This window comes from Pinus tabuliformis, chromosome 3_1 (genome assembly GCF_031772625.1).
Source record: "Pinus tabuliformis cultivar Carrire ecotype Pingquan chromosome 3_1, CPIR1, whole genome shotgun sequence".
Taxonomy (NCBI): Eukaryota; Viridiplantae; Streptophyta; class Pinopsida; order Pinales; family Pinaceae; genus Pinus; species Pinus tabuliformis.
Window position 1 is genome coordinate 222,378,870 of NC_142301.1, and position 72,089 is coordinate 222,450,958.

Genomic DNA, 72,089 nt, shown 5'->3' on the forward strand with positions numbered 1-72,089 from the left:
TGAATTTGGCAAAACATCTTTGAATTTTTTGGGACATATAGTAGGGGGTGGTGAATTGAAGATAGATCCCTCTAAGGTGGCAGACATTGTAAATTGGACTAAACCCAAATCTGCTACAAAAGTTAGAAGCTTCTTAGGAGCAGCACAATATTGGAGAAAGTTCATTTCTAACTTTTCCTTAATTGCAGCTCCCTTACATGCTTTAACAGGATTGAACAAGGTGTTTCAGTGGGTAGGCAAACAGAAGAAAGCCTTCGACACCTTGAAAGAAAATATTAGTACAGCACCAGTACTAGCACTACCCGATCTTCAAAGACCATTTGAGATCCAAACAGATGCTAGTGACTATGCCATGGGAGCAGTGTTGATACAGCACAGTAAACCCATATGTTATCATTCTAAGGCATTTAATTCTGCAGTAGTTAACTATCCCGCATATGCTAAAGAATTGTATGCATTAGTACAGAGTGTGAAAAAGTGGAAACATTACTTAGTGGGCAAAGAGACAACTATACATACCGATCATCAACCACTTCAATATCTACACTCCCAAACTAAGTTGCAGCAACCAAGACACTATAAATGGATGGGTTTTCTACAACAGTTTCATTTAGTCATCAAGTATAAAAGGGGAATACACAATAAAGTTGCAGATATGTTATCCAGACCAATTATAAATGCATCTACTATACTTAAGAATAACTCAGTATTGCATGAGAGCTACATTGAACAATATGCTTAAGATATAGATTTTAAAGATGTATATGCAACATTAAGTCAAGGCAAATGAGTAGAAGAATTGGATTATCACATTAAGGACCAACTCTTGTATCATTGTGGGAATCTATGCATTCCACAAACTGAAAGAGTAAAGATAATTTGAGAAGTACACACTTATCTAATATCAGGTCACTTTGGTGTAAGTAAAACGGTTGCACAGTTGCAAATATTTTGTTATTGGCCAAAAATGAATGAGACAGTTTCTAGATATGTAAGAGGGTGTACCGTGTGTGCTAAAAGCAAGCCCAACAATAGAAAACTAGGCTTGTACACTCCACTACCAGTTCCTTCTCATCCTTGGGAAAGTGTTTCCATGGACTTTGTTGGAGGATTTCCTAAATCTAGGAAAGGTCATGACTATTTATATGTTGTTGTGGATAGGTTCAGCAAAATGTGTACTTTGATACCTTGTAATAAACAAATTACATTTGAACAAACTGCAAAGTTGTTCTTTCAGCATGTATGGGTTCATTTTGGATTACCCACTTCCATTGTATCTGATCGAGACACCCGATTTGTTGGGAAGTTTTGGTCGAGTCTGTGGGAACTGATGGTTAACCTACAAATGACCCTCCATGCTCTTTAAATATAGATCATGGACCAATCGGGTGTTAAGCCATAGATCAAGTGTCGGTAATACCGAGGAGAGAATGAACCGTCGGATCACTACATATCGTGACCGTCAGATTGTAAGTTACAAAATGTACATGGTAAAGAAACACACTTTACCTAACTCTATACTAGACCAAGTTGTACTTAGCTATTTCCTATGTGTCGGAATATCCTAACATCCCCCCTTAAGAACAACTTGGGATAGGATTGAAGGATTTACAAATATGACACAATAGGAGAAGGAAGGAGGCACTAGAGCCTATCCCCCCTTAGTGACAACTTCCTGAACTCCAACCATAAATCGAAGTTTAGTGAACTTCACCTCTGTGAGAGCCTTTGTAAAAATTTATGCAACTTGATCATCTGTTGAACAATATTGCACTTCAAGAACATGGTCATGAATGAGCTTTCTGATGAAGTGCATGTGAAGTTCAATGTGTTTGTTGCGCTGATGTTGGACTGGATCTTTGCATAGTTGAATGGCACTTTGATTATCACACCGAAGTGTAGTCGGATGCTGCTGCTGAAAGCAAAACCCTGACAGGATCTCGCGAAGCCACAAGGCTTCCTTACTAGTTTCTACGGCACCACGATACTCTGCTTCTGCTGAAGAAAGAGAAATGGCACCTTGTTTCTTGCAATCCCATGTAATAGGTCCTGAACCAAGAGTGAACACATAACCTGCAGTAGACTTCCGATCATCAGGGTCACCAGGCCAATTGGAATCAGTGAAACCAACCAATAGAGGAGATGCTTCGGCACTGTAATGAATCCCAAACTGAACTGTACCTCGAACATAACGAAGTATTCTTTTAGCTGCTTTCCAATTACTTTCATGTGGGTTTTGTATAAACCGAGCAACAAGGCCAACAGCAAAGGAAAGGTCAGGATGAGTATGGGTTAGATACAAAAGTTTTCCTACAAGTTGACGGTATAAGGTAGCATCAACTTCAGGAGAAGTACAAGTGACTGAAAGTTTGACTCCAGACTAAAAGGGAGAAGGGGCTGGCTTACAGTCTTCCATGTGAAAATGGCGTAGAATATCACAAGCATACTTGGATTGGGAAAGGGAAATACCTTCCTTGGATTGCAAGACTTTAAGACCAAGAAAATAATGTAAGTGTCCTAAGTCTATCATTTCAAACTTCCTTTTAAGGCTAGACTTCACATGGTTTATAAGGTTGGGATCACTACCAGTCAGGATAAGATCATCAACATAAAGAACAAGAATGATAAGAGACTTGCCCACTTTCTTGGTGTAGACAATATTTTCAGAATGACACCTAGAAAAGCCATTTTCTAAAAGAAAGTTATCCATTTTGGCATACCAAGCTCGAGGAGCTTGCTTAAGACCATAAAAGGGATTTCTTAAGCTGACATACAAGGCTGGAGTCTGTTTGTATAAAGCCAATAGGTTGTTCCATATAGATTTCTTCATGCAAGTCCCCATGCAAGAAGGCAGATTTAACATCCATCTGATGGACTTCCCATTTGAAAGAGGCAGCAAGGGAAAGAACAAGGCGGATAGAGTTCATTTTGGCAACAGGGGAGAAGGTTTCAGTATAGTCAATGCCTTCAACTTGTGAAAAACCCTTAGCAACAAGACGAGCTTTATGTTTATCAACTTTCCCATCTGGTCCATACTTGGTTCTGTAAACCCATTTGCATCTAGAAAGTTTTCGTCCCTTTGGTAGAGGAACAAGATCCCATGTATCATTTGACAATAATGAATGATATTCTTCATTCATAGCTACTTCCCAATCTGGATGGCCTGAAGCTTCTATAAAGGTGTCAGGATCATAATTCACTGAAGCTTGAGCCAGTAAAGAAGAGGCTCTCTCGAACTGAGAACGTGTACGTCGCTGATCTGTAGGATCACCGACAAAATCACCTGCTGCATCCCGAGTAGCACGGACCCATTTTGGAAGCTGAGGAGTTGAAGGAGGATCCTGAGAAGGTGGGGGAGGATTTTCATCCTCGCTTTCATCATCTAAAGAAGAAATATTTTCAAAAGTAGAAGAGATAGGGAGAGGTGGCACATCCGCCGAACTAGGCTCGCAGGCCGATATATTTTCAGCAAACTTTACATCTCTTCTAATGATAACATTTTTGGACTTAAGTGGAATAAGTCTATATCCTTTGACATCTTTAGAATATCCAACAAAAATACATTTTTCACTCTTAGGTTCTAAAACTTTATGTTTCTCATCTAGAATATGGGCCCATGCTTCACTTCCAAAAACATGAAAGTGACTTACATCTGGTTTGATTGAGCTCCATGCTTCTTCTGGAGTGATATTCTTTAAAACCTTAGTAGGAGTGCAATTTATTATGTAATTTGCACAGTTAATTGCTTCTGCCCAATAATTAAGACTAAGTCCTTTAGATTGAAGCATACAATTAGCCATTTCCTTTAAGGTGCGATTCTTCCTTTCAGCCACACCATTTTGTTGTGGAGTATATGGAACAGTATGTTGCATTTGAATTCCATTCTCAGTGCAAAAGTTGATGAATGTGTTTTTAACATATTCTCCGCCATTATCAGATCTTAGCTTAAGAATTTGATGTCCAGATTGTTTTTCAACAAAGGCCTTAAAGGCCAAGAACATGTTAAATACTTCACTCTTGAGTTTGAAGAAGTATACCCAAGTGCATCTGGAGAAATCATCAATGAAAGTTAAGAAATACTTGTAGCAAAAGAATGAAGCAATTGGAAGTGGACCACATAAATCACTATGCATGAGCTGTAAAGGGGCTGAGGCATGCCAAGAGGCACGTTTTTCAAAACTATCCCGATGATGTTTTCCGAGTACACATCCGAAACAAACACCATCTCTGCAAGATACCATTGGAAGACCTGTCACCATATTTTCTTTACATAGATTCTGAAGAGAGCGATAGTTTAAGTGACCAAATCGCTCATGCCAAAGTTTGCTCACTTCATCATTATGAGCAACAAATATCGAGGGAAGATTTGATGATCCAAAGTTGTGAAACTTATACAACCATGTAGAATCATCAGCAATGCCAGTAGCTAAAATCTGTCTAGGATCTCTTAGGTCCTTAATTACAACATCGTGAGGTGAAAATTCAATGATTTTACCTTCACCTGAATGAGTTATCTGATATACAGATAGAAGGTTGCAGGATAAGGTTGGAACACATAATACATCATTAAACTGACCATTGTCTAGATGAACAGTTCTAGTCCCTACAACACTAAGAGATCTATCATCACCAACATATATATTTTTGGTGTTACAATCATTTAAAGAAGAAAACACGGCTTTGTTTTTGGCCATGTGATAAGAAGCTCTAGAATCAATGAGCCACTCATGAGAATGAGAAGAAGAAGATACATTTAGTGCATAGCCAGACCGAGATGCTTGACAACCACATGCAGAAAGTGCCATTCCTGAAGATGAAGTTGAAGTTGAAGATTGCTCCAAATGGATGTTATGCTTCTTCATTGCTGCTTCCAAGGCTTCCATCTTCTTAAAGCATTTGGATTCTAAGTGGCCATCTCGATTACAAAAGTTGCAATGTCTATCAGTCTTCTTCCATTTGTTTTTATTTGTCATATCATTTTGTTGAAATGATTTTTCATTTTGAGGTGGAAATTGCTTAGGACCCTTGTTTGGTTTAGGACCATTCCTTTTAGGATATGACTTCTTAGGATTCTTTGAATTTGGTTTCTGTTGGGCGGCTAACGCTTTCTTAGAAGAGTTTCCAAGATGAAGAAGACCAAGGTGTAAGAGTTTTTCTTATTCTCTTATTAAAGAATCACAAAAGGAATCAAAGGAAGGAGACTTGTAGGTTTGTCCTTGAGAAATGAAGGCTTCTCTTGTAGAATGGAAGGTGGAAACAAACACAGAATAGGCTGGTCCCAACTTAGTAAGAATGGAGTAGATAAGGCTACTATCTTCTTTCTTAACCTTAACACCTTCCAAGAGAAGTCTAAGGGTCTTGAACTTGAACAAAAAATCTTCAATGCAAGAAAAATTATTGGGGTCCAATGTAAGCAATTCATTTTCAAGTTGATGGGCTTTAAGTTCATTTTTAATTCCAAAGACTTTGGTAATCTGTTTCATTGCTTCATCAGGAGTATCAAGTTCTGCAATATGGAATCTAAGATCTGGAGAAATAGACATCCCTATCAACCCACGTGCTTGGTCTTGCCTATTTTCCCATTTAGCTGCCTTGTCTTCATCTTTCGGTTTGGTCTCTTGGCCTGTGGCTATTCTATAAAGACCTTTACTTCTAAGTAAATCCACAATGTAGGACCACCATTGGAAGTAGTTGGTGCTATCAAGAATAACTTGGCATGGACTTTCCATTTTAAAAAAAAAATTGAAGCTATAGATGTTGAAACTAAGTGTACCAATGGAAAGATCTCAAAAAATTAGGCTGTTTAAAAAAAAAACGGTTCTGAAAATGGCTTCCGGATGAAGAAGTTATGGCTTTTTGGAAAAAAATTTGATGAAGTCGCCGATGAAGTGCAGGAATGTGTAGAAATGAAAAATCCGCCCCCACAAAATGGAGACTTGAACCCAAGACCTCTCTCATAAATATTTTCAAAAACGAACCTTGCTGCTCGAAGTTAGCTTTAGCCGGAAACTAAATATTTTCCTCAATGTTTCTGATTTTCCAAGATCACACTAAGGCGCAGCGGAAAAGAGCATACGCATGAGAAAAATCCTTCCTTTCTGTTTCTAATTTGCTTAGATCGCACATAGTCACAGGGCAAAGAGCATACGCAGAAATGAAAGGTATAGATCCGGTAAATAAAAAAAAGCTAAATAAACCGAAAACCGAAATAAACAGAGAGAAAATAACTGTAAACTGCAAATAAACAATGTATACCTCCAGATCTTAAAAATGACGCAGCTAGGGCTACCGGAAACCTTTTCGCGTGAAATGAAAGGGGTTCCTCACCGGAACAGATGCTCCCAACACAACAGAGCAGTCCTCTTGGCCCGAAAGCAGTCAGAAACAGTAAGTCTAGGAAACGGTAGTCGGATGCAGTTCTACCGGCTTCAGATTTGGATCACCAACGGACACGACCCTCAAATAGCTCCGATACCATGTAGGAATTTACAGGGTAAGTTCATCAGACAGAACACCAAAGGACACCGCTCACAAACAGATCACAGATCAATACACCAGTACTTTTGACGTGGTTAAAACCCCCAAAGAGGGAAACAGTCCACGGCCTGAGCCAACGCGGCCACTTCAGGCAATTTATTAATAAAAGAATGAAAATTTACATAAGCTTCTCTCTTGCACGGTTAACCTACAAATGACCCTCCATGCTCTTTAAATAGAGATCATGGACCAATTGAGTGTTAAGCCACAGATCAAGTGTCGATAATACCGAGGAAAGAATGAACCGTCGGATCACTACATATCGTGACCGTCAGATTGTAAGTTACAAAATGTACATGGTAAAGAAACACACTTTACCTAACTCTATACTAGACCAAGTTGTACTTAACTATTTCCTATGTGTCGGAATATCCTAACAGTAGCAAGCATCCCAAACTTTGGGATGAACATTTGTTTTATGTGCATCATGCTTACAACCGAGCAAAACATTCTTCCACACAGAGATCTCCTTTTGAGACCTGTTTTGGTTTCACACCAAGGTCTCCCTTGGATTTTGTCTTTGGTAAAGACATAGCAGTTGATGGACACAGTGATGTGGACAAGGCAACCAAGTTCATTGAACAAATCCAAGAGATTCACCACGCAATACAGGAACAGCTAGAAAAGAGCCAAGCCAAATACAAGGCAAGGCATGACAAGCATCGGATGGAGCATAGTTTCCAAGCTGGTGATCAAGTCTGGCTGTATATCAGCAAAGACAGAATGCAAGATCAAGGTAAAAAGCTAAATCCAATAAGGTATGGACCTTTCAATATACTTGAGAAAATTGGTGAGAATGCTTTTCGCCTTGATTTACCAGCTTACATGCACATCTAGTCAGTTGTTAATGCAGATAGCTTGAGACTTTTTGAACCTTCACTAATTGAAGATCCCGAAGAGTAGAGTCAATTTCCTTCTGTTGATGATCTGTCACCTAAATATCTCAATGAATTACAGGAAGACATAGTTCTGGACAGGAAGCTGAGGACGACGCGCAGGGGAGATGTTGAGTAACTTAGGATTGGACTCAAGGGTTCAAAGTCAAGCAGTGCATAATGGATAGAGATTGGACAAGTAAAACAGTTATACCCTCACTTATTCGATGCTTGAAAAGCAACTTTTGGTGGTCCAAAAGCTTTTCCAGTGGGAAGGCCGTGATCCGAATCGGATCCTTAAACACTCTTAAAGTTCCCTGAACTCTGTAAAACTCATACCGAAGTTTCAAAGTATTATGGATGTCGAAGCTTATCAAAAATAACCTCTAAACAATGGAAATTTGTGGTCAACAAAAACAATGAGGACCCTCGGTCAAAGCGCGCAACCATTGGCCCATGGTGACCGCACAATGGCACAAATTGACAAATGGGACGTCAAATCCAAAAAAAGAGGCAGTTTCTGATATGTGATTAGCGCTAAAGTGCTAATCGCGTATCGCAGGGCGTCCCCCTCAATGAAGGAAAAGCCTCAAGCGCTTGGTCACGAGGAAAAGCATAAAACCGTACAGGAAATCGCGGATTCCATCAGAAAGCGGGTCCCGCGCTAAAACTGGCAGGATATCGGAAGGGTTTCAAGTGATAAGCGAGTTCGACTGAGTCCTGCCCGATGCCATACACTGGGTGACATGCATCCAGTGGATGAGAGAGAAAACCGCTCACATCGCATGGGTAAATGTCATGCTACTTAATCACACGATATGGACAAAGACCGTAGGATCTGGTGGCTCCAGATCAATGGCAGAGAAATGATCCGATGGATGACCGGATTCGACGAGGAAATAGGCTGAGTCATATAAGATTTAAGGTCCAGCGTGACCGATGAGTTGGCAGAGGAATTAGTTTTGCGGGCAATCTTGGAGCAATGGAAATAACGACCGTTCAAAGATAACTGACACTCAACTCGTGAGAAAACAAGTAGCCACCTCTTTGTGAAGTGTTACATAGTGATGATGACGCAGAGTAGGGGAATTCAAGTGGACAGAGGCAGGAGATCCAGAGAGCCAGGAAGCAGAAACGAACAGTCAGGGAGCAGATTGGATTTAATCCATGAACAGATAGAGAGAAAAGGAGCAGGAAGAGGTAGAGAAAGAGAAGTAGAAAGCCAAAAGGCAAGAAAGAAGTGAATTGCAGAGAACAGAGAATCCGAGCTAACCTGCAGAGCAAAGGCAACATCAAGCAGACAAAAATAGAGAGAGTCTGAGAGTCTGTGAACTCCAGAGAAGGCTTGAGAGGTTCAAGCAACTCCTCTGTGTATACCTGTCAGGTATTGAGTACCAAATTGGACTCATATCACTAAGACCAGTTGAGGTCGAGTATCAGTAAGGGGAATCTGTGTATTCTAGAGACTTGGGGAATCCAAGTACAATCCTACTGATCATCATCTGCTAAAGTGAGACTCAAATTGAGCTCCTTATTGTAAAAACTCTACTTTAAGACACAATAAAAGGCCACCACTAAAGCCTAGACTAGGAGACATAGCCCAGGAGGATTGGGTGAACTCCTTATTAAATTTGTTGTGTTTATGTGTTTGCTTACTATGTTCTCGTACTGTTTCAGTGTCTGTCTATTTTGCAATCTTATCGATCCATTGCATAAAATAACATAGGCACACCCCCGCACTTGAGTCTATAATACATTCATTATTTCTCTAAGGTCATTTATGGGTGATTTCATATCACCTTATCGGGTTCTAATTCAGAGTCAAAACCTGCATCTGGTTCAGAAGCCTTCAGCTCGGCCACCAGTGATTGCTTGGCCCGACACGCTTGTATTATGAGTGGAGCTCTTATGGAAATCACATCATTTTCACGTGTCCTTCTTTATCTTCTGGTGTTGTTCTTTGCTTGGGCTTCAGTGGGCTATCCTAGGTAGCCCCGCCTTGGCTTGGTCCCTTGTTATGTGGTTTGGGGGTGCCTTTTCCTTGCTTTGGATTCGCAGATCCAAAGTCCTGCTTCTTTTGTTTAAAATTTTGCTCAATCTTTACATCGTATCAATATGTCATGCTGAGTGAGGAAATATTTAGGAACTCCATCTCGTCCTGTATGTATTTGTGTAGACAGTCGTGGTACTCGAGCACCAAATTCCACTCAGTATCCTTGATACCTAGCTTCATGCGAAGGGTATGGAAAGTATTTGTGAACTCTGGCACATCTTGGTCCCTTCCCTGTCGTAGCATGGTCCACTTTATGTATTTATCTTCATAGCTCCCAACAGGGTAATACTTTTCCTTGATAGTGTCTCGGAAATAATTCCAAGTGGGTGCAGCTAAAAATAGTGAGGGTTCACTCTCATCCTTTTGTTCACAATAGGTTTCCCACCAGTCCTTGACGTTTAGGGTGGCTTTGAGAAGTAAAAACACAATCTTTTCTTGATTGGAAAAGTCATGAACTGAAAAATATCCTTCCAATAGATTTAATCATTTGTCTATGGTGTTTGCATCTATCAGGCCTTTGAATATGGGAATATCAAAGTTAACTTGTACCTTAAAAGGATTGGCACCTCCAGAGTGGCTTCTAGATGAAGATGCATCACCTGTGGGTAGTCGTTGAAGGATCTAGGCAACGTTATCCATCATCGTGTCCCTCTATCGCTCAAGGGATTCCTTGAGAAACATTTTGAAAGGATCTCTTGCCCCCTCGTCTTTCTTTTCTTCCACCATGGGAGGTCGTCAGGTTTTGCAAGGTTGATACTGCAATGGTTCAACCAGATCGAGCTCTAACTCCTTATACCATGACCTCGTTGGGGACATGAAAAGAAAAGCCGTTAAAGAGCAGGCCGCTTTGATACCACTAATCATAACTTAAATAGGAATGCAAGAACTTGCAGATATAATCATAAACACAAAGATGCAACAGAAAAACACTTCATTTCATTAATAGAAAAATATTGAACTATGCTTACAAACAGAATGGAAATAAGATAGCTCGGGCGATGGTAGCTTATCTCTGAGAAGAGATGTGGCAGCTACATGCCTCTGAACTGAGTTACAATGAGGCTCAAGATAATTTTTAATATTGAACAATAAGGGAAAACCCTAAACAACCAAAACCCTAACCCGAGAAGATGTAACACCAAGAGTTTATGGGCCCCGTTGGGGTTAGTTTGGAATCCAACTTCCCGGGGTCGTAACTTGGTCATATTATCTCCATTTGACGCGTATGATACCTCATTGGAAAGATATCTCTAAGGAATAATGCTACTAATCTAATTACTTTTGCAATCACCGAGCAATTTTTCCAAAAAAATGCCGTTTAGGGCCTCAAAACAGCTCTGGAAGTTCAGGACCCGAAAAATTGCCAAAAATAGTAAATTGTGTTACAATTAAGGAAACAGAAGAAACTGACTGGGGGGTCTAGGTGGAATAGGTGGGTGGCCACCAATATCCACCTGGATCATAATCACATTTGGATGAGGTTTTGTCTCTAGTTTTCCACCTTATCTCCTCCTGGACCAAATCGGACCAAAGGTGTTCCCAATTCAGTAGCTTCTCCCTCCAATTTATCAAATCCTGGTAGTTGTGACAGCTCTTGGGAAGGCTTATAATTAACACCAATTTGACCAAGTTCATCATGACATTGTGTGAACCTGCTGAGGTACTATGGTATTGTGTTTCCCTTCTGCATCTTCATATTCTGAAGGATGTCCTTGAGTGACAGCTTCTTATGGCCACTACTGTTCTGGAATATACCTATCAATGTTTGCCACATTGCATGTGGATTCTCTTTCCCATGGAGAATTGAGACAATATGGTCTCATACTCCCTCCAATATGATCCTCCTCGCCTTGGCAACACACTTCTTCCAATCTGCTAGATTCTGAGCATCAATTGCTGCCAGTTTTTGTATATCGTTATCAACAAATTCCTTCAACCCATTCTCTTTTATCATTCCCTCTATGTGTTCCTTCCAAGCAACATAATTCAATCTTCCCTCAAGGGCATACTCGAGTCTTAGTGCATAGAAAGACATCCTACGAGCTCTGAAGAAATGATCTTGCAAATTCGATCCTCTTGCAATAACAACTTTGAATTGTCTTCTCTATTGTGATTCTTGCTCTGATACCATGTAGAAATTCCAGGTATATCTTGAATTTCTTATGAATTTACTAAATCATAAGACTCATATCTACTCTGCTCATATGTGGAAAGAAATTCACGATCAAAAACACATATCATAAACATGCACAAAGATTTAACACACATACACAAATATTTATCTAGGGGAAAGCAATTGTTCAAAACCCCTTACTATTTGTAGAAATTCCCACTGTAGATCAATAGATTATGCAATATACTAAAGCAAAATACAAGATCTACTTCTACAACAAACTTTGCGGAAGCTTAATCGAATATGAGCAAGATCAATTAGAACACATATAACTGAGAATGAGAAATCAATCACACATGAACACAGAAGAATAACCCGGGGAAAGCCTCAGCCTAAAACCCCAATCTCTGTATTATCATACAAGTGGAAATATGTTCAAGTTACAAAAAGAATCAGCTCACAAGCTATCCTGCTCTCTCTGCAATCAAACAATACAGCTCACAGACTAAGTAGACATAAGATATGCCTTTCCTCAGCCCTCTAAGCCTCCTATTTTCTTGCGCAGTTTTTCTTGGGGTCCAATGATGCCACCTGTGTGATTGGCCTCATCACATACTCACTAAACTGAAGAAGTAACTATGCAATCTCCAAGGAATGAATTCCTTTTGCATGCAAGAGATATTCACAATAGAATATTCCTGCAACTGATAGTACACTATCCCTCCATCTAATCTCAACTAGGTCTCTGTCCGAACTGACATGCATGAGTTATTTATGAGAGAATCTTCAATTATCTGAAGTGAAATAGTTACATGCATGCATGCATTAACTAACTGAACTCACAATTAATTCAACAAACTATTTGAATTAATCTAACTAGACTTGACTCAATTAACTGGGCCAACTAATTACAAATCATCCTTATCTCTTTAACTGATGGATAAATTCCTCAATCAATGGAGAAACTGTTGCATGTCCCCACATAGACTTCATGTTTGATTTTCTACAACTAATTAACTCAAGATGAATTAAAAAATTATTTTACAAACAACTGCTAAGATCAAATTCGAATTTTTACTTCTCTATTTTAGTTCAGGGACTAACTAAAATAGGAAGGTATCTCGAAATGCTATTTATAGTAGTACTAAATTTAGCAGTTCTATATTTATCATTTCTTGTTGCTATTTTCAATACTCCCTCTCAACAAGAAAGGGATTATCAGTAAACCCAATCCTGTCTCTGTGGAACTTGAACTTGCATTTTGACAATGCCTTTGTCAAAATATCTGCATCCTGTTCCTCGGTCGAAACATACAACAACAACATGATCCTCTTGACCACATAGCCTCGAAGATGGTGATACCGGATATCAATGTGCTTGGACCTGTCATGAAAAACTGGATTCTCAGAGAGTTTGATACAACTCTGATTATCGCAGTAGATCACAGTTGGATCCATCCTCTGACCAAACAATCCCACTAGAATCTTCCACATCCATATGGCCTCACATGCAGCCTGAATAGTATCCATGTATTCAGCCTCTGGTGAGCTAAGTGCAACTGATCTCTGTTTCTTGTTGTACTAGGAAACTGCAACTGAACCATGGTTGAAGATTCCTCCAGAAGTGCTCCTCCAGTCTGATGGACTCCCTGCGCAATCCGCATCTGTGAAGCCTTGAAGTTGCACTCCCTCTGTCCGTCTGTACCAAAATCCGAACTGAGATGTGCCTCCGAGGTATCTCAGCACATGCTTCATTGCTTTCTAAAACAGCTTGGTAGGTTGAACCATAGCTTAACTCAGCTGGTTCACTGCAAAGCATAAGTCGGGTCATGTGTTCACCAGATACATAAGTGAACCCACCAGTTGCCGATACACAGTAGTAGCTACTACCTCACCTGAAGTAGCATCCTCCTTCCTCCAGTTCCTAGCTAGAGGAGTCTACATGGGCTTGCACTTCTCCATGTGAAAGCGCTTGAGCATCTCATTAGCATACTTGCCTTAAGACACAAATACTTCCCCATCTTTCTGCCACACCTCCATGCCTAGAAAGTAGTGCATAAGACCCATGTCTTTCATTTTGAACTCTCTTGAAAGGTCCCCTTGCAAGACTGGATCAGTTGATCATCACCCGTCAAAATTAGATCATCGACATAAAGAATAATGATCAATGTCTTACCTTCTACCATGATGTGGTAAAGGTTCACATCTGCTTCACTCTTGGTGAAGCCCAACTCGGTGAAATAGTTGTCGATCCTAGTGTACCAAGCACGGGGTTCTTACTTCAGCCCATACAAAGCCCTCTTGAGTCAGTACACATGTAACTCACGATCGAAGATCTCGAAACCCTCTGGCTGTTCAATGTACACCTCCTCCTCAGTCTTCCCATTGAGGAATGTTGTCTTCACATCCATGTGATGGATCTTCCAAGCCACCTGAGCTAATAGTGCCAACATCGATTTGATAGATGAGTACCTTGCTACAGGAGCAAAGGTCTCATCGTAGTCAATCCCCTCGACCCGTGAGAAACCTCAGGCAACAAACCTTGCCTTATGTTTCTCAACACTGCCATCAACTGCTTGCTTTACCCTATAAAGCCATTTGGAACCCACCACTGACTTGCCTTGAGGTCTTGGGACAACATCTCACACACTATTCTGAATGATAGAGTCGTACTCCTCTACCATTGCATCAACCCAGACTGGTTGCTGCACTTCCTCCTCGAATGAAGAAGGTTCGGTATCTACACACTCCCCAACCAGGGCCATGTACCCAGTGTACCACTCGGGCGACCTCCTTTGTCTACGCTGAGAAGATGGTTGTCCCACATTCTCCCATGCATCTAGCATCAACTTGTCAGCTTCCCTTGAGCGTTTTCACCCATCTCTGGAAGTCTCAACATGAGTGGATGTCTCCACTCACGGATCCTCTGCATGCAGCTGCTCCGCACCAATCTAAGGCTCCTCCTCCTTAGGAACTGAAAGTTACTCCTCTGCATGCAACTTGAGCTCCCTCTCAAGTGATACTCGCATGGCTCTCTGCTCGTCGAACTTTAGATCCCTACATACCACAGTCCTCTGACTAGTAGGAAGGTACACTCGATAGTTGTGGGGTGTATCCGTGTACCCCACAAGTATTCCCAACTCAACTGTTGGATCCAGCTTCTTCCGGGCATCTTTGGTCACATGATGGTAAACTGATGATCTAAAGATTCGGAAGTGACTCACATCTGGTCGCTTCCCGAAAAATGCCTCCATAAGTGTCTTCATTCCTAGTATATGGTGCAGGCTTCTGTTCTGCAAGTATACTGTTGTATTACATGCCTCAACCCAAAAATGCAGTGGTAGGCTTTGGTCATGCAACATCGCTCGACCTTCTCCCACAATCAATTTGCTCTTCCTTTTGGCTACCCCATTTTGTTGTGGGTTATGGGGTGCCTTCAACTCCCGTTTAATTCCTTCTGCAGCGCAGAAGTCCTTAAATTGTTGGGAGACATACTCTCCACCATTGTCATTACGCAAGGCTTTTATTTTATTTCCAGATTCTTTCTCTGCCAAGGCTTTGATCCAGATTTAAATAGGAATGCAACAAAATACAGAGATAACCATATACACAAAGATGCAGCGGAAATAATACTTCATTTCATTAATGGAAAATACTGAAATATGCTTACAACTAGAAATGGAAATAAACCAGCTAGGGCGATGGTAGCTTATCTTTGAGAAGAGATGTGGCAGCTACATGCCTTTGAACTGTGTTACAATGAGGCTCGAAGGCCTATTTATTGTTGAGAAACAATGGAAAACCCTTCACATCCCAAAACCTAACCCTAGAAGATGAAGCACCAAATTGTGGGCCCCGTTTGGGTAAATTGGTACATCAATTTCACAGGGTCGTAACTTTGGCATACGATTTCCATTTGACGTGTAAGATAGCTCGTTAGAAAGATCTATCCGAGCACTACCACTTTGGGAAGGGAAACATTGGTCATGGACCCATGTTGCCCCCATATTTCCCAAAAAAATGTCGTTTAGGGCCTCAAAACAGCTCCAGTAGTTCAGGACCTAAAAAACTGCTAAAAATAATAAATTGTGCTACAAATAAGGAAACTGAAAAGCTGAAAGAGACAGTTGTGGGGGTCCAAATGGGATAGGTGGGTGGCCACCAACATCCACCTGGATCAGGCTTTAAACTCACAAAACCTCAAGAAGTTCTGATCCTTCTTTTGCATAAAGTAGATCCAACATCTACAAGAAAAATCATCAATAAAAATAACATAGTACCTTTGTTTAGCAGTGGAGGTTTTACAGAAGGGTCCACAAACATCTTAGTGAACTCGCTCCAGGATTTCTCCAGCTCTACTATCTTGATCCGGAAAGGAAGATTTTGCATACTTACCCAAGGTACAACCTTTGCATGTATTCATCTGCTCCAGTTTTCCCTTGGGAATTCTGGTAGAAATCTGTTGCATGATCTTCAGGGCTCCATGGTGCAAGTGGCCTAGTCTTCTATGCCATAGCTCGCCAACATCTTGGCTCTACACCATCTCAGCTTTGGAACTCAATGTGACACAATCGTCTACCTCCAGCTTGTAGAGATTCTATACTTGAATCCCGATTCACTTTGTCTGTCCAGTACCGATATGCCTTAGGAATACCTTTCCTTTACTAAAGACTACATCATAGCCTTTATCTTCTAGCATAGTGACAAACACAAGATTCTTCTTCAGACCTGGTATATACTTTACATCGTTTAGGGTGAGGGGAGCTCCATTCTCCCTCTGAAACACAATCGTACCTTCACCTGAAACACGGTACTTTCTATCATCGCCCATCTCGATCCACATCTGGAGATCCTTCTCCTCCAAGGTACTGAAAATATTCTTGTCACCTGACATGTGGAATGAAGCTCCACTGTCCAGGTACCACACACATCCCACCATGGATGAAACCATGCATGCGATAAGAGAGAAATCCAACTCAAATTGTGAGGCTAGTGCCTCACCATCAAAACCCTTCGAGGATCCCTTCTTGGATTTCTTCTGTGGACAATTCGTATCATAATGGCCCACTTCATGACAATGAAAGCATCGCACTTTCGATTTGTCAAACTTCTTCCCACCATGGGAAGAACTGGATTTGGAATGGGACGCCTTCCCTTTCCCCTTCCTCGCCTTACTCGCTAAGGCTAGATTTTCCTCATCATCTTGCTTTGATGAGGATCCATCTATGGTGCTTCTTCTTATCTCCTCTTGCATCAGATCCGACCAAAGTCATTCCCAATCTGGCAGTTTTTCTCTTCCATTAACCAAGTCTTGGTAGTTATGCCAGCTCTTAGGAAGACCAAGGAGTGCAAGACTCACCATGTCATCATCAGCTTTCATGATCCCTACACTTCCAAGCTCATCCCTACAGGTGGTGAGCTTGTTTAGATATGTAGAGATCATGTCGCCCTTTTCACACTTGATTTTCCAAAGCTTGTCTTTCAGCGCCAGCTTCCTCTAATCGATGTTGTTCTAATATAGATCTTTCAATGTTTTCCACATCGAAAATGGTGTCTCCTTCCCATGGAGACTCGAGACTATGTGGTCTCGAACTCCCTCCAGAAGGATTCTCCTTGCTCTAGCCACACATTTCTTCCATTCCGCCAATTATGTAGCATCAGTCGGCTTGGGGACTTCTTGATCAATGAATTCCTTTAGACCGTTATCCTCTAATACTGCTTCCATGCGATCCTTCCAGGCTATATAATTCGAGCTACCATCAAGGGCATACTCGAGTCTTAAACCGTTGAATGCCATTGGTGAAATTGAGATGTGATAAGAACTCGATTTCTATATTCAAGAACCTCAAAACTTCAAACTTATCCCTTCTTGTATATTGTTCTTCGCTTTGATCACCTTTGCTCTGATACCATGTAGAAATTCCCATTGTATATCAACAGATTATGCAATATACTAAAGAAAAATACAAGATCTACTTCTACAACAAACTTTGTTGAAGCTTAATCGAATATGAGCAAGATCAATTAAAACACATATAACTGAGAATGAGAAATCAATCACACATGAACACAGAAGAATAACCCGGGGAAAGACTGTTGGGTCCCTATAATACTAGTGATTACCCCATTACTATTGTAGTTATACCCCTTATTTATATTGATGTACCCATGTAGTGCCCATATTGTTACTATTGTGCCACATAGAAGCCCACTATTGTTATTGTTGTGCCCTACAATATTATTCTTATGTAGGCTTTGATTGTATTGGGACCACTTAGACTCCTATATATAGAAAGGAGGTATTTTCATTTGTATCATCCAAGAATTGTTCATTTATGTAATGTAAAGGAGGTTTCCCCCTCGAAGAGGCTGAATTCTAAGGCGTGGATCTCTCTTTTCTATCTTTTTGTGAGCTGGTTTCATAACATTTGGTATCAGAGCTTTGGATTCTAGGGTTTCGCTGCTCCAAACAGGTCATCGTGGCATTTTCGCTATAACTTTTTTTCTGTGACGTTTCAGAAGTCACAAAAAAAACCCATTTGAGAAGACATCGCGCTGAACCTTGGGTCCGAATTTCAAAGCTTTTCGTGTGATATTTTCGAAGATATGATTTCAGGAAGTTGGTCTTTTTGATGACTCCTGAATTACACTCAAAACAGGTGACCTGGGGAAAATCGTCATAACTTTCTTTCTGAGCATCGGATTGAAGTTTTGTAAGAAGGTATAGAAAGAGGACGGACTGTAGTTTCTTGTGGGTGTTTTTCAGATCCAAATATCGAAACAGTGACTCGTGGCACGTCGTACAACTTCGCTCTACTGAACCAGTCTAAAAGCAAGTCACCGTGGGAGATTTCACATAACTCTTCCTTGGAGAATCCAATTTGGCTCAAACTTGTGGCATTGGAAAGAGGACGCAGAAGGCTACTACAGGTAGCAATTTCAGAATTGGATGATCCGAAATTACAGAGATACATCAGATTCAATATCAGGCTTCTATAAAGTGAAAAAAGGTGTGTAGTTTTTATTTTTATTTTTGTGTAAGCTTGGTTTAACGAAATTCAAAGGGCATAGTAAAGCATTATTATCGGTAACTGATGCCCCGAGGAAAGAAAATACAAACACCTAGTAAGGAACCTGAAAGCTCTAGCATGACTCATGAAGAAGAGGAAGAAATGCTACATGATATATCAAAATTACAAGAACAAGTGCAACAAATGTCACGCTCACAAAAGCTAACAGAAGCTAAGATAAGTGGCGTGGAATCTAAGGTAAATGGTGTGGAATCTAAGATAAACGGCATGGAAGCTAAGATGGAGGATTCGATGGCAAATTTGAAGATAGATTTGAATACAAACATGGAAGAATTGAAGAAGTTGCTACAAGAAAGGGTCACTAATGGTGAAAAGGTAGTAAAGGAAACTCATGATGAGAACAAAAGAAATGTTAATCATGATTCCATAGACTCTAATGTTGGATCAAAGACTCACCATGTTCCAAAAATCGATATGAGGAAGTTTGATGGCAAGGATCCCGCCACATGGATATTACAGATGGAGCAATTCTTCGATCTCAATAATGTGCAAAACACACAAAAGGTACGTATGGCAACTTTATATTTGGAACCAAATCAGTTTGTATGGTATCAATGGCTTTGTTCTCGTAAACCATTTATCACTTGGGCCATTTTTACGGAAGAATTAATAGCACATTATGAGGATACAAAAAGCAACACTTTTTTTAGCCAATTGATAAGTCTCAAACAAAAGGGTTCAATAATGGAGCACATTGAGGAGTTCCAAAAATTGAACATAAGGGTAAAAGATATTCCAGAAGAGCATAGGATTGATGTGTTCATAGGGTCTTTAAAGGATAATATCCAACATGATGTGCGCCTTTGGGAACCTGATTCATTAGAGAAGGCATTCAGGTTAGCAAGAAAAATGGAAAGCAAAATTATGGCAACTAGGAAGCATACCATTCACAACTATAAAGAAGGAAGTGTTGTTGCCCATAGTCTTCCACAACCTACAAGGTTGACACCACAACAATTGGAAGAAAAAAGAGCAAAAGGGCTTTGTTACAATTGTGATAGCAAATACACAAAAGGTCATAAATGTGCTGAGAAGAAATTATTCTACATAGATTGTGAAGAGGAAGAAGAAAAGGAGCAAGAAAGGTCAAAAGAAGAGGATATATTCCAGGAACAAAGCCTAGATGAAGAACAAATAAATCCAACCATATCTTGTAATGCATTGGCGGGAATTACCACTCCTCAAACCATCAAGATAGAAGGACAAATCAAGAAGAAAAAGGTAATAGTGTTGATTGATTCAGGAAGCACCCACAATTTTATTCATTGTAGGGTAGCAAAAGAATTGAATTGCTTCCTATATCCAGCTCCAGAGTGTCAAGTGATGATTGCAAATGGAGGAACAATAAATTGTTCTGGAAAGTGCCATAATATCAAGCTATCCATGGGAGAATATGTATTGACTAGCCCAATGCTTTCCATTCCAATGGGAGGTGCTGATGTTGTACTAGGAGTCCAATGGCTACAATCCTTGGGTACAATAGCTTTTAATTTTCAAGAACTTTTCATGAAATTTTCTGTGGAAGGAAAGGAAGTTGAACTAAGGGGTATTGCAGGGAAACCAGGAAAGATAATCAGCTCTAATGGAATGACAAAGCTTCTAAAAAAGGAGCAAAGAGGTGTAATTGCACAATTATGTTCACTAGATGTTTCCACATTGGAATCATCTATTTCTCCAGATCTCCAAAAAGTCCTGGACAATCATTCCAAGGTATTTGATACTCCCAAAGGTCTCCCACCTATGCGTGATCATGATCATGCTATTCATCTGATTCCAGGAAGTGTTCCTCCAAACATCAGGCCGTACAGATATCCATATGTCCAAAAAAGTGAAATTGAACGTATGGTTGCAGAAATGTTAGAGGCTGGTATAATTCAACCGAGTCAAAGTTCTTTCTCAGCTCCAGTAGTATTGGTGCACAAGAAGGATGGATCATGGCGCATGTGTCCAGATTATAGGGAGCTCAACAAGCTCACTATTAAAGATAAGTTCCCCATTCCTGTTATTGATGAATTACTGGATGAATTGCATGGATCAATTTACTTCACCAAGTTGGATCTTCGTTCGGGATATCATCAAATTAGAATGAAGGTCGAAGACATTCCGAAAACAGCATTTAGAACTCATGAGGGTCATTATGAATTTTTGGTCATGCCTTTTGGCCTTACCAATGCACCTTCAACATTTCAAGGTTTGATGAATTCAATTTTCAAACCATTCCTTAGAAAATTTGTGTTAGTATTTTTTGATGATATACTAATCTACAGCAAGTCTTGGAAGGATCATGTTGAACATGTTGACAGGGTGTTACAACTATTGGAGGAGAAACAATTATATGCAAAAAGATCCAAATGTTTCTTTGGAGTCCAGGAGGTGGAATATTTGGGTCATATTGTATCTCATGAAGGAGTTAAGGTAGACCCTAGCAAAATTAAAGCCATTAAGGAATGGAAAATCCCCACATCCATAAAGCATCTGCGAGGATTTCTTGGGTTGACAGGGTATTATCGCAAGTTTGTTAAGAATTATGGGAGAATAGCAGCACCTCTAACAACATTATTGAAGAAAGATTCATTTTCATGGAATTCGGAAGCAACAAAGGCCTTTGAACATCTTAAAGAGGCAATGTGCCAAGCACCGTCTTAGCTACGCCGGACTTCACAAAAACCTTTATTGTGGAATGTGATGCTTCAGGAAATGGAATTGGTGCTGTTCTAATGCAAGATGAAAGACCCATTGCTTTTGAAAGTCGTCCAATCAAGGGAAAGTTTTTAAGAAAAGCTATTTATGAGAAGGAAATGTTGGCAATACTCCATGCACTTAAGAAATGGCGACCCTACCTAATGGGAAGACACTTCAAGGTAAAAACGGATCATGATAGCCTTAAATACTTTTTAGAACAAAGATTATCCTCTGAAGAGCAACAAAAGTGGGTCACAAAGATGTTGGGTTATGACTTTGAAATCATCTACAAAAAAGGGAAGCAAAATGTGGTGGCAGATGCACTCTCAAGAAAAGATGAGGATGTGGAAGCATTGTTGTGTGCCATTTCTATTATCCAACCAGATTGGATAAACGAAGCAAGGGAGGAATGGAAGAACGACGAAGAAGTGTGGGCACTTATTCAAAAGCTACAACAAGATTCCAGTACTTCTGATACATTTAGCTGGAAAAATGATTCGCTATGGTACAAAGATCGCTTATACCTATGTAAGAATTCCCAGCTAAAACAAAAGATTCTTATGGAATTGCACACTTCTCCCTTAGGAGGGCACTCAGGATTTTTAAAAACTTACCACAGGGTTAAGAAGGAATTTTTTTGGGATGGCCTTAAATCAGATATTCAAAAGTTTGTGGCGGAATGTTTGGTTTGCCAGCAAAATAAAGTTGAAACAATTAAGACACCGGGTCTATTACAACCTTTATCCATTCTAAGCCAACGTTGGGAGAAGGTTTCAATGGATTTTATCACAGGTTTACCCAAGTCTGAGGGAAAGAGTGTCATCATGGTGGTAGTTGACAGACTTACGAAGTATGCACACTTTTGTGCATTATCACATCCATTTAAAGCCAGTACAATTTCTACTGCATTTATGGAAACAGTTCAAAAGCTACATGGAAACCCAAAGATTATTGTAAGTGACAGAGATCCCATTTTCACTGGAAATTTTTGGACAGAATTATTTTCTTGTCTTGGTACTCAGTTAGCTCATAGCTCATCTTATCATCCTCAATCTGATGGGCAAACTGAGATAGTAAACAAATGTTTGGAAGGATACCTTCGTTGCTTTGTATCTGATAAACAGACACAATGGGTCAAATGGTTGCCTCTGGCTGAATGGTGGTATAACACTTCCTTTCATACAGCAACAAAAATGACCCCATTTATGGCACTTTATGGGTATCAACCACCATCCATCACATCATATTTAAGAGAAAATTCTAAGGTTCAGGCAGTGGAACATCACATCGAACATCAACAACAAGTCCTCCAACTCTTAAAGGATAACCTTCTATTGGCACAGAATAGAATGAAACAACAGGCAGATCAGCATCGCAGTGAAAGAAGTTTTGATGTAGGTGATTGGGTATTCCTACGGCTACAACCATATAAGCAAATGTCCCTCAAGCAAGCTAAGAAGGATAATAAATTATCACCAAAGTATTATGGTCCGTACAAGGTGTTGCAAAAGATTGGTACTATGGCATACAAATTGGAGCTTCCTGCAGCTTCTCGATTGCACCCAGTTTTCCATGTTTCATGCTTAAAGAAGGTTATAGGCGACAAGCTCCCAGTTCAAACAATATTGCCAGAACTTGACGAAGAAGGAAAAATTATATTGGAACCAGAAGCAGTTATAGAAACAAGAACTCGACAGCTACGAAATCGATCAATTTCAGAGTACCTCTTATCAAGTGGAAGAACTTATCCGCTGAAGATTCCACATGGGAGGACGAGAATTTTATGCAGAAGTATCCTGAACTACTCAAGCGTTGAGGACAACACTTTTTTGAAGGAAAGGGGCATGTTGGGTCCCTATAATACTAGTGATTACCCCATTACTATTGTAGTTATACCCCTTATTTATATTGATGTACCCATGTAGTGCCCATATTGTTACTATTGTGCCACATAGAAGCCCACTATTGTTATTGTTTGTGCCCTACAATATTATTCTTATGTAGGCTTTGATTGTATTGGGACCACTTAGACTCCTATATATAGAAAGGAGGTATTTTCATTTGTATCATCCAAGAATTGTTCATTTATGTAATGTAAAGGAGGTTGCCCCCTCGAAGAGGCTGAATTCTAAGGCGTGGATCTCTCTTTTCTATCTTTTTGTGAGCTGGTTTCATAACAAAGACTCAGCCTAAAACCCCAATCTCTGTATTATCATACAAGTGGAAATATGTTTAAGACACAAAAGGAATCAACTCACAAGCTATCTTGCTCTCTCTGCAATTAAACAATACAGCTCACAAACTGAGTAGACACAAGATATGCCTTTCCTCAGCCCTCCAAGCCTCCTATTTCCTTGCGCAGTGGGGTCTAATGATGCCACCTATGTGATTGGCCTCATCACACACTCACTAAACTCAAGAAGTAACTACGCAATTGTCAAGGAATGAATTCCTTCTACATGCAAGAGATATTCACAATAGAATATTCCTGCAACTGATAGTACATTGTCTCTCCATCTGATCTCAACTGGGTCTCTGTCTGAACTGACATGCATGAGTTATTTATGAGATAATATTCAGTTATCTGAAGTGCAGCGGTCACATGCATGCATGCATTAACTAACTGAACTCACAATTAATTTAACAAACTGTTTGAATTAATCTAACTAGACTTGACTCAGTTAACTGGACCAACTAATTACAACTCAATATTACAACTCATCCTTATCTCTTTAACTGATGGATAAATTCCTCAATCAATGGAGAAATTGTTACATGTCCTCACATAGACTTCATATTTGATTTTATACAACTAATTAACTCAAGATGAGTTAATTAATTATTTTACCAACAACTGCTAAGATCAAATTCGAATTTTTACTTCTCTATTTTAGTTCAGGGACTAACTAAAATAGGAAGGTATCTCGAAATGCTATTTCTAAATTTAGCACTTCTATATTTAGCATTTCTTGTTGCTATTTTCAACACTATTTGTGTTGTATTAACCAAAGAATAGAGAAGAAATACAATGTTTGCTCAAGCCTGAGCACAACCTGCAAGTGTATAGTCTATCCCTCTACCTGACTGACTGAACTTGGCTCGACACTTAGCCAATTTCAAGCCTTCCCAAGCTCCTATTTCCTTGCATTATTCCTTTGGGAAATTGCCCCTACTTTTTAGGAATTTCACACCAAGGAATTGTACAATAGCCTTAGGTCAATCTATGACTGCATGCACCACCTGTACACATGGGAATATGCTACAACTAATAGTACATTGCCTTGGAATCTCCATCTGGGCTAGGTAACTCAAATTCTTTGCATGCAACAATTATTTTGAGTTGATTGATTAGTTAAATGGTTGATCACTGAGTGTGGTTGAAGTTCCACTTCCACAACTTGAACTCCACTAGTTCTTCTAATAGTTAGAACTAGTTAAACTGATAATAACGCAAATTAACTTAAACAGATTGCTACAAATTAGAAATCAATCATGTAGAACTGAATTCAAGCTTCCCTAACTCGAATTTAATGAGTTAACTGAGTGACAAGAGCCATGCCACCTTAGTTAACTACCACCAAGTATTATGCTGAAATAGAAATTCGAATTTTATTCTAGTTTGACCAAAGCAAAGTCAAAACTAGATTTTCTTGTTACTTTTTCAACAAAAAATGGAGAATGGAGGTCCTATTTTTTCGTAGACAAATGAGATCTATAACTAATATCCTTACTATGGGATAAGAATAAATGGGCCTTTCTCTAGTTATTTCTCCATTTTAATAGAGGATCCATGCCATGGCGAGCATAAGTGGGAAAACAGAATTGAAAAGTGGTTGCTTAGCTCAAAATGTTTAGAATATTGGACTAGTGGTCGATGTGTATTTGCTTTTTGGTTATACAAATAGACACACACATTGTGTGAGAAGTATAAATCGCAAGATATTAATTAGAAAACCTAGCAATCATAACCAAGTCCTTTCTTCTTACAAAATAGATTTTAGATAGAGGTATGGGAGGTTACTAAGAAATTCCTGCTCTTGTAGCTGTGTTGTGGCCTAGGTAGGAAGGGAAAGTACAAGAATGAAAAGTTTCTATTAGGTACTATACTCTTTTACGTATATGCTCCTATTCCTTTTTTGATGGATCACAGTTGACAGTTTTTTGTGGATGGTGGATCCTGCAGTCCCATGTACTATAGGAGTAGACATATGACTATTTTTCTAGTACTGTTTGATATGTCATTTTTTGTTATGGGATGTTTATTTTGGATACTGTGGGCTGAACTATTCCTATAAAGCCCAATTTTTGTTTATATTCTCATGCTATATGACAGACTTATGTTGAATGCCTCAGGCATGTACTTATGTAAATTTTTATAAATCTTAATAAAAGGTTATGATTTTTTTTGTGGAAAAAACTATACTCTTTTACGTGTAATCTAAGATAATTTCTTGAAAAACAAAAGAGGGAGTTGACCTACAAGAGAAAAAGGTACTACATAGCATACAAATAAGAATAAAAATTAAAAAACCCATAGGATTAAAAATTGATTTATATCAGTTCAACCCTATTGGTTTTATAGTTCATATTCTTATTTCTCAATTGGGTCTAGCCTAGGGGATTGATAGGAGTGTTATCCTCCTAGTATAGGACCATTTCCCACAAGCATGTTGAATCGATTTCTACATTAAAACCAAGGCATAAGGTTCATCAAATTTTACCCTCTAACTTTAAAATTTGTCGAACCTCAACCAGAAGGTCATTTTTTTTTTAAGTCTGTCTCATGAATTCATCAATTCTAACACAAGTTATCCAGTTCTTGCAAGTTACTCTAGTTCTTGGTTTCAAATTTTCAATCACATGGAATCTCTATCTAGACTCTTGCAACTAATGACACAATGTTAACTTTATTCAAATGCAAATAGACACCACCAAACTCTTCCTCTTTGAACAACCTACTAACTCTAGCCTATGCATTTCTTTCTTTGTCGACAGCTTGATAGCTCTAGCATTTCATTCCATGTATTCTTTCCTTTTATGCTGGTTGGTCTATTTAATTGTAGTATGTAATCATGCCATTTGGCTTATACATTTCCCTTTGTGGTGTGTATTCATTCACCTCTTGACTATATATGATTTATATGGAAACTTCATTCATTAGTATACTGCACTGGTAGTAGCTTAGTAATGAATTCCCTCTTTCCACTAAACTTATTTTTATTTATATGGAAATAGGAAGTTTCATTTCTTAATATCTTATAAATTGGTATTTTTTTTACAACTCCATCATGATCCATTCCACATAGTCATTGATCTGATTGATGCTAGCTAATTTTAGAATGCAACTATTTCATGAATCCACTAATTATGCACAAACAACTGAAATCTAGGTTCTAGAATAGCTTTGCAAGTAAATATTTGTTTGCTACACCATCTTGCGTGTTCTTTAATTTGTTATGGCCATTTCTTGGGAATTTTGACAAGTCATTATTCTTCCAGAGTTCTAAAGCATCCTCTTTGATTCATTAGTATTCAAAACTATGCAGATATCCTTATGTATTTCTAATTAGCATGATCACAAGTTTACCCTTCATGAAAAGTCAAGGTTTTATGTCAAGTTCGCTCATTGCTCATGTTTAGTTTCTTTGTTTGTTTTACTTCCTATTTTTATGTAGCTCTCTTTAAACCATATAAAAAATAGGAATCTAAATTTTCTAAATTCTTATACACTCTAAAATCTTTTCACCATGTAGCTCATCATTTCATATAATTTGCAAATTGGTTACTCATTTGTAAGTTTTTAAATAATTTTGCTAAGAAATATTTCTTGGTCCACCAAATATTGTTATCTTAGGTATGAAGCTAAGATAATCACATTTTATTTAAAATGATTTATTGTTGAATTTTTTTTATGTAGAGAAAATATTATTATTTAAACTTGGATCCACAGTTCTTGAAAGGGTTCAATAAATATTTTCTAAAATTCAAGTTTCTTACTTATCATATCACATGTGTGTATGTTATCATATATTTAACAATTTTTTTTCCATTGTCTCATAGGGATGTGCCCCCTGCACTTCCCACGCCCTCGGAATGAGGGAGAGTGTTTGGAAAAACATTTTACCAACCCCCATTTTGTGAAACTTAGTGAAACACACGACAACATGTTTTGCCAATGTGCGGGACATGTTTCACAAAATTGGGGGCTTCTAAGCAAGGCACACCCCTGTTGCCCTCAACCTCCCCTTCCCTATGCTAGCATACCCCATGCCCTACCCCCTCTAAAATGAAAAAAGGAAGAAACAATGCATAATGAATTGTTATGTTCGGGTTTTTTTTTAATAATTTGAGAGATGGGATTCCTTATGTTGTCCCCTCATGCCCATGAATTTACCTAAAGTTTTAAGGGTTTATCTAGACATCCTCATGTGTGTTTCCTCTCTCCCACACTTTACGTCTTAGGAACTTAGTGGAAAATTGTGTCTTTGGATTTCTATTATATAGTATGAAGAAAGATACGAAATTTCAGTGTTTTATATTGTAATAATAAATGTTATATTCAAATAAAAAAATTACAACTATTGTTTTGACGTACGACATTAATATTGAAACATAAAATGAAATCAATGTTTAAAGTAGAACATCGTATAAAAATTTCTTGACTTGAAAGGTAGGATATCAAATCTCAACCATGAGTAGATAGTAGAATGGCCTTGTTTAAGAATAAAATATCATTTTAGTTTTGTATTCCAAAACTATACTAAGGCTTTAGGAAGCTTGATAAAATAGTTATACACTAAATAATTATTGAAGAATTTGAGAAGGAATAATTTTGTCCATTAAGAGATCATCTAAAGAATTTAAATTGGAACATTAGATGAAATGAATGTTTAAATTAGAACATTTCATAAAGAAACAATAAATTTGTGATGTAGGATATCAAATTTCAACCTTGCATGGAAGGACTTTGTTTAATAATAAGATGCCATTTTAGTTTTTTAAACCAGGAACATTATAAGGTTCTAGGAAGCTTATAAGACAACTGTGTACATTAAGAGGTTGTTGAAGAATTTGAGAAGGAAAAAAAGAACAAGTTGTTCCACATAAATGTCAATTACTTTTGGTAATTCCAATATGATAGGAAAAATGTAGGTATAGAGTTTCTCTTTTGTCCTTTCTTCAATTCTGTGAAGGATCAACACTCAAAATAACTAAACTATTGTAACAAATTTACTTGAAAAGAATTGAAGAAGAAACACAATAATTTACAACAATACAATTGTAACACACATCAACACATTGAATTGTTTATTCCATTTAGTTCAAGTTGAATTTATACATGGAGGTTTTTGACTAAAGATAAATATACTATTCCATTGAGACTTCAAACCAACAACAACTTAACTTCAAACTCTAATCCAGGAGAAAATCTCGTTGGAGAGAATCTCTCATATCCAAGTATGGTTCAATAGCCTCCACAATAATAAATAATGTGTGTATATGTAGATAATCAGAAACACTCATTAGACACACCAACAACATCTATTGAAAAATAATAAATCATCCCACTAACACTAAGTCATATTTTCCAAGAAAACAAAGATCATCATTCAATGTTTCACAATTTATGCTGCCATGGTTTTGCTTGCGGCAAACATGAAGCACAAATGTTCATATTTTGATGTACATGGCTCATAAAATTTGTTTCAAATATTGGTTTAATGTCAGGATGTCTCTAGAATAAAATTGTAGTTAATGCCAATATAATATCAAACCGTTTGTAGGGTCCCAAAGGACAATTTGGTCACAAAGGATAACTGAAAATTTCAAGTAATTTCAATGAGTGAATTTCAATTAGGTGTTTTAAAAGAAAAATAATAATGATGATGATGATTAATGTCAACTAAGACTAATATGATCTTTCATACCTTAAGAAAATAAGAGATTAGTTAAGATTCTTTAATGCATTGCTACATACTATAAACATCATATATTAAATGCTATAAAAGCATTTTGAAAGTGAATATAAACATAAATATCAAATTTGTTTAACAAAATCATGCCTAAAATATACTGCATTGTTTTTATAAAATTGGATTTCAATTCTTTGTTCTATGAGATGTTCATAGATGTGTAGGTGTTGAGTTGAATTTGAGATTCATGTCTTGATTCCCTGCTTTCCCACCTCTGCAGAAAAGTCTTGTACCAATGAGCAGATAACTTGGGATATCGTTTCAAATTGTCATTGAAGTCCACGTAATGAAGACCAAAACGCCAAGTGTAACTCAAAAATTCAAAGTCATCTAGCAGAGTCCATATAAAGTATCCCCAGATATCTGACCCATTCCTGCCGCAATGAAAAAACGTTTTATGTCTGAGATATTCATCATTTCACAAATTCATTGATTTCATGACATGTTTCAAAAATCAATTGTTTCAGAAATGGTGTGCCTTCAATGGAACACTGTATGCTCTTTGTATACCTTATTGCTGCAAGCACATACTGAAGGACATCTTGATGGAGATCCATCCTGTATTGGTCATTCAAAGCCTCAGAAAGGGGAATAGAGGAATTATTAGGCTCTGAAAATCCTGTCCAGACATGAAAGCTGATATTGTAAGTCCAGAACAGATAATTACATGGTCAATGATCAAAAAGTGTAGCACCAATCTGTGTATATTTTCTTGAACCTGCATAAATCCTTAAGTGTACAGTGAGCTCTCATTGAGGACTTGAAAACCTAACTTGTGCTGAAGGAATAACATAACAAGAGTGCCCACCATTTTCATACACAATAATAGGAATATTATGGGAACGGTCCTCAATATATTCAAGCGCTGCCTGCATGCTTTGTGGTACAACTGGCATACCAAAAAATGATCTCTGACACAAATTTCAGCATGAGGTAAATATCTTTTTGTCAAGATATAAACATACTTAGATCATAATGTTAGAAATTTATAAAAAATATAGTCGAATTTTTGGATTCAATTTGTCTCTCAGTTTAGAATTACGTTTCTAAACTAAGGCAGAGTTTAAATCCAAAATTTCTATCGAACTGTAAAAATCTACATACTCCTATTTATAAAAGGCTCCTACTAAAAAGAAAAAGAAAACATATGATTATAATAGGACATGTGATTCTTCAAAATATTCTTACATTGATGCTGAGGGGAATTCCATCACGCTCCGCTGCATTCATCAAGCAGTACAGAACAGCCATAAAATGTTCTTAATACCAATGTTCTTGCAATGTATCACTTTTGAATTTAAAATAACATAAAACTTCAACGGATCAAAACCATTTTCCTTTATGATTTCAAGACAGTAATGTTACTCTTCATAGAGTTAAATCTACTTGTGAGAATGACTCTCGTACCTGCAGTTCCAATGGACATATCTTGAGCATAGTCTCTTGACATAAGTTCACCTTTTCTTGGAACATCAAAACAATACATGGTAACATAGTGATTGACACCAATGAAGTCCAATGACCCTGGTAACTTTTGAGCCTGTTCCTTTGTAAATGAAGGTAACCGAGAACCCACTATATTCCTCATGCTGCCTGGATAGTCTCCAGAAACAAATGGGTCTAAAAGCCTGGATTTTGGAAAAAGAAATTAATTCAGGGTGGTTGTCTGCCCTCAACCAAACAAAAGTACACCTATTTGCATCCACTTCAACAATATAGCTATTAATTATTTGAATCGCTACGAAAACCCCAACTAAAAAAGAGGAGAAACAACAATTGGTGAGACTGCTCTATGGCACTGAAGGTTCTAGAAACATAAGTTAACTTGAAAATTCACTGTTAAAGAAATCACTCACCAGCCCACCTTAAAATCATTTGCTCTTTGAGTAGCAGCCACATCTGTGGATTTATTGGTAAGAGGTATCATCCAAGATACTAAAATTACTAATCCAATCCAGCCCTTTTGCTTTTCCTGCATTCATCGAGAACTTTAGAAAATCTCATAGAATGAATGGAGATGACCATAGATCAGAGAGGAAAAGAACCTGATAGGTTTTCCTGTACAACTCCACAGCAGCTATATGTGATAGCAAAACATGGTGACCAACAATATATGGTTCAACAGTTGAGTTTCCAGCAGTACAATTTCCAAATGGTTGGGAACATCGTTGAGGTGGGAAATAGCCGTTATCATATCCTGCAGTGGCAAATACATTGGGCTCATTGAAAGTGGACCAATATTTCACTCGATCACCAAACTCTCTGAAACACACATCTGCATAACCTTTAAAATCCTCCCTGCATAAGATCGAAGTATATTAGATCGAAGTAGATTAGAGAACTCTGCTTCTCTAACCATAAGATTATTAATGCACCAATAAATTGATGCTTTGACTTGTGTGTCAATCCACATGGGAAGAAAATCAAGAACAGAAGATGACATAAGATGTTTACACAATCTGTGGATTTAAGAAACCTCCATAGGAATCTTCCAGAGCTTGGGGCAGATCAAAGTGGTACAATGTCACATGTGGTTGAATGCCTGAGACATGCATTGTGTCACGATTAACAGTTTTGAGGATGATAGTCACAGGAATAAAAACAAGTAGAGAGACAAAATACTACCATAAATTTGTCAATAAATACTACCATGCGACAAAACCTCATTTATGAGGTTATTATAGTACTCAACGCCTTTTGGGTTGATGGGTCCTTCTCCATCTGCATCAATATATGTGAAATAGTTATTTCCTACCATTGTCCATTGAGTGTTTACTAAATTCTCAGGATTAAACATTTGAGTGTTTACTAAATTCTCAGGATTAAACATGTGGTCAGAGCTCAAACAGAAATATACCAGGAATAAGCCTGGGCCATGAGATTGAAAATCTATAGGCATCTACCCCCATCGCAGACATTAGATCAATATCCTCCTTCAAAACCCACATGAAATTTTGCATCAGGTTGATACCCAAATCATCTAGGAGTTTAACTATTGATACATTAGTATGAAAACAACAATAATGGGGTTGGACATGCACATAAAGCTTGAGGATGGCTTACAAGTAGCCACTGCATATAGGTTGTCCTAGTGACATTTATTGTTCTTAGATTTGCAGATAATAATACCTTGTAACGATGGTATTGATCAACAGCTACATCTCCATTACCTCCATCCACAGTGGTCCCTGACAATACAGTTAAAACAAACAACAGCTCACTTCCAGCCTTGGCCTTGAAAGTCCGAAAGTAAAGTAAGGAACTGGGTAGAATGCAAATGAAGGGATGAATGAAGATATGTGATGAAACAGACCTTCCCTGTGAGTGAAAGTGTCAAAGATGCTTGGCTTCCGACCATCTTCTGTTGCAGCTCCTTCATACTGCAGAAAACCAATTGTGGATTTTTCACATTAACATCCCACTCTATGAATTCGGATATGGGCATGTCTTCCCCATAATCATCGAATGAATGAATGTATACATAAATTTATGAATGATGAAGCAGAAAGAGACCTGGTAAGCAGAGGAACCAACACCAAATATGAAGTCTGGAGGAAAGTCGTTTCGAGAGAGGTGTTGTGTAGAGGCGGACACAGTAGACAGACTCACCAGGATCAGCAGTTCTATAATCGAACCTACCATTCTCATGTCTTCTAAAATAGTACTGATTGATTGAAGATTGTAAGCTTAAGCTTAAGAATAGACAAGAACAATGAGAATGAAATTGAGGATGAAAGATACGAGGGCACCCAAACAGCCGTGCAGAGCCGTGTGACTTATACTTGTTAGGATGCGCTACACTCAATATAAAGCAACCAGGCAATTCAATGATGTCATTATCATCGAAATCAAATATACTGATGAAACCAGCTCGACATTGGTGAGATCAGAAATTGGTTCATGTTTGACATCGGTTCCAGAAGTGAGACTGGTGAGATCCGAAATTGGTGCATCCTTGACATCGGTTCCAGAAGTGATACGTGACCACGTTCAGAAAGGCTAATTGCCCTCAGAGTGTCACATATGATTGGCCAGTTTACAACTGGTATTAACTTTCTCTTCAAGGAAGTCAAACCATTATTTCCATCCAAAGCTTTGGTACGTTGCAGGGTAGAATTGCAGAAGTTTTCAAGGTGTGGGGTCCTATGGAAGTGTTTCCAAATTCCTGGACGCTTATTAATTTAGATTGATTTTAATTTTAATTTCAAATAATTAATTTAGATTGATTTTAATTTTAGTTTTAGTTTGACATTAATCAAATTTGTTGAGAAAAATGCCACAACCAATCAGAGAGAGGCTTAAATCAACTCATGTAATCCAGGAAGGAAATACCAATTCTGGTAAATACCCAGCTGAGGTCAATATTATATTGGTGGTGGAAAATTATATCGGATAATTCTATGAAGGTGGAAAAACCTATCAAACTCAGGTGTCAAACCAACAATGAGGACAGCCATCTCTTGCTGCTATCCGCGAATGTCGATTTGACTCATCACTGTTATCAAGGAAAACCACGCCACCTGTGATAATCCGCTGGTGGTCCCTAAGGGAGCAGGCTTTCACTCCTGCCAGATGCTTCTGGGTCTTAGGGCCATTAACTTGTTTCCTTACGTCCGAGGAAGATGAGCTCTTAACCAAGCAGAAGCAGGTTTATGGCATACTCCAGGTCGAAATTATATCGGATAATTACATAAAATTATATTATAATTATTTAATATTGATATTATTAATTATTAATATTTAATAATAATTTGTGGGCAAAATACAGTCATGTAAAGGGCTGGTGTGGCCCAAGTGAGTGCGATCCCAGTAATTGTAATACTTTGATGCTTTAAATGTCGCTAAGTGATTTTGATGTCTTAAAAGTCAAACCTAATATAATCTCTAATGAATTAAAACCACTTAACAAATATTTTTTTAATAATAATAATATAAATATTAACACTATTAATATAATATAATAGTTAATATTAATATTATATTATATAGTTTTTAAAATTCTAAAAAATTCTATAATTTAAAATCAAAATCAAAATAGTTGTACTCTATTGAAATTATAAATATATATTTAAAAAAATATATATCTCAAAAATTTAAAACTCTAAAAAATCAAAATCAAAATAATTATACCTTTGCAAGTTATCAAGATTATACTACTTTAAAACTTTAAAATATCAAAATCAAAATATCCATACCTTTACAAATTATCAAGATAATAATATAAAATGCCACACATATTGTACACTGAATTAAGAAGATGGACTTGGAACAATATGGGGACTTTTGTAATATGGATGAGAAATGGAGCCATTAAATAAGCTCCATATTATATATTTTATTACTCACATGTCACACAAATTACCAAATACCTCTATTCACTTCACATGTTATTTGAAAGAATTTTTAATTTAATAGGTCTATATTTATGGCATGGATGGTCGGGTTTTGTCTAATAAGTTTAGAAAAGTGCATGAATGTGGAGTTAGTGTAATTGGAGTAAAAGATGGAAGATATTGTTATGTTCTTAGACTTAATTTCATTTATGAAATTATATATGTATATTTATTTATTAATAAAAGTTGTTTTTTTTATTTAATTGTATTTTTATATGTATTTAAATAAAATTTATTAGTTTAATTTTGTTTTATGAAATTTGATATACATATATGGATGAGTGAATAGAAAATTAGTTGGCAAAGTGTGTGGGGAATGACCATTGACATCGAAATTAAATAACTAGTAGAGTGTGTGGGTTGTAGGCTGTCAAGAAAATTTTACAAAACTTGGAGATACTAACAGGGACTTTGTGAAGATTAGAGCAGTGAAATGGAAAGTCAAGAAAATTTTTTAGATTTTGAAGAATCTAGTGCCCACACAAAAATCTCAGAATTTTCTTGGTGTGAGAAAATGATGGAAATGTTTAATAACAAAAAGCAATAAAGCTCAAATACGACTCATACAAAACAAACTAATAAAACATTGTAAAATAAAATACACAAATATAATATTAATACTTATCCAAACGATATTGATTTTCAAAGGTTTGCACGCACTTCAATTTTTTTGCATACGTAGTATTGAGGTCCTGCAATTGCTTTTCACCTACTCCCACTTATTCATGTGCATGGACAAATTCAATGATTAAGTGATTGAGAGATTGATTGTATGGTTTATACTTATACATTTTTTATGTTGAAGTTGACATTAAATTTTGTTGTTGTTTTTAATTATTATTATTAGTTATACTATAGCTGATATTAAAAAATATTGACATATAATCTTTCTTACATTACGCCTAACTTATACACATTTCCCCCATATTGAGCTATAGGGTGCCTCTCGGCGTAATGATTAAAATCACACACACGCACACACACTTTGGATAGTCTCAAAGGGTTAGCTCAAGTGGCCTAGAGTCAGACGTAAAGTTCTTTGATATTGTTGCTAGTTGTTGTTGATCACGGGTTTGACACTCTTCAATTCCCTTTGGATGAGGCCCCGTAATTGTTGGACATTGGATAAACCAACGCTCTCTGTGTGTTTCGTGACATGGACTAACTGCCTCTCGTGGATCCTTGTATATGGTGATTCAATCATTGACTAACACCTATGGGTTTCAGTCTAACAACAATCGTGATTCCCAACAACTGGTATCAGAGCGTAGGTGACGAGTTCGATACACACCTGACTCGCATTGGGGAGAGATTGTTGGACATTGGATAAACCAACGCTCCCTATGTGTCTTGTGACATGGACTAATCGCCTCTCGTGGATCGTTATCTCTGGTGATTTGTTGGTTGATTAACACCTGAGAGTTTTTTTCTAATGGAAATTGTGATTCCCAATAGTAATCAGGGTCGATTCTTTACCTGGTTTACCATCCACAGAATGTGGGGAAGTGCCATCCACGATACTCAACTTCCATAGTTGATAGAGAGACAACAAATTGTTTCTTGCACAACTAAATCATAGGTATATTATTGAGGAAAAAGGACAGTCATAAGTGTATTTTTATCATCACTATCTCTTTCCTAGTTGGAGTTGGTGAAGTCAACAAATAAATTTGAACACCTATAGTATTTGATACCAAACTTGGAGGTACCCTAAATGAAGTGAACAATTATTTTTTCATCTTTCCAGTGGCTTTTTCATGGATTTTGGATAAATCGAGAAGCCACACTAACAGAAAAATAAATTTCACATTGACCATGATTTAGTAAATAAGGCCACCAACCAATTATTGATAAAGGGTATCATCGACTTTCAGAGAGGGGCACTCTTTACTCAGCTTGATACCTGACTAAAAGGGTGTAGAAAATGACATATATTCATCCATATTAAATCATTTCAATTATTCCATTACATATTTAGATTGAAAGAGGAAGAGACCATCAAGTAATGGGAAAACTTGGAAACCAAGACAAAAATGCAAAAGACCAAGGTCAATGATTTCAAAGTTGTCAACAAGTTAACTTTTTAATCTAAGAACTTGGTCAATGATATTTTTGGTTATAATGAAAGCACCAAAATAGACATTAATTATCATGGTATCACCATTATTTTGTAATACATAAAAATCATGTTCAAATTCATAGCATTTGAGCCCAATATTGAGAAAGAACCAATCAATCCTAGCATACCAAAATAGGGGGGCATGCTTCAAACCATACAAAAATTTCTGTAATAAAAAAAGAAGAAGACTAGAATCTATTACAAAACTAGTGGATTTCTCCATGTGTATTTCTTCAAAGAAGTCACCATGAAGGAAGACACTCTTAAAATCCATTTGATTAATTTTCCATCCAAAATGGGTAGGAGAGAAAGAATCAGTTGAAAAAAATTCATATTTCCAACAGGGGAAAATGTTTTGGTGTAGTCAATGCCTTCTTGCTATGAAAATCATGCTGCAAACAAACAAGCCTTATGATGCTCAAAAACACCTTTATAGGTGAATCTATTCATAGATACCCATCAAAACTTCATGAAATTCTTCCCTTATGGTAGAGGAACTAATTCCCAAGTTTAATTCTTCAAAAGAGAATATATCTTGACCTGCATAGCCTATTCCCATTTAGGTTGTTCTTGTGCATCCACATAGGATTCTAGATCACAAGTTTCATGAATAGGATCCATAAATGAAATACTGGCATGTTTCCCCTAAAAGTGAGTCTATCAACCTGAAGAAACATCACCAACATTAATTACAATGGCTTCAATTGTTTTAACATTCCACTAAAGTAAACATGGTGTTGGGGAATGAATATGCACTTCAGAAATTCAAGTACAATAGGTTACAACTTTAGTGTAGATAACCATCAGCGGATTTCTATGACCACTCAGTCAGTGGTATCACTAGCTGACCACTTGATCAACAATTTACTAGTTGGTTACTCAACCAAATTTTTGATCACACAGTCCGCTATTTTGCTAATTGAATAATTTACCTGATGTTACTACAAAAGCCGATTTCCATGGAGAGTCGATATGGAAAAGGATTTTTTGTTTAGCAATATGCATATCTCAATAATTATAGTCTCTCAGTTTTGGGAGAAATATTCTAACCATGTGGCCAATTTTATTAGTGAACTGGACTTCTCAGCATCTCAATGGAACAATTCAAAGGAATTATGGCCCAAAGGTTCTCCTACACCATAATCCTCGATTAATATTATAATGTCACCTTTACCTATCTTGAATCATACAAGGTCTAATTCTAGATTTCATTCTTAATGTTTCTTTCCCCTTGGTCTAATTCAGGGATTAAGCATTTGAGCCATAAAGTGGGGTCATAAAGTGGGAACATTTCCTCTCCAATATATGGACACCCATAGGCCATCTCTTCCTAACCCTCCTTCAACCTCTAGTGAAAGGGATCCATATCTTCTATGTTATAGAAAATCCTCTCAGGTGTCAATAGTTTTAGGGGGCTTAAGGTTTGGTCAACTTAAGGATATTGGTCCATTGAAAGAAAGGCATAGATATTATCTCAAGCATGCACAAGAAAAGGAATAGGGAGAAATTTACCAAGAAAATAATGAATTCTTTTATGGGTTCTTAAAGAAAGAATTTCCCCCAAGGTAGTTAACCAAGGATATTATGTTATTTAATATGAGAGGATTGGGATGGAGGGAAAAATATCTATCCATTAAAAGACTAGAAGAATTAGATAATCGAGATGTTGTTATGATATAGGAGATGATGGGGCTTTGTGGTACAATCATATAAGAGTTGAGAAATTAATTTTTGATTGGGACATTTTTGGTGTGGATTCAGTTAACTTCTTTGGGGGTTTTATCATTGGGATTCATATGAACATTTCTTTGATAAATTGCTTTATCTTTTTATCAGGAATTTGCAATATGGTACATAGTAGGGAGCTAGGAACCTCACTATCTTTACTAAATTTATATGGTCCCTATTAGTGTAGGGAGTAGTTTTTGGATACTCTCTTTCTTTAAATATTGTAGTATGATAATCTAACAATGTGGGGTGGTGGTGTTGGGGATGGGTGAAATTAGATTTGACTTTGAATAGGGAGAAAATATAGGGCATTTATGCTCATGTAAATTTCTTAGCTACCTCAAAGGTGGAAAATAAGGCCAAAGCAACTCCACATTAAATATTGAGTGCAAGTTAAGGATAAGGGTAACTCTCAATTCAAAATCATTTTCACCCACAACCTTTGTGATTGTGTAAGACCCATATCAAAGTGGTATGAGCTTCCTTTGGGTGCCTATGAGGTGCTAATTTGTAAACACAACCACACATTATCACCAACCTAAAGCTTGTGTGGAACCCTATATTGATCATGTTGTTGCTTGTACTTGGCATTAGATTTTTGCGAGATATCATGAACCTATTGTTGAAGGTGTTGGATATGTTCAATGAATTTGGATACTATATCTACCTTGAACTAAACATCAAAGGAATCTACTAGAGAATATGAAATGGGAATAACTACATAAAGTGGGGCTAATGGTTGGAACCCCAAGCACAAATGAAAAAGATTGTGGCCAATAGAACTATGGAGGGATTTGTTATAGCTAGGATAAACATATGGAAGGATTTTGTCCCATGTACATGGATGCTTGGAGTTGTACATGTGCAAGATATGCACAAAAATATTATTGATTACTACTATTGGTCTATCATTTGGGGATAAATAGCAATCAATTTGGTCTAAGGTAGCCCAAAATGGACCCAAGCATGCTTAAAGAAGAGTTGAGTAGTGGCTTCAGTTATGATACTCCTCTCGCATGGGGCCAAAATGTTCATCTTAGAGAATTAGTTAACAAACACATACACAAAATTATTACTATTCTTGGTGGAGGGAAAACCTGACATATAATTTATAGATACTGGCTCGAAGGGCTTACCTTGGGTACATAGAGGAGTGTAAAACCCATACTTCTTAATGGTTGGTTTTCATGATCTGATATACTGGTGGGCATATTTTAAAAGCTTTGGCCATTAGAAATACATCATGTCTTGACTATAATTTTCCTCCAAGATTAGGTTGGCATGTTTGCTTAAGGAACACAGAGGTGGCCTAGGAAACATAAAAGCACATTTTAGAGGTGGAATTATGGAACTCATTGGCATGTGACTAATGTCCAGTATGTGGCAATGAAGTCATAGTAATTGTTATATAATTTGTTCCACCTAGAGGTCAAGAGCTAATAACTATGGGTGATGTCACTCCTAGGGCCCAATTGAAATAATCTACAACATGATTGGTGCTACTTGGCTTTTATTTGGTATTTAAGTGGAATTGTTGCAAGTATATGGGTCATGTATTATGGTGATCATTCTGTAACTTTCCTTATGTCCATATGAATTATAGAGGCCTATGATCAATGTGGATGATTATCTCCTTCCCCATATATAATTCTTCCACTATTTGCATGCTTGTAAGATGGATTACACATTTTTCTCATAGGTCAAGTATCTATAGATAGTACCAAATAGTGTTTCACTTTTATAGGAAATTAAATGTCCTTACTATGTCAATAATGCACCAATAGCATATTTAGAGGCATCTATCTCATCTCAAATGCTTGTTACAGGTCTAGGAAGGTGAGGATTGGTGTAGAGAAAATACAATGGTTCAAGTCCTCAAGTATTTTCTATTGTGTCTCGGACAAGGATAAATTTGATTTTTCTCCACCATTAGTCACTTCACTTAAGGGCCAAGAGATATGAGAGAACCCCGACATGAACCTTCGGTAGAAGTTAACAATGCTCAAGAAGATATAAATCTTTGTTAGAGTCGTTGAGGCTGGCCAATCATGAATGACTTGGATATTCGTTGGGTCCACATGCACCCCATGTTCATCCACAATGTATCCCAATATTGAATTCTTTGCATGCCAAATGAGCATTTCTCTATATTGGCATACAACTTATGTTGTAACAAGGTGCTCAGGACCTACTGAATGTGCTACAAATGTTTTTCCCAGGTCTTGCTGAAGATGAGAATGCCATCCAAATATACAACCAAAACTTAGTTTGTGAACAACTATAGGATATCATCCATCATCCTTATGAACATTGTTGGAGCATTAGTCAAGCCAATGTGCATGACCAGTCATTCAAAAGGTCCTTCATTGGTTTCGATGGTTGTCTTTCGTACACCAATTTGTTCAATTGAACCTATTGGTAGCGTGAATTTAGATCATTCTTACTAAATAACCTGGCACCCTTAAGCTAATTGGGAAGATCATTAATATAGGGGATTAGGTATCTATTCTTAACAATGATTTTTTTTAGGGATCTATAATCAATACAGTCTCCATTTCCTATCCTTGTTCTACATCAATGCAATTAGACTCTTTCAAGGTGAAGAGCTCAGTTGTATGTGGCCCTTTTGGATGAGCTCATGAATATGACATTTAATTTCCTCATTCTCTAAGAGAGAGTATATATATATATTGGGCCATTAGGTAAATTATCATTGGGTATCAATTCAATTGAGTGTTTGACCTTTTAGTGCAGAGGCACCTCCATAAGTGGAGTAAAATATCTCTATATGTCTCTACATTCCTGTCCACCTACTTATGTTGTGTAGAGAGGCCTCATGCTGACGCTATAGTTGTCATAGTGACCTTCCTTTCACCTTTTTATTGAACCATGAAGAGGAAAAATGTATATTTTGAGAGATTTACTTTTGAAACTATTTTCCTAATATCAATGAAATTAGATTAGTTGGAACTACCTCTGCTACCATGTAGAGTTGGCCTCCTATAGTAACAATGACACTATGGGGATGAAACTCATAAAAAATTGCATTTCCACATATAAAGTTTTCCTAAAAGAAAATCACAAACTTCAAGTGGGGAGACATCACATAGTACCTCATCTTTGAAGGGCTTTATTTCATAGGATAGGTGACATTGCTAGCTAATAGGAATGTGTTTTCCATAGCTCAATCAACCAATGTTTTGTAGTTGGGGGTGTGGCATTGTTGATAGCGTAAATCTCATAATGAACTTGACTAATATCAAGTTATTTTGGCTCTCGTTTTCAATGATGAAATGTAGTGGAGTCCCCTTCACCCACATTTTTGAATGGAATAGGTGCTTCCCTTCTTTAGGATCTTATAGCTACTTTGGTTGGATATTTGTGGTCACGACGATAACATTGGGTTCTACATCAATGATTATCTTTCCTTTATCGTATTCCAAATCAAAATCAAACTCAAAATATGTGTCCTTTTCTTTCAGATTTTCAAATAATGATTGTTTCAAGTGACATTCATCAGTATTATGCCAGGGGATTTTGTGGAACTCACAGCACTTTTTAGTGTCCTTTTTTAACATCCCATTACCATTCTTTGTCTGTGACCTAGAATTTTTTTCTTGAGATTCGATCTCCTTGACTTGTCCCTTATTATACAAGTTTGGGCCACCTTTTCTAGGATTTTCTAGCAATGGATTTGCAGACCCAAACTCTTTCTTATTTCTCTGCTTCAGTTTAGCTCAATTTGACAACATATTGATAGTGGCTTCCAATGAAGAGATGTCAAAGACATACATATACATTTGGATGTGCCTATGTAATACACTACAACACTTTAGAACTAGGTTCTACTTGTAGTCTCTAATACTCAACTTTGAGCACAACATATGGAAAATATTTGTGTACTCTAACACTATATAGTCTCTCTCATATCGTATGGTTGTCTATATTGTGAATTGTGGTCATCATAGTTCCCTACAAAATAGAATTCTTCCTTAAGGGCATCAAAAAAAGTTTCCCAGGTGGTTCCTTCCTTGAATATCATAGACTCATATTCATTTTTTCTCTCTAAGTAACCTTTCCACTAATATTTCACACGGGGAAGGGATTTATAGAATGCAAAGGTGACCTTTTCATTGTCAATTTCTTTTGGATATAGTAAAAAACCTATAATAGATTTAACCATTTATCTAAAGCATTTGCGTCTATTTTTCCTTCAAATAAGGGGATATAAAAGTTAACTTGTGGCTTGAAGGATGTCACCTCAAAAATTGTCAATGGTTGAAGTTGCCTTGGTTGTTGTTGGAAGTTGTTGAAGGATCTTGTAAAAATTATCCATCACATCATTCCTTTGTCGCATTAGTTCTTCCTAAAGAAAAATTGATAGGATCTCCCACTCCATCATCTACATTTTCTTCCACCATGGGAGGCCACTTAGGTTGTTGAAAGTGATCATTCCCAAGTGAATAGAGCTTGAGGCCCAACTCTTTATACCCTAACCTTGTCAAGGACATGGACCAAGAAACAAAAAGGAGAAGATTTATCTAATACCACTTATATGAGTTGTAAAAGGAATGAAATGAAAGGAAGGAAATGAAATGAAACACACACATACAAAAATATAATCGAAAGCATCGTAATATGGTGAAAATCCAACTTCTATTAGTAAACGAAATAACATAATACTATAGAACACAAACTAGATAAAATGGTGGTAGCTTATCTCTGAAGAGAGAGATATGGAAACTACTCATCATCTGCATCTATTTTTCCTTCAAAAAAGGGGATATAAGGTTAACTTGTAGCTTTAAGGGTGTCACCTCCAAAATTGTCACTCATTGAAGTTTCCTTGGTTGTTGTTGGAAGTTGTTGTAGGATCTTGGAAAAATTATCCATCGCATCATTCCTTTGTCGCATTAGTTCTTCCTAAATAAAAATTGATAAGATCTCCCAATCCATCATCTACACTTTCTTCCACCATGGGAGGTCACTTAGGTTGGTGAAAGAGATCATTCCCAAGTGAATATATCTTGAGGCCCAACTTTTTATACCCTAACCTTGTCAAGGACGTGCACCAAGAAACAATAAGGAGAAGATTTCTCTAATACCACTTATATGAGTTGTACAAGGAATGAAATGAAAGGAAGGAAAGGAAATTAAACACACACATAGAGAAATATAATCGAAATAATTTTAATATGGCGACAATCTAACTTCTATTAATAAATGAAATAACATAATGCTATAGAACACAAATTGGATAAAATGGTGGTAGCTTATCTCTTAAGAGAGAGATATGGAAACTCCTCATATTTGTAAAAGCTATTACAATAGGCCAAAACAATGGCCTTTTAACATAAATAAATAACTCTAGATGTCTAAAACCATAGCCCTAGAAGATGAAGTGCCAAAAGGTTTTTAGGCCCCAAAGTGGCTAGTTGGTAGATCAACTTCCCGGGGACACAAGTTTCCCATACAATATATGTTTAGGGAGTACAGTAACTCATTGGAATGAGGTATCCAAGGACTACAACTTTCAACTAGGTTTATGGAATTCCATGGAAACCCATGGCCTCTTATATTTCCAAAAAATATCATTTAGGGCCTCAAAATGACCCTAGAAGTTTGGACTAAAAAAGCCATAGAAAACTATTAAGAAGATAGAGAATTGTTGAGTTAGTGGAAGAGGTAGGTGGCCACTGACATCCACCTATAGAAGTTCCTTGTCACAAGACATGTTGGACATAATTCAAACTCTAAAACAACATCAAACCAAGATCCTTTTAGATAATGACAATGTGTGGCATTTGAAGATTTGAGCTTTATGGATTTATGTGGAAGGCAAGAAAACCAAATTTTACAAAATTTTGTGAGCTATAGTAAAAAAAATTACTATTTGGGAATTAAAAGATTGTGAATGCAATAAGGTTTGAGATCTCCTACATCTTGCTAAGTTAGGAGCCAATGACTTCAAAGAAATTTTCAAGGAGCCAAACAAAGCAATATGGGGGAAATTCTTATGACCCCAAGGATGGAATATATTTGGTTAAATATATTTGGAATGACCCAAAGGGGGCACATATTTGTGGTTAAATATATATGTAATGTTTAAATGTATATGTAATATGGTTAACATAGAGATGAAGGGGCTACATGTGCAATGCATGCATAGGTATATATAGAGATAATGTTGTCAATATTGAGGACATATGATTTGGATGTGTGAATGTGTTTGGGTATTTGGAGTAGTTTCTCCTATTAATTAAGGAGTTATTATGTAACTTATCTCTCTTATATATCTTGGAGTTATGCTCCATGCTCACATTGCTATACATGGTGTGTAATTTTGGTCTCTTATGGTATTGGACCATAATATAAATGCTTAAATTGGTGTCGATTGTCTTGAGACTTATTAACGTGGAAGAGAATGAAGCCCTTTAAAAACAATTTCTAAGGAGGAACTCCTAGTGGTAAAGAGTTTTTTTAAGAAAGCTAAGATTTATGTTTGAGACATTTGGGCTACTAATTTTTGTACTTATTTTTTCTCCTTAGTTTTTTATATGTCTTCATGCACTTATTCTTGGGATTGCCCTTTATCTAGGATAAAAATTCTCTTGGTTGGTTTCTCTTGAAATGTTGTGTTTCCCTAATTATATTTTGTTCTTATATTTATTATAAAACATTGATGTGGGTTGGTTCCATTCGATTCCCTTACTATTTCTCTTGTGAATCTCATGAATAGGTAAGTGTATCTTCAAGATGCACTTTTTAACAATATATCTTAATTAAGGATATATGATACCCATACTATTTTTTAATTAGTTAAAACATATAATATAATGAAACATTTGACTTATGGTTCCCACACATGGGAATCCACACCTCCCTCTTTTCCTCTTGAATGAGAATTGGTTTCCATCAACAATAGGCGAAAGATGTTGAAAATAGCAACAAGAAATGCTAAAAATAGCATTGCTATAAATAGCTTTTCAGGATATACTCCAACTCTGTTGGAAATAGCAAAAAATAGAAATGCTAAAAATAGCATTGCTATAAATATAATTTCAAGATAGATTCCAATTTTAATTAGTCCTTGAATTAAAATTGAGAAGTAAAATTCGAATTTAGTCTCACTAGCTGTTTGAAAAATAATTAATTCATTCATATTGAGTTAATTAGTTGGAGAAAATCAAACATGAAGTCTATGTGAAGACATGCAACAGTTATCCCTTTGATTGAGGAAGTTATCACTTAATTAAGGAGATAAGGATGAGTTGTATTTGAGTTGTAATTAGTTAGCTTAGTTAACTGAGTTAAGTCCAGTTAAATTAGTTCCAAACAATTGGAGGAACTAATTGTGAGTTTAGTCAATTAATGCATGCATGCATGCAACTAGTGTTCTCTAGATAACTAAAAATTCTCTCATAAATAACTCATGCATATCAGTTCAGACAGAGACCTAGTTAAGATTAAAGGAAGGGACAATGTACTGTTATCACTCAGAAGTCTTCCCTAGAAGTTATCAAAAGAAGGAATAATCCGAGGTAACCACAAACCAATCTTCAAACTCAGGTTCTAGCCAACTTAAATCCAGAGAGGGCTCTCTATTTATAATTTAAATTTGTTTGGGTAGGATTTTAGGCTAGTCCTTAGTGTTCATAAGGCTTTGATTTTGGTTGGGTGGTGGAATTCTAGGAACAGATGGATAGAGCTAGTCTCTTCAAGCCATTGGGCTATGGATTCAATAAAAGGATAGCATAGCTGGATCAAATCATTAAAGGGATTGTTCACAGGGCAAGCTAGCAAAGCAAAAGGCAAATCTTCAAGGGCTGATGGATAGAATGATTCTAACCAGGGTGAAGGGCACTTAAGAATCCTTAGACCGAGATTAGAATGAGGAACAGAGGGTGATCATCAACAAATGGAAATTAAGAATCCTTTGCTGCATAGACCACAAGGAAAACCACAGAAGCTAAGGAGAAACTAAGAATTCCCTAGCTAAGATAGTTTAACAGAAAAGATTGAGAATGTAAGCAGTCAAGATAGAGTGCATTGAAGCAAGTTCTGAAATATCATTCCTAGTTTAACATTCAGATTTCATAGAAACACATATGATTATTAAGAAACATAAGGAAAAAAAATAATACACATGAGAGAATACTTATTTGATTTTCGCTTTACACAAGAATCCTGAAAAATGTCTGAACTTTATTCCATGATCCAGCCAACCAATCCAATTTTTGATACAATAAGAATTTGATTTGAGAGAAAAGTCTACAGAAATGTCTTTGAATCTACCCTAAATACTTCGAAATATGAAGTATTTATACAAAAATTATTACAAAATATCTCATAACAGTTTGAGATTTAATTAAGGAAACAAAAATATCTTCAAGCATGAAGATAGAGACAGATGGAAAACTGAATCATGTTGTCCCTATTATTGTGGTAGTGCTGGCTGTTGTAGTTGGATTTGAGCCCTTTAAGCTGGTTGATATTTGTACGTTGGGATCATCTTTATCTTTAATCTTTTACTAATACTCTTTAACCTACTACTCTTTGACCCTGTTGATCTGTCTTTATTTGTTTCATCTGGCTATATTTTAAATTTACTGTGGTAACTTATAGTAAATCTGTCATTTTTTCCCACCATTCATCCTTAGTTAACTTTACCTTTAGCATTTTTCTGTAGATTTCGTCTTCCTCTGTATTTGGCAAAATTAGGCTTGGTGACAAACAAATGTTTCACCTCATGCTTTAGAAAAAATAGATTCTCCAAAGTATCAAACAATACTTTTCTAGTTGGCAAGGCTTTGCTTTAAAGCAGTTATGTCATCATTCTTCTTCTTTATTAATTTTTCAGTGGCCTTTATATCTTTGGGATCGTGTCCCAACTCAATGATTAAGTCCTATAAGGACTTGATTCTTGTGTATTTGGCCTATGAAGAGGCCTTCTCCAATTGAAACTGATCTAATATGTTATGAGGGAGTTTTGCAATTGGTGAGTTGTGATGGCTTTCCCTGTCAAGGTGGAGTAAATAATCTCCCCTGTCTGTTTGTGCAGCTCAATATGGTCAATAGGATGAATGGCCAGTACTTTGAAATCTATCTGTTTGAAGTCTGCTATTGTTCTTGGTTGCTGAGTAGTAGGCTTCATAAATGTCATCTGCATTTTTCCTTCTTTCACATCATAGGCTGACATAAGCCTTGTCTGATTTGTAGGTCCCATATTTAAGTATTGTGCATAAGTTTGGGCTTTTAGCCTCTCATTTATGGCTTTTATATCCTTGTACCTTTCTCTAATGTCTTGGTCTCTATTAACTGGCATCCTGAATGAGGACACTTCAACACTCTGCTGCCTTTCCAACATCTGAGTGTGAGATGTGGAAGGTTCTAGTGTGCCCACAAAGGGAGTGGCATTCCTGCTTCCTTCTCTTTCTATGCTAGTGGCCCCAACTATTTCTTCTGTGAACTCCTGTTCAGAGACCGGATTTAGCCTTTGCTTTTTGACCAGGCTGGTCTCTGGATGTGCTTGCGTGGTTGCTTTGCCTGAGGTAGTGGCCTCTTCCCTATTTCTTTTAGAAGATTTTGCAAGGTTGGGGGAGTATTCATGATGGGCTCTGGTATACCTGTTTTAGTTAACTCCTCTGATAGGTCTAGTTGTTCTGACTCTTCTTGCACCTAGGATTCTTCTTCTACATGTGATTCACTTTGTGCTTGTGATTCTCCTTGTGCTTGAGATTCTCTCATGGACCTGATATTCTCCTGGAACCTGCATGAAAGAACATTCATCAAGCTGTTTCTCTAGATCAATTAGAGTACTTTCAACAGCCACTTCAATGCTATCCCTGTCCACTAAACTATTCTCCACCCATTCTGTTATGAAACCAGCTCAAGAAAAGATAGAAAAGATAGATCAACGCCTTAGAATTCAGCCTCTTCGAGGGGGCAACCTCCTTTACATTACATAAATGAACAATTCTTGGATGATACAAATGACAAAACCTCCTTTCTATATATAGGAGTCTAAGGAGTCACAATATAATCCAGCCGACCTAACAATAATAATATAAAGCCACAAAAATAACAATAGAGGGATTCTATGGGCACATTAATAACAATATGGGGGCAATGGGGGCACAACAATATAAATAAGGGGTATAACTACAATAGTAATGGGGTAATCACTAGTATTATAGGGACCCAACATGCCCCTCTCCTTCAAAAAAGTGTTGTCCTCAACGCTTGAGTAGTTCTGGATACTTCTGCATAAAATTCTCATCCTCCCATGTGGAATCTTCAGCGGATAAGTTCTTCCACTTGATAAGATACTCTGAAATTGATCGATTTCGTAGCTGTCGAGTTCTTGTTTCTGTGACTGCTTTCGGTTCCAATATAATTTTTCCTTCCTCGTCAAGTTCTGGCAATATTGTTTGAACTGGGAGCTTGTCGCCTATAACCTTCTTTAAACATGAAACATGGAAAACTGGGTGCAATCGAGAAGCTGCAGGAAGCTCCAATTTGTATGCCATAGTACCAATCTTTTGCAACACCTTGTACGGACCATAATACTTTGGTGATAATTTATTATCCTTCTTAGCTTGCTTGAGGGACATTTGCTTATATGGTTGTAGCCGTAGGAATACCCAATCACCTACATCAAAACTTCTTTCACTGCGATGTTGATCTGCCTGTTGTTTCATTCTATTTTGTGCCAACACGAGGTTATCCTTTAAGAGTTGGAGGACTTGTTGTTGATGTTCGATGTGATGTTCCACTGCCTGAACCTTAGAATTTTCTCTTAAATATGATGTGATGGATGGTGGTTGATACCCATAAAGTGCCATAAATGGGGTCATTTTTGTTGCTGTATGGAAGGAAGTGTTATACCACCATTCAGCCAGAGGCAACCATTTGACCCATTGTGTCTGTTTATCAGATACAAAGCAACGAAGATATCCTTCCAAACATTTGTTTACTATCTCAGTTTGCCCATCAGATTGAGGATGATAAGATGAGCTATGAGCTAACTGAGTACCAAGACAAGAAAATAATTCTGTCCAAAAATTTCCAGTGAAAATGGGATCTCTGTCACTTACAATAATCTTTGGGTTTCCATGTAGCTTTTGAATTGTTTCCATAAATGCAGTAGAAACTGTACTGGCTTTAAATGGATGTGATAATGCACAAAAGTGTGCATACTTGGTAAGTCTGTCAACTACCACCATGATGACACTCTTTCCCTCAGACTTGGGTAAACCTGTGATAAAATCCATTGAAACCTCCTCCCAACGTTGGCTTGGAATGGATAAAGGTTGTAATAGACCCGGTGTCTTAATTGTTTCAACTTTATTTTGTTGGCAAACCAAACATTCCGCCACAAACTTTTGAATATCTGATTTAAGGCCATCCCAAAAAAATTCCTTCTTAACCCTGTGGTAAGTTTTTAAAAATCCTGAGTGCCCTCCTAAGGGAGAAGTGTGCAATTCCATAAGAATCTTTTGTTTTAGCTGGGAATTCTTACAGAGGTATAAGCGATCTTTGTACCATAACGAATCATTTTTCCAGCTAAATGTATCAGACGTACTGGAATCTTGTTGTAGCTTTCGAATAAGTGCCCACACTTCTTCGTCATTCTTCCATTCCTCCCTTGCTTCATTTATCCAATCTGGTTGGATAATAGAAATGCACAACAATGCTTCCACATCCTCATCCTTTCTTGAGAGTGCATCTGCCACCACATTTTGCTTCCCTTTTTTGTAGATGATTTCAAAGTCATAACCCAACATCTTTGTGACCCACTTTTGTTGCTCTTCAGAGGATAATCTTTGTTCTAAAAAGTATTTAAGGCTATCATGATCCGTTTTTACCTTGAAGTGTCTTCCCATTAGGTAGGGTCGCCATTTCTTAAGTGCATGGAGTATTGCCAACATTTCCTTCTCATAAATAGCTTTGCTTAAAAACTTTCCCTTGATTGGACGACTTTCAAAAGCAATGGGTCTTTCATCTTGCATTAGAACAGCACCAATTCCATTTCCTGAAGCATCACATTCCACAATAAAGGTTTTTGTGAAGTCCGGTGTAGCTAAGACCGGTGCTTGGCACATTGCCTCTTTAAGATGTTCAAAGGCCTTTGTTGCTTCCGGAGTCCATGAAAATGCATCTTTCTTCAATAATGTTGTTAGAGGTGCTGCTATTCTCCCATAATTCTTAACAAACTTGCGATAATACCCTGTCAACCCAAGAAATCCTCGCAGATGCTTTATGGATGTGGGGATTTTCCATTCCTTAATGGCTTTAATTTTGCTAGGGTCTACCTTAACTCCTTCATGAGATACAATATGACCCAAATATTCCACCTCCTGGACTCCAAAGAAACATTTGGATCTTTTTGCATATAATTGTTTCTCCTCCAATAGTTGTAGCACCCTGTCAACATGTTCAACATGATCCTTCCAAGACTTGCTGTAGATTAGTATATCATCAAAAAATACTAACACAAATTTTCTAAGGAATGGTTTGAAAATTGAATTCATCAAACCTTGAAATGTTGAAGGTGCATTGGTAAGGCCAAAAGGCATGACCAAAAATTCATAATGACCCTCATGAGTTCTAAATGTCGTTTTCGGAATGTCTTCAATCTTCATTCTGATTTGATGATATCCTGAACGAAGATCCAACTTGGTGAAGTAAATTGATCCATGCAATTCATCCAGTAATTCATCAATGACAGGAATGGGGAACTTATCTTTAATAGTGAGCTTGTTGAGCTCCCTATAATCCGGACACATGCGCCATGATCCATCCTTCTTGTGCACCAATACTACTGGAGCAGAGAAAGAACTTTGACTCGGTTGAATTATACCAGCCTCTAGCATTTCTGCAACCATACGTTCAATTTCACTTTTTTGGACATAGGGATATCTGTACGGCCTGATGTTTGGAGGAACACTTCCTGGAATCAGATGAATAGCATGATCATGATCACGCATAGGTGGGAGACCTTTGGGAGTCTCAAATACCTTGGAATGATTGTCCAGGACTTTTTGGAGATCTGGAGAAATAGATGATTCCAATGTGGAAACATCTAGCGAACATAATTGTGCAATTACACCCTTTGCTCCTTTTTTAGAAGCTTTGTCATACCATTAGAGCTGATTATCTTTCCTGGTTTCCCTGCAATACCCCTTAATTCAACTTCCTTTCCTTCCACAGAAAATTTGATGAAAAGTTCTTGAAAATTAAAAGCTATTGTACCCAAGGATTGTAGCCATTGGACTCCTAGTACAACATCAGCACCTCCCATTGGAATGGAAAGCATTGGGCTAGTCAATACATATTCTCCCATGGATAGCTTGATATTATGGCACTTTCCAGAGCAATTTATTGTTCCTCCATTTGCAATCATCACTTGACACTCTGGTGCTGGATATAGGAAGCAATTCAATTCTTTTGCTACCCTACAATGAATAAAATTGTGGGTGCTTCCTGAATCAATCAACACTATTACCTTTTTCTTCTTGATTTGTCCTTCTATCTTGATGGTTTGAGGAGTGGTAATTCCCGCCAATGCATTACAAGATATGGTCGGATTTATTTGTTCTTCATCTAGGCTTTGTTCCTGGAGTATATCCTCTTCTTTTGACCTTTCTTGCTCCTTTTCTTCTTCCTCTTCACAATCTATGTAGAATAATTTCTTCTCAGCACACTTATGACCTTTAGTGTATTTGCTATCACAACTGTAACAAAGCCCTTTTGCTCTTTTTTCTTCCAATTGTTGTGGTGTCAACCTTATAGGTTGTGGAAGACTAGGGGCAACAACACTTCCGTCTTTATAGTTGTGAGTGGTATGCTTCCTGGTTGCCATAATTTTGCTTTCCATTTTTCTTGCTAACCTGAATGCCTTCTCTAATGAATCAGGTTCCCAAAGGCGAACATCATGTTGGATATTATCCTTTAAAGACCCTATGAACACATCAATCCTATGCTCCTCTGGAATATTTTTTACCCTTATGTTCAATTTTTGGAACTCCTCAATGTGCTCCATTATTGAACCCTTTTGTTTGAGACTTATCAATTGGCTAAAAAAAGTGTTGCTTTTTGTATCCTCATAATGTGCTATCAATTCTTCCGTAAAAATTGCCCAAGTGATAAATTGTTTACGAGAGCAAAGCCATTGATACCATACAAACTGATTTGGTTCCAAATATAAAGTTGCCATACGTACCTTTTGTGTGTTTTGCACATTATTGAGATCGAAGAATTGCTCCATCTGTAATATCCATGTGGCGGGATCCTTGCCATCAAACTTCCTCATATCGATTTTTGGAATATGGTGGGTCTTCGATCCAACATTAGAGTCTATGGAATCATGATTAACATTTCTTTTGTTCTCATCATGAGTTTCCTTTACTACCTTTTCACCATTAGTAAGTATTTCTTGTAGAAAATTTGTCAAATCTGTCTTCAAATCTGCCATGTCTGTCTTCAAATATGTCCTCAAATCTGTCTTCAGATCATCCATCTTAGCTTCCATGCCCTTTATCTTAGATTCCACGCCATTTATCTTAGCATCTGTTAGCTTTTGTGAGCGTGACATTTGTTGCACTTGTTCTTGTAATTTTGATATATCATGTAGCATTTCTTCCTCTTCTTCATGAGTCATGCTAGAGCTTTCAGGTTCCTTACTAGGTGTTTGCATTTTCTTTCCTCGGGGCATCAGTTACCGATAATAATGCTTTACTATGCCCTTTGAATTCCTTCAAACCAAGCTTATGCAAAAATAAAAAAAAAACTACACACCTTTTTTCACTTTGTAGAAGCCTGATATTGAATCTGATGTATCTCTGTAATTTCGAATCATCCAGTTCTGAAATTGTGACCTGTAGTAGCCTTCTATGTCCTCTTTCCAATGCCACTAGTCTGATCCAAATTGGATTCTCCAAGAAAGAGTTATGCAAATCTCCCACAGTGACCTGATTATAGACTAGTTCAGTAGAGCGAACTTGTATGAAGTGCCACGTGTCACTGTTTCAACCTTTGACTCTGAAAAATATATAAAAGAAACTACAGTCCGTCCTCTTTCTGTACCTTCTTACGAAATTTCAATCCGATGCTCAGAAAGAAAGTTATGACGATTTTCCCCAGGTCACCTGTTTTGAATGTAATTCAGGAGTCTGCAAAAAGACCAACTTCCTCAGATCATATCTCCGAAATATCGCGCGAAAAGCTCTGAAATTCGGACCCAAGGTTCAGCGCGATTTCTTCTCAAATGGGTTTTTTTTGCGACTTCTGAAACGTCACAGAAAAAAAGTTATAGCGAAAATGCCACGATGACCTGTTTGGAGCAGCGAAACCCTAGAATCCAAAGCTCTGATACCAAATGTTATGAAACCAGCTCAAAAAAGATAGAAAAGATAGATCAACGCCTTAGAATTCAGCCTCTTCGAGGGGGAAACCTCCTTTACATTACATAAATGAACAATTCTTGGATGATACAAATGACAAAACCTCCTTTCTATATATAGGAGTCTAAGGAGTCACAATATAATCCAGCCGACCTAACAATAATAATATAAAGCCACAAAAATAACAATAGAGGGATTCTATGGGCACATTAATAACAATATGGGGGCAATGGGGGTACAACAATATAAATAAGGGGTATAACTACAATAGTAATGGGTAATTACTAGTATTATAGGGACCCAACACATTCCAATTGATTTGCATATTTTTCTATTTCAGGGATTCGGTGGTGAATGTAGGGAGCCATCTTATTTTTCTGTCTTCTGTTGCAGATGAAGTCCAAGGGATCATATCTCTACATGAAGCTCTATTTTAGTTTAACTCTCTAAAATAATTTCTCTGCTTCCTTTCCAGTCTCTCGGCTATTACACACAAAGTGGCCTAGTTGATCTTTGATTTTGAGCTGGGCCTTCTTTTTGGCTTTAACAAAATGTACCTCATCTAAATTGATTATCCGCCTATAGTACTCCAGAGAAAATAACCTCATTTGGAGGTATCTGGGCAGTTTATATGGGGCCAAATCATAGCCATAGATCCTAATTTCAGTGTGATTTTGGTACAAGTACCAATCTCCCACTTTGTGTTGTTTTGAAAGTTGCAGGATCCTCTTGATATCTGAACTGATTCTTGGAGGAGGGCTGCCTATCAACATTGTTATTATAGGATGTACAAAAAGATCTATGAAGTCTGTGTATGGATATGGTGAGTCATACTTATGGATCAAAGGAGTCCAGAAAATCACTGACCTAGGGTGACCTTTAGTATCAAGCTTTTGGAGAGTAAAGGGGAACTTGTCAGCTTGGTAATATAGAAAAAGGTGGTACAAAATTGAGGAATACTTGAATACTCTCTCATTACTCATCCTAAGAAATTGGTCATGCATCTTATCAGATATGAACTTGGGATAATCATATATGACAGCAGGAGGCTGTCCTGGAGAGAAAATGGACATGAAGGTTGTCCTCCCTGATGAACGTTTAGAACATCTTAGCAAGTTTGATAGTGGTAAGCTTAGGGAATCTGTCTAGTAGGTCTCCAATTGAAATAGGGGTTAGATTTTGCCCTAATTGAAGTTGTAGCATTTCATTGATTGACTCAGCAGTGATGGTAAAAAGTATGGTTTGGTCAGGGGACATCACTGCTCTTTGACTAGGAATGTAGTTTGCATGGAAATAATGGACAATTTCTGGAAAGATGTGCACCTCAGGAAATTGATACTTGGGAAAATTAGACTCCCAAAGACCAATTTTATCAGCATGGTTGAGGTATTGATCTCTATATCGGCAATATAGTTTGATAGGGGATTCAAGGACAGAGGTGTCCTTGATTTGGAAATCTTTATCAGCAAGGGGAAGGTGGTCCAAGTCCAGGTGAGGAGTAGAAATTGGTTTGACATCCATGGCAATTAGGGTAACCATTCTCAATTCTTGTGGATTTGAGAATGGGGGAGGTAAATTGTCATTTTTTTAGGGAAAAGGTGGTTCAATTCTAGGTAGGTTTTAGTTACTAGAGTTTCCCTTTAATTTCAATTAAGAAAACTTAGTGACTGTTTCAGAAGTTGACAGGGTTTTTCAATGGATTCTGGCTTAAATACCTGGAATTTGAAGAAAACTGGGTTTGAATCAGGGGAATGGCAACTATGAATGGTTGAAAGAGCTTCAAGCAGGATGGAAGGCAATATGGGAGCTTGGTAGCGTCTTGAAGGTGAAATTGTACGTGGGTTGACAGCTTGGATGTTCACAGCCGCATGCATGGAAGTTTTCAGTTGAAAAAATGATAAAAACAATAATTTGGGGCTTTTTTGGATTTATGCGCAAAAAGTCAATTTGGCGGGTATGGGTGTACAATGGTCGTTTGTCGCATAGTATGGTGAACAATGGTTGTTTTAGAGTGTAGTGGGCTGGTGGTAAGTGGTTTACTTCGCATAGCTTTTGGGCGCTTGGCGGTATTGGGGGGAGGCCGCCCAATTCCATTCATTGAGCACCATATCACCTCAGGGGCCCAACGGAAAACAACCCATTTTGGGTAGGTAACGTTCAGATTTTGGGCCCTTCCGAAATCAACATGGGTCGTCAGATGGGGAGGGGAGAGATCGTGTGGTGGTCGGGCAATGGAGTTGCATGGAAGGTAATGGGGGGGGCCGGTGGGTGTTTAAGCGCGGCAGTTTAGGTTTAATGCGGGATTAAGGCGGGGATTAAGGTATCGGGCGAGATTTAATTGGGTTTTTAACTAACTTAATCAAGGATCGATTAGTTAGTGGGTTCGGGGTAGAAAACCTTAGTTTATATAATTAAACTGGGGTGGGATTAATTAATATTGCGGGAGTTAATGTATATATGGGAAACGAGTTTTCACTAGGGATTTAATAAATAAGTTAATAAATTAGTCAAATGAGCGGAAGGGGCACCATACCCTAAGCATATGATTTTCATGTTTTTAATGCTTTCCGATAATCACATAAAGACTTAGGATATAATGTTTTTGTGGGTTTTTGATGTGAAAATGAGTTATGTGGGGGAACAAATACTTTTCCTAGGTAAAAGTGATTTAACCTTAGGAAAGAATATTATTTAGGGAAAATGAATGAACTGAAGGGGGGAATGAATGTTTATGAGGGGATTTTAGTACTTATTGCCTATAAGTCATTGAGTTGAGGGTTCGGTCCCTCCAAAAGTCAGAGAAATGCTTTGAGCCTTTTTGACTTAGGGTTTTTAAGTACTTTAATCTTTATTTTGGGAAATTAGTTACGTAAAAGGTGAAATGAATGAGGGAAATTAATTAATTGACTTTGATATCCATCTGCATGCTTGAGTGCCCATTCACATTTGGAACTTTATTGATGAAAAAGATGATACACATTGTTGAGCTAATTTATGGTCCTAAATTAACACAATTATTTCTTATCAGTCCGGGTTGTTTATGCTTTGAGGCAAGTTCACTATATGTGAAGATCAGATATAACCAAACCTTGAAAGATAAGTTATTCAAAAAGCTAAAGATAATACATCTTATAACTCTAATTCAATCAGCTTAAAAAGAGAGAAACATTGAAAGGGTTCTTGACCTCAAGAAGTCCACCTTCACCTCAATTATCACTTAATGAATCAGAGATTGAAACCAAAAGCTCAAGATGGATAAATTATAAATGAAAGAAGCTCTTAACTTAAGAGACACATAATATATTCCATCATAATTCATTCATCTCAATATCTAAATCTAAATGGAAATAAAACTGCTTGCATGTAAACAAAAGAAACTAGTTTTGATTCATCATTTTAGCAGAAGGGATGCCCAACTTGAACACCTGTTTTTCCAACTCAATAAAGTGATGAATAAGCTATTAACAAATGAAATCAATCACTATGCATAAACCATAAAGCAAACTGAAATAAATCTTTGAAAAACTAGTGCTACAATCAACCAAATTACAATGAAATAAAACTAGTTTAACAAGGAAGTGTACTTAGCTTGGAGTGGGGGCCCTCCACCCTTGCCTTGCACACTTTGAGAGGTGATATCAGAAGCTTATATCAGTCACACATCCATAGCATTGCACAGAAAAATAATAATAACACAAGTCTTCAAATTAACTTCTCAATCCAAAGATGTCACAACATAAAAGTATATCACAAAATCAATACATAAGCCATCAAAGTTTTGGCTTTAAATAAGAAGTCTCATGAACAAACTGATCTATAATCACTCAAAAAAACCCGTCTACTCTCATCCACCTATCCAAGTAGAATTCATTATCCCCAACCCAAGAAAGATGACCATTCCTATGAAATCTCAAAACAGCCCTATTTCTATGGGATTCCTGCATGACTAGTCATGGTTGACTAGCACCAAATGGGCCTAATAAAGCTTGTTCAGTTCGAACTAAGCATTGCTGGCTTAGTACTAGTTCCCAAGCTGTCCATCCATGCACTCCATTCGTGCCCAAGTGTCCTGCAACCATATCAACCATAGAGCTATTACGAGAATTTCTGAATCTGCCAATTTTGCACTAAAAACCAAATTTTCATAAAAACTTTAGAAATTGAAAAATTAAAATTAAATACCTGAATGGATATCAAATATACATCAAAATGGGATAAATGAAGGGAAAATGGATGGAAAATAGATGGATAAGTAAGTTTCTTTGAGCAAAAATAAGACCAAAACTAAGGCTCAACATCTCTCCCTTGCTTATCATCAAGCATGTCCCCATGCTTGCTTGTTCCTCTTTGACCTTCGCCTTTCTGTAGTAGATGTTGTACCTGTAGATGCCTCTTGCTGTGCTGCCCTGGCCAAACAATCCAAACCTGTATCATGTCTCTCCCTAAACAAAGCTGCTTTGACCTTTTGTTTTTCATATTTTTCCTGCCACATATTCTTTTCCTTTAGCCACTTAAATGCTTGCTTAGAAAGTAGATCATTTTTCCTCTTTAGCCTCCCCAATTCTTCATTCAGTTTCTCATTTTCTTTGACCAATTTAGCATTATCTTTCTTATTTGCCTTGTTTTCTTCTTTTAATTGCTTCTCTAAGATTTTGCTAATTTCCAATTGGTCAGTTAGATCTCTGATTCTTCCTAAGTTAAGTTCTCTCTCAAAATCTTGTGTTGTTTTCATAAGTGATGCTGCTGCTGCACCATCATAGGAAGAATCCTTCTCAAATGCCTCTTGTGCAAAATCATTTTCTTCTTGCTGTCTTGGGGAATATGTTTCTACTTCCTTCTCTAAGTCAATGGGACTCTTACTCCTAAATTGCCTAGGAATAGACATAACAGATGTTTCATTTTCTTGCATGGCCATGCTGTTCTGTTGCTTGGCTCTTGTTCTAGGATATAAGGGTGAGTTCATCAATCCTTTGTTTTCCTACTCTGTTTTGTCCTGTACCTCATGAACCTGTTCAATGAATTGATTTCTAGACATGAATTCTCGCCACACTATGCCCTGTGATCTCACCTGATACTCAACTAGGATTTTGATTAATCCTTGATGGTATATCTGTCCTGCTTTAGGCCTGTGTTCATGTTTGACTGTTTCTATCATTCTCAAGAGGCTCCTATATAGGAAATAAGGCATGTTTATCCTATCCTCCCCTTTTATATGCTGCAGAAGTCTGACATGATACAAGTGAGCCATGATATACCCCCTATCACAGGTCAAGAACTTTTGGATAACCAAAACCAACTCACCCCATGGTTCATTAAACCATTCCCTGGGTATCCCTTTTGTTTTGTCAAATGTCCCCTTTCGGTTCTTCTCAAGAAAGAAAGTCCAAGCTTTCTCTTTAAAGTGCAGGCCTTTGTAATACTTCTCACCTATCATGGGCAGATCTAAGGCTTGGGAAAGATATTCCTGGGTTACAGGAATAATGACATCTCCCACCTGTGTCTGGTCTTGATTGAAATTGTTTATAAACTCTCTGGTTATTTGTTCAGAGTGGCCATCAAATTTTTGTAGGAAACTGATCATCCCTGCTTGGTAAAGTTTTTCTATTGTTTCCTTCCCCCAACTCTCTATCTGGAATTTTGGCTCTACTCTGTTTGACATTGCTTCTGTAAATCAATGAATAAATTCATCTGTTGTTACTAATTTCATTTTGAAAGAAAGATGCAATTATTTGTTTGATTTCGAAATGAAATTTTTGAAGGCAAAGAACCTTACCTTCCTCTTTTCAATCAACTCAATTCACCTCTATTTGACTCTGCCCTCTGCAACAGCACTGTTTTAACCCCTGTTCAATGCAACAAATGTCTGTATACCCTGTTAATACGCTGCCCTCTGTTCTTGAAAACAAAAATATACATACAAACGATGTTTATACATGCTCTTGGTCCTCATTTATTTTTCCAAAATTCAAATAATTGATGACTGTATATGTTTAAACCAAGAAAACTGTGTAATGCTCATACATTTGGCTCTCGGCCTAACCAACAAATGTACAAAAATGCTCTCGGCCTAACCCAATATATCATCATTTTTTTAAAAAGAATTTGACTGTGTAATGTGCCAAAATTATGCACACGGCCTCAATCTTATATCAACTATACTCAGGTGCAATCAGAGCTATGAGCACGAAGGCGATTTAATCTTAGCATGGCAACTAGAGGGCTATTCACATACGCTCAGCCTCTAAAAATAAATACACACAACGCATTTGAAATCATGCTCACGGCCTTATAAACAAATTACAAGCAAAATACATCCTCGGCCCATCAAAAGTTTGTAAACACCGCTCTCGGCTGTCTCATAAAAATTCTCGGCCCAAAACAAAAACAAACACAGCATATTCAAATGATTTTGACATACAATCCCTTCATCAAAAATGGCATTAGGCATTCAATCTTTTAAAACATAACAATCCTCTGTTTTGATATAAATCAGTGCGCAGCAAGGGATGCATGTTGTTTTTGACTGCTTGTTTTTAAATCGGCGCACAACTATATGGCAATACAAATGTACAGCGCACAACTATATGGCATTCTACAACGCTTTTCATTAACATTCACCGCCATTCACCATTCAATAACACTGCACTGTATGTTTCCTTAGTTCATGGGCTACGTTTTTGACACGACACAGCATACAATTCCACATTCATTGCCAAAATCTACGTGTTGACCATGCAAACCCTTCGCATTTAAATGAAACCTGATCCACTAAGGATTCATACCAATTTTTATGCAGCAAATCACCGAGTTGGGGCTACGATTTCGGCTTACCTTAGATCACCGAGCACCTGGAGGGATATCGGCGCTCCAAATCTTGGTTTAACCGTTTCAATTTGACTGGTGGCAAGACAAACAATCGTTATCATAAACAACTGAGAGTCTAACTTCGATTCACTGTGCCGAGCTTTTAAAACAACCAACACCTTACCTCAATAAATCCCTGAAAATCCGTTATTCAAACATCAATCCCGGAACAATTTTCTTCTTTAAATTCTCCCGACTCAATTCGCTTCTCTTTTCACTGGGTGGCAGCTTCAAACACCATTTCTGAGCTTATGCAGCGATGAAGATCATGGTTGAACACGACACAGGGTTATGGTTTAAACTGCTCATGGGCTCGGTCAGTGTTCATGACCGTTTCGGCTGTACCGCAATGTGTATTCATTGGTGGTTGAAAAGTCATGGCTTACATGGCCGTCCTCTTGACCAGTCGCCCGACTGTGTCATGAGGACGCCGAGTCGTGGCTTGGTACGCATGATCCCTGCGTATTGTCTCAACCAATGGGTAAATAGATCGCCATGCCACCGTGTTAAGTGCTGGCCGGTTGTCGTATGGGGTTCATTACAATGGTTTATAATCATACCTACCGCCGTATGCTCCACTACCATGTATTCCTTGCTCACTGTGTAATGATATATTTTGCCATGATGTTTGGATGCCCACCGTAACGTTCGATTGTTTGTTCATTCTCGGCCATCCACCATGTTTCATTAACGTCCATGAACCTTTGCTTGTGACCATGTTATATGCCATACTTTATACCATATGAACCATATGCGCGTTTTTATATGCAACACATATATATACCCTTTACCATATACCTTATGCGCGTTTGATAATGAATATAGCGCATTCACTCCTTTTGTCAACCTATGGTATATGTATTGTTTGATATTTCCATATATATTATGGTATATATATTTTTTGATTTCCATATAGCGCATAGGTTTTGTTTTTGTTTGACTTTATATAACATAGTTCTATAATTTTAAAATGACCATTGGGGTCATGTTTAAAATTATTACCATTACTAATGCTCTGAGTTGCATGAACTTGTATGTGCAGGTTGAAAGTTGTCCTAGTTTGGCCTTTTTAAGCTTGCAAAGAAAAATACTTAGGGGTATTAGGGTTAGTGAAAAGAGGGAAATGTATGGAAATAAAAGGGAATAGGGTTATAATGTATAGGGGTTATAGGAATATAGGATGTAAATGATAATGAATATCCCCAGGTACTAATTTCAACTTAACAAAAACTAAGAATTTCTAAGAAAAATTTGAATTTTTAAAGTACAAAATGACCATGTATACTCCCCTGGATGATGGCTGTACAAGTAGGATGAAATTAATTGATCGTAGATGGATTCAAATGTAGACTTTATTGCTGCTCCTTGTTCTTCAGGTTCTAATCTTGAATTGATAATCAGGTCCCTCTGTAATGATGCATTGTTTCAGGTCCCTTTTTCTGCTTACAAAAGATGCACATGTTGTGTTGACATTGGCAGGTCTTTCAGGTCCCCTGGCAATGATTTGGTATATCAGGTCCTTCTATTGACAATACAGGTCTTGTTTCCAGCTAAAGAGCTGATGGTTGCAACTTCAGCTGTCCACTTAAAGAGCAAATGCAAGTCTCCCCCCTTGTTGAAGAGTTGACTTGTCCTCAAGTCATTGGTTGGTGGAGTGTACCTGCAGTAAAGAGATCAGAGAACTGTAGAACAAGTAGAAAGAATTCATAGAGTCCAAGTTGCCCTGGTTTTCCCCTATGAATTCGTGCTTGCAATGTGCCAGTTGCCTGGTTTTCACTTGCAAACAATTTATTTATTTTGATGTTTTTTTTTTTTTTTATATATTTTTTCTCTCTTTTTTTTTGTTTTTTTTATTTTTTTTTTTGTTTTTATTTTTTTTTAATTTTTATTCAACTAGTAGACTGGAAGATGGCGAATCTGGCGCCATGAGTTCCAGTTCTGTGTCTTCGATCAGTTGTTTCATAAATGCTTCTTTACTGATAGGCCTATTATAAACTTTGAGCCTATGTCCATTTACTATAAATGAGGTGGAATCCTGGTCGATTGTCTTGATCCTTACTGCTCCATTGTCAAAGATTTCATCAATTTCATATGGGCCTAGCCAGTGTGTTGTGAACTTTGCTTTGAAGTCTTTGAATTTGGAGTCGAAAAGCAATGCCCAATCTCCCTTGTGAAATGTCTTTGTTTTGATGTATCTATCGTGCCACTTCATTCTTTGTTGTTGCACTAATGTAGTATGTTCCATAGCTTGCTGACGATGCTCATCTAACTGATTCAGTTCCATGATCCGCTGCTGTTGTGCTTCTGTCAAGTCGAGTCCTAGTTCAGCTACTAGTCTGTATGTATGTATCTGAAACTCTATAGGAAGTAGAGCTTCCTTCCCATATACTAACTGGTATGGACTGAAACCAGTTGTTGTTTTCCAAGTGATCCTATAGGCCCAGAGCGCATCCTTTAATTTTTCAGACCAGTCTTTTCTATTCATTTGTACTGTTTTTGTCATAATATTTTCCAGGACTTTATTTGTTGATTCGACTTGACCATTTGCTTGTGGATGATATGGTGTTGATTTCCTGTGCTTGATCTTGTATTTCTCTATTAGATCTCGTACCAGCTTTGATGTAAACTGTGTTCCTTGATCTGTTACAATTTGTCTAGGTACTCCATATCTGACAAAGATTTCTTCAAAAAGAAAGGTGACCACTGTATCTTCTGTTGCTCTGTTAACTGCTTTTGCTTTTGCCCATTTGGTTACATAGTCTGTGCATACTAGGATGTACCTTTTCCCATTTGATGGTGGATTGATGGGTCCAACAAAGTCAAGTGCCCACTGCTCAAATGGTTCTATGAGAACCTGTGGCTTCAGTGGCATTTCATTTGATGTTATTGGTCGTCCTGTTCTCTGGCAGCTATCACATTGCTTGACATACTTCTTAGAGTCTCTGAAGATGGATGGCCAGTAATAGCCTAGTTGCAGCACCTTATATGCCGTTCGTTTATCTGCAAAATGGCCACCACAGGGTTCATCATGACATGCTCTTAGAATATCTAATATTTCATCTTCTCGTACGCATTTTCTAATTATTAGATCTGAACCAGTATAAAATAAATCACCATTGACCCATGTATATCTAGAGCTTGCTCTAACAATTTTGTGTTTTTGCTTTTTAGTGAATTGAGCTGGAAACCTTCCAGATGACAAATAATTTGCAATATCTGCAAACCATGGTGTTTTGACTGTGATGGCAAACAGATGTTCATCAGGAAAGTTATCTACAACTGGATTTGGATCAGAGGGTGAGTGTATGCGGGACAGAAAGTCAGCCACTTGATTTTCTCTTCCTGGCCGGTCTTGTATTGTGATATTAAATTCTTGTAGTAACAGTAACCATCTTGTTATTCGTCCATTGGTGATTGGTTTGTTCATCAAATATTTGATTGTTGAATGATCAGTATGGATGAAAACTTGATATCCTGTTATATAGTGCCGGAATTTATTTACTGCATGTATAACAGCTAACATTTCTCTTTCTGTGACTGTGTAGTTCATTTCTGCAAGTGTTAGATTTTTGCTGATGAAATATATTGCATAAGTAAACAAGTTCTCTTTCTGTCCCAGAGAGGCACCTATCGCTGTATCAGATGCATCAGTTGAGATATGGAATGGTAAAGACCAATTTGGTCCACGAAGAATGGGGGCAACAGACAATTTCTCTTTCAGAATTTGAAATGCATTTTGACAATCATTTGTCCAGTGAAATTCAATGTCTTTTGCTAATAATTTGAACAGAGGTTGGGCTATTTTACTAAAGTTTTCAATAAATCGTCTATAATAGCCTGCATAGCCTAAGAAACTTCTAACCTCTTTCTGTGTTGTAGGAGGCATTAAGTTTACTAAGACTTGGATCTTGGCTGGATCCACCTTTATTCCTGAAGCAGAAATGTGGTGTCCCAGAACTATTCCTTCTGTCAACATCATATAGCATTTCTCATTGCTTAATGACAAATTTGTTTCAATGCATCGTTTCAAAACTTTCTCAAGGTTGTTTAAACAATCATTGTATGTGTTTCCGTAAACTGTGAAGTCATCCATATAGACCTCTACACATTCATGAATTAGATCAGCAAATATTGCAAGTACTGCTCTTTGAAAAGTTGCAGGTGCATTGCATAGACCGAATGGCAAAACATTATATGCATAGGTTCCCCATGGGCAAGTAAATGTTGTCTTGTCTTGGTCTTCTTCTGCTATTCTGATCTGATTGTATCCGCTAAACCCATCTAAGAAGGAGAAAAATTTCTTGCCAGCTAATGAGTCTAACACTTGGTCAATGAAAGGTAGAGGAAAATGATCTTTGAGTGTAGCTTTGTTTAATTCCCTGTAGTCTACACATACCCTCCACTTTCCATTTTTCTTTGGCACAATAACCAGTGGAGAAACCCATTGACTATCTGAAATAGGATAAATGAATCCAACTTGCAACAATTTTTGCAACTCTTCTTTCACTATTTCCTTCATCATCGGATTCATTCGTCTTTGAGGTTGTCTTACAGGTTTAAGCTGGTCATCTGTGTAGATGTGGTGGATACATGTGCTAGGATGAATTCCTTGCATATCAGTATAATCCCAAGCAAAAGCTTTTGAATATTTCTGTAATAGTGCAATTACCTCTTGCTCTTGTGTTGATTGCAATTGATTTCCAATGTTTAATTGCTTTCCAGGATATACCTCAATTGTTTTTGTTGTAGGAGTGGAGACTGTGTTTACAGGAAAGATGTCTATAAAATATTTCCGCAAAGTTTGAACAGTACAGGTTTCCTGAAAACATTGATTCAAAAGTTCATTTGCAGCTTCATATTGAGCTTCTCTAAGCTGCTCTGAGATACTTGGTTCTGAGATAAAAAGGTCCATTAAATCTTCATTCTCTTCTTCTTCTCTAAAATCAAAGAATTGATTTATACTTAAAACTGCTTTTGATTGTTGCTTTTCTTGAGTTTCAAGTATTGATTCTAAAGAAGTGGATTGTGCAGGTGAATAAAGAGTGATATGTTTCCTTTCATCTCCATGTGAAATAATCATGCTTCCAGATCTGCATCCTATGAAGGCATCAGCAGTGGCTAACCATGGTCTGCCTAAAATTAGAGGATGTCCTCCCAAGTTTGTCTTTGGTTGCAAGATCAGGAAGTCAACAGGATACTCCCATGAATCCAAGGAGACTATGATATCTTCTAATATTCCTTCAGGAACAACTTTAGATCTATCTGCTAATTCCAAGATTGTAGAAGTTGATCTAATGTTGTTTAATTGCAAAGTTTTCATTGTCTCCATTGTCATTACGTTTATAGCTGCTCCCAAGTCTATTAATGTATTTGGTACAGAGAAATTATTTATTGATATGGTAACCATTGGGATACCAGGATCAATATATTTTTCTACTATGGTTTGTGTAGACATGAGACTTGCTAATTTACCAATGACTTGGATTGTTGTAGGATCCTTTTTCTTTCTCTCTGATTTCCGAATGCACAATTCCTTTATTGTTTTAGCATATATTGGTATTTCTTTGATTGCTTTCAACAAAGGAATTTTGACATAAGAATTTTTTAACTCATCTAAGATATCAAATTCAGGAAGGATTATTTGGTTTTGTTGCTCCACCAACCTTTCAGGATAAGGTGGTGTTTGTGTTGTAACATTTGTTCCTTTCTGATTTTGTACCTCAGTTTGTGATGTTTCAGATGATTCTCCTTGTTCAGTTGGTTCTTCTATAATTGGAGGAGAATCCTTTTTAAGCACTTTTCCAGACCTTAGATGGACATCATCAAGAGGAAGGATCGAATATGTAGGAAAACATGCTGCTTCCTCTACAGTGTATGCAGATTTGTCCACCCTGTTATTTGGATTGGCCATTGGTTGGGCTGGCAGTTGAGTTGGTCTGGGTTGATTTGCAGGTAGCTGTAATTGTTGTGGTTGGGTCAACAACGATGGAGGATTCTGTTGTGGAAATGGGATGGATTGCGGATATACAGAATGTTGTTGTTGAAAGGGTATGGATTGCGGATATTGTGGATATGCAAATGGTTGTTGGTTTTGTTGCTGGTATTGTTGTTGATACTGTTGAGGTTGCTGGTTTCCATAACCATATCCTCTCCAACCTTGTGCAGGTTGTTGTGAATATTGTTGTGGAGGCCAAGCTTGCCATGGCATTGGAGGGGTCCAAGGATTATAAGGTGGATAAGCATAATTTTGTTGAGGGAATTGTGGCTGATTTGGTTGAGGCATCCTAGGTTGCCATGGTCTTCGTGGTGCAACATAATAGAAACCTTCTGTCCCTGGCACTTCTTCCATTGAGTTCATTTGTAACTCTTTCAATTTTACACAACTCTCTGTGGAATGATTGCCTGTACAAAGACCGCAAACCTGAATACTATCCAAAGGACAGTCTCTCAAAGGATGTTTCTTTTTACATTTTGAACAAAATATTGCTAAGGCTTGTTCTTGTTCTTCTTTCTTCTTGTTTGCCTTTAGCACATCCACTTGTGTCCCTAATGTACTCAAAAGATCTGTTTTGAAATTTTCCAATAGGCTTCCTATTTCAGCTCTTGTTATCCCTCCTGCAACTGACTTTGCTGCTTTGGAACTCACTTCCCTTCTTCCGGTTTTTGATCTTCCTCTAGAATATTTCTGACATAACTCGACAATTTCATCGAATGGAAGGTTTGAAATATATCTTTTACCCTTCACATTCAAAATGTCAAGGTATTCATCCCTTACACCTTTGAGAAAGATTGTGCAAACAGTTTCTTGAGTTAGAGAATGTTGTTTAGACTTCTGAAGATTATATGCGAATCTTTCTAAATATTCTTCTAAACTTTCATCTTCTTGTTGTGTCATTCTAAACACATCTTCCTTTGAATCTCTAGATCTACAATAAGCTTGATATTTCTTAAGGAAGACGGTTCGCATATCATCCCAAGAGGCTATTGTTTGTTCTCCTAAACCCATAAACCATTTTAAAGCTGCTGCTTTTAATGTTGCAGGAAAAAGACGAAGTTTATGAACATCATCAGTATATCCATATGTTCTACATAAGATATCAAATTCAAACATGAATGAATCAGGATCTTCTGTAGACATTCCATAGAAGTTTGGCAATACAAAAGGTGGAATATTTTTCATTTTTACTTCTTCTCCCAATATTGCACTTGTATCTACTATCGGAAAACCAAAAGTAGTTTCTTGGTCAAGTCCATCTTCTTGTCTTTTCCGGTCGTTTTCTAGCTTCCTATCATTTTCTTGTTTTGCCTCTTCCTCTCTCTTCCTTCTCCATTCTCTCTGTTGTCTTTCAAATTCAGCCCTTTGTTGTTTAGGAGTGAGGATAACGGATCCATGTCCTTCTTCTGCCATTGTTTGATTTATCTCAATTTCAAGTGGAATTTCAAATTGTTGGAAGATAGGAGGATTGATGGATGGAAAAACAAGTTGTTTTCCTTTCTCTTTTTGTTTTCCGGAAGTGGAGAATTGTTTTTGTTTTGCTTCCCAAGCTAACAAAGTTTTCCTTTCAATCAAGGTTAATCTTTGGCCAGTTCTTTGCTTTTCTACCAACTCCTCAATTGTTGGATTACCAGTAACTGGAGTGTGTGATGATCCTATTTCTACTTTTGGGGGGTTTTTAATAAATCTACCTTGAGGATCTCTATATCTAGGCATAAAGAAACATAACTTAAATGGAATGTAACTAATGTTTTTGTGATTTTGAATTTTTTATCTTTCTATTGACTATGCCGATATTTGCCTCCCCGGCAACGACGCCAAAATGTTGAGCTAATTTATGGTCCTAAATTAACACAATTATTTCTTATCAATCCGGGTTGTTTATGCTTTGAGGAAAGTTCACTATATGTGAAGATCATATATAACCAAACCTTGAAAGATAAGTTATTCAAAAAGCTAAAGATAATACATCTTATAACTCTAATTCAATCAGCTTAAAAAGAGAGAAACATTGAAAGGGTTCTTGACCTCAAGAAGTCCACCTTCACCTCAATTATCACTTAATGAATCAGAGATTGAAACCAAAAGCTCAAGATGGATAAATTATAAATGAAAGAAGCTCTTAACTTAAGAGACACATAAGATATTCCATCATAATTCATTCATCTCAATATCTAAATCTAAATGAAAATAAAACTGCTTACATGTAAACAAAAGAAACTAGTTTTGATTCATCATTTTAGTAGAAGGGATGCCCAACTTGAACACCTATTTTTCCAACTCAATAAAGTGATGAATAAGCTATTAACAAATGAAATCAATCACTATGCATAAACCATAAATCAAACTGAAATAAATCTTTGAAAAACTAGTGCTACAATCAACCAAATTACAATGAAATAAAACTAATTTAACAAGGAAGTGTACTTAGCTTGGAGTGGGGGCCCTCCACCCTTGCCTTGCACACTTTGAGAGGTGATATCAGAAGCTTAGATCAGTCACACATCCATAGCATTGCACAGCAAAATAATAATAACACAAGTCTTCAAATTAACTTCTCAATCCAAAGATGTCACAACATAAAAGTATATCACAAAATCAATACATAAGCCATCAAAGTTTTGGCTTTAAATAAGAAGTCTCATGAACAAACTGATCTATAATCACTCAAACAAACCCATCTACTCTCATCAAGGATAATTTTAGGGGTGAATGTTCGCCCTTTGGCGAAATTAAGAGGTTTTAAATTTTTAGTGGGCGAATATTTTGTATCATAGTACATTTTTACAAATCACCTCAAATAGCCCACCTTATTTTAAGGGAGAGGGTAAAAAAGGTAAATTTAGCCCTTGAAATTAGGACTTACAACCTTCCATTCGCCCATTTTCAAGAATAGGTTTTATTTAAGTGAATCCATTCGCCCATTTTCAAGAATAGGTTTTATTTAAGTGAATCCATTCGCCCATTTTCAAGAATAGGTTTTATTTAAGTGAATCCTATGGGCCGAATACCATATTTATAAAAGGGGTATGGTAAATTAATAAAAATATAAATAAATGAGACGTATGGTAAATAAATAAAACATTTTTTTATATTTACTGCATAAGTCACCTTATATACATGTAAGGGTGTAAACAAATAAAAATATAAGTAAAGTGGAGGTATGGTAAATAAATAAAATGTCTTTTTATACTTACTCAAAAGGTATGATAAATAAATAAAAATATAAATAAACTAAACGTATCGTAAATAAATAAAACCTCTTTTTATATTTAATCCATAACCCTAGTTCTATTTATGAAGGCTCAAGAAAGAGGTTTTATTTAAGTGAATCCTATGGGCCAAATACCATATTTGTAAAAGAGGTATGGTAAATTAATAAAAATATAAATAAACGAGAGGTATGGTAAACAAATAAAACATTTTTTTATATTTACTCCATAAGTCACCTTATATTTAAGGACACTCAAAAGATGGGTTATATTTAGGTGAAACCTATGGCCAAAATACTATGGGACAAATACCATGGACTAGATTGTTATTAATACCATGCAAAAAACCATTATTAACCCTAATATTAGAATTAATAAAAATAAAAATGGCACATGGTATTGACCCATGGTATTCACCAAAATGGCACATGGTATTGACCCATGGTATTCACCTGGAATGTAGCCTATTTAAATGGGGGAATTAAACTAGCATGTAGCCTATGCTAAAATTCACTAGGACTTTATATTCGCCATGCCTGGTGAGAGATTCGCCAAAAAATTATATATACATATTATATTATTGATAAAATCGCCTTCCATTTTTCCTATATACCATGGAGATTCGCCCATTTATTATATTTATAAATTTAGGGGGGGGTTCTTAAAATTTTCCCTGACTCTCATCCACCTATCCAAGTCGAATTCATTATCCCCAACCCAAGAAAGATGACCATTCCTATGAAATCTCAAAACAACCCTATTTCTATGGGATTCCTGCATGACTAGTCATGGTTGACTAGCACCAAATGGGCCTAATAAAGCTTGTTCAGTTCGAACTAAGCATTGCTGGCTTAGTCCTAGTTCCCAAGCTATCCATCCATGCATTCCATTCGTGCCCAAGTGTCCTGCAACCATATCAACCATAGAGCTATTACGGGAATTTCTGAATCTGCCAATTTTGCACTAAAAACCAAATTTTCATAAAAACTTTAGAAATTGAAAAATTAAAATTAAATACCTGAATGGATATCAAATATACATCAAAATGGGATAAATGAAGGGAAAATGGATGGAAAATAGATGGATAAGTAAGTTTCTTTGAGCAAAAATAAGACCAAAACTAAGGCTCAACACACATGCTTTTGTCTAATCAATCATCAAAATTCTGCAACCATTCTTCTACTTACCCATCTACTCATCCTACCATCTTTACTTCTATTTATTAGGGTGCATTTGAGCTAGCAAACCCTTATCAAACATTTTTTATTTTTATTTACGATAGTAAACTAACTAAATCTACCTTATTACATCCAAGGGATTAGATTAAACAATTGAGCTCCTTTTATTTACCCTACCTATCTACTTACCTGCCAAGATTAAATAGTTTGGTCAGATTTTATTCTCTATCTATGGACATGAAATTGAAACATGAAATAGCCAAGCTTAAACATTTTGACTAGCATGGATTGTGGCAAAGATTACAAACTGCACATAATCATTTATTTTTCACAAAAAGTAAATAGTAGTGGCATTTTCACTTGCACACTTTCTTGGTTTTTTCTTTTCTTGGGGTTCATATTTTTTACCTTTTTTGACATTTTTATTCTTTTTGTCCTTTGATTATTCTTTTAGGACATACCCTCTTTACATTTTTTAATTTTTTGAATATGGAAAACATTTGCAGAAAGCAAAGGTATGTACATATTACAGGTTTAATCTCAGCCATTCAAAAATTATGACTCCTATTGTTATAGGAACCTAACATGTACTATCAGTTGGAGGAATTTTCCTATATAGGAAACTCATCCATGCAGAAGGAATTATCTCCTTTAGGATTGCGTAGTTATTTTAGAGGTCAATGTTATGTGTGAGGTGAGAATCACACAGGTAGTAGCTGGAGGACCCAAGAGAAATTGCACAAGGAAATAGGAGGCTTGGAGGACTGAAGGAAGGCATATGTGTTGTCTATTTTGTCTATGAGCAGCAGTGAGGGATTGTACTGAGAGCTGGATAGCTTGTGAGCTAAAGCTTTGTGTAATCCTGAGATATTT

General features: G+C 37.1%; 1 protein-coding gene across 1 annotated transcript; it reads right to left on the minus strand.

Moving 5' to 3' along the window:
* Window positions 1-29,401: 29,401 nt before the first annotated feature.
* Window positions 29,402-33,327, minus strand: LOC149186593 (coniferin beta-glucosidase-like). Its single transcript, XM_089412640.1, has 13 exons — window positions 32,837-33,327; window positions 32,637-32,703; window positions 32,453-32,511; window positions 32,181-32,256; window positions 31,973-32,044; window positions 31,778-31,865; window positions 31,369-31,621; window positions 31,180-31,295; window positions 30,731-30,951; window positions 30,512-30,543; window positions 30,132-30,234; window positions 29,834-29,942; window positions 29,402-29,697 (listed from the first exon to the last, which is right to left on the minus strand). Exons 1-13 carry the CDS (start codon window positions 32,969-32,971, stop codon window positions 29,463-29,465), a joined length of 1,566 nt encoding a protein of 521 aa, XP_089268766.1. The 5' UTR covers window positions 32,972-33,327; the 3' UTR covers window positions 29,402-29,462.
* Window positions 33,328-72,089: the final 38,762 nt, after the last annotated feature.

Excerpts from the sequence above, each read along its gene's own strand:
- LOC149186593 (XM_089412640.1), bottom strand. The coding sequence starts at position 32,971 with ATGAGAATGGTAGGTTCGATTATAGAACTGCTGATCCTGGTGAGTCTG. Across the intron at positions 32,704-32,836 it reads TTGGTTCCTCTGCTTACCAG|TATGAAGGAGCTGCAACAGA; the intron begins GTCTCTTTCTGC and ends GGTTTTCTGCAG. Across the intron at positions 30,235-30,511 it reads GAATTCCCCTCAGCATCAAT|AGATCATTTTTTGGTATGCC; the intron begins GTAAGAATATTT and ends AATTTGTGTCAG.